The sequence below is a fragment of the Cottoperca gobio genome, chromosome 17 (genome assembly GCF_900634415.1).
Source record: "Cottoperca gobio chromosome 17, fCotGob3.1, whole genome shotgun sequence".
Lineage (NCBI taxonomy): Eukaryota > Metazoa > Chordata > Actinopteri > Perciformes > Bovichtidae > Cottoperca > Cottoperca gobio.
In genome coordinates, this window is record NC_041371.1 from 19,682,660 (window position 1) to 19,749,558 (window position 66,899).

At 42.9% G+C, this 66,899-nt stretch overlaps 1 protein-coding gene across 9 annotated transcripts; it reads right to left on the minus strand.

Moving 5' to 3' along the window:
* Nucleotides 1-14,145: 14,145 nt before the first annotated feature.
* On the minus strand, nucleotides 14,146-60,304 carry tnk2b (tyrosine kinase, non-receptor, 2b). Of its 9 annotated transcripts, none has more exons than XM_029453526.1 (19): nucleotides 60,096-60,304; nucleotides 46,907-47,125; nucleotides 34,718-34,895; nucleotides 33,575-33,645; nucleotides 29,019-29,285; nucleotides 28,505-28,657; nucleotides 27,780-27,943; nucleotides 26,848-26,967; nucleotides 25,899-26,025; nucleotides 25,585-25,731; nucleotides 25,229-25,323; nucleotides 24,644-24,838; nucleotides 24,239-24,330; nucleotides 23,655-23,699; nucleotides 22,836-23,281; nucleotides 21,520-22,734; nucleotides 19,814-19,909; nucleotides 17,955-18,085; nucleotides 14,146-16,782 (listed from the first exon to the last, which is right to left on the minus strand). In XM_029453526.1, exons 2-19 carry the CDS (start codon nucleotides 46,985-46,987, stop codon nucleotides 16,776-16,778), a joined length of 3,630 nt encoding a protein of 1,209 aa, XP_029309386.1. In that variant the 5' UTR covers nucleotides 46,988-47,125; nucleotides 60,096-60,304; the 3' UTR covers nucleotides 14,146-16,775. The 9 variants fall into 9 exon arrangements, with proteins under 9 accessions (XP_029309386.1, XP_029309385.1, XP_029309392.1 ...); XM_029453525.1 differs by lacking the exon at nucleotides 60,096-60,304 and adding an exon at nucleotides 47,246-48,527; XM_029453532.1 differs by lacking the exon at nucleotides 46,907-47,125 and having other exon boundaries at nucleotides 33,575-33,640.
* Nucleotides 60,305-66,899: the final 6,595 nt, after the last annotated feature.

Genomic DNA, 66,899 nt, shown 5'->3' on the forward strand with positions numbered 1-66,899 from the left:
TCTCGCTTTGGGCGTACAGGGATTGGATGGCCCTCAAAAGTGACCCCCTCACCCCATACTCCCGCAGCACCTCCCACAGTATCACCCGGGGGACCCGGTCATACGCCTTCTCCAGATCCACAAAACACATGTAGACCGGATGGGCGTACTCCCAGGCCCCCTCCAGGATCCTTGCAAGAGTAAAGAGTTGGTCTGTTGTTCCATGACCAGGACGGAATCCGCATTGTTCCTCTTCAATCAGAGGTTCGACTACCGGCCGAACCCTCCTTTCCAGTACCTTGGAGTAGACTTTACCAGGGAGGCTGTGAAGTGTGATAACCCTGTAGTTGGCACACACTCTCTGGTCCCCCTTTTTAAATAGGGGAACCACCACCCCGGTCTGCCAACCCCTAGGCACTGTCCCAGACTTCCACGCTGCCGCCCTTTTAGTCCTTCGGTACCTTGCAACTGTTTCCGGAGTCCTCCCGGATAACATAACCCAGAAGGACTCCTTATTCAGTCGGACGGCTTCCCTGACCACGGTGTTCAAGGGTTACCGCCCCTTGAGGCACCTAAGACCTTGAGACCACAGCTCATCATCGCAGCTTCAGCAATAGAGGTTTTGAACATGGCCCACTCAGGTTCAATGCCCCCAATCTCCACAGGGATGTCTCCTCTTCAGTAACTCTTTATTGAATAAAATAAAGTACAACCCAAAAAATAAAATGCCACAGGGGAGTACACGGCCCAGCACAGAGAAAATAAAGTGAAGCTGGGAAAGCTATTTTGACTGGCTAGTCCGCTGGGAGCATGCTAACATGTCAGTGGTTACTAACTACTGCACAGTAGTTCACCAACTAGCTTTGTGAGTATTCACTACAGTGAATTGCAAATTAAAACATACTGAAGAGTCAACACTGTAAAGACAAAGGCATCCTTCGAAGCTTTCAAGGGACTTTTATGAGGGACTCATGAGAGATAGCCTTCTGTACTTTTAAAATAGTCTCTGCTAACAGGAGTGGCTAACAGGCAGTTTTTTAAGGCTTCTATGAATGACTGATCATTCTACATGTTTTCTAACACATTTTTATTGAACTTTATGACTTCAGTCTTTTTGTGTTTCTGTTGCCTACATCATCATCGCCAACATGACAGATTTCATTTTCAGTTGAATATGTAGGAATATGGCAGCACATGTGACATCTAATGGAAATGATTAAGTTAGGCTGGAAAGATGAGATGAACTTGGACTGAGGATAGAAGAGGAGAGGACAGGAAAGGAGGAGGAAAGAGAGAAGGGAAGGTGGATACTGGCAGCCAGCCCCATCAATCTATCTGCTGCATCAGCACATACAGTGCTTGTAGACATTACGCAACATACACATGCAGAAATACACACCCAGCTCCTATCTGAAGGGGAAGGTAGAGTTATTAAATCGTTTTGATCTTTATGATCTTTAAGACCTGTGTGTATAGTGTATGTATCACATCAGTAAGGCTTTGATTTGCCTGGTTCAACATAGGATGAGATATCTTCAGATAGCTGGTTGAAAAAATTATTATTATTATTATTATTATTATTAATTAATTATAGTTATAGTTAATAATAGATATATGATGTAACTGTGTAACTCCTGTGTGTGTCAGTATACTAATTAAAATGTCAAAATAAGTATGTTGAGGTAAATATTTAGCAAATATGTTCATTTCTAACTTTTGTTCATAAAACACCTTTACCACAATTTGCTCATGCAATTTAGTGGTATATAAACATAAGTATTTAGAGGAGAGAATTACACAATGATGTTAATAAAGGTTGTTTTGATGGTGATGATGAGGATGTTGAAGTCAATACTGAGGTTTAAATTTAAAAAGCGGGAGAGAGTGGGAGAGGAAGATAAAGCAGGTGAAGCATGAGGGGGAAAGGAAAAGAAAAATGTTACAAAAAGCAAACTCACATTGACAAAAACTATTTCTCACTTGTCTAAACCACTACACCAATTTAAAGAAGTCTGAGTGAGTTGTTTAAGTGAAACTGAAAAAAATAAAGAAAAGGGGAAAGCATCCTATAGCAGAGAAAGTTGCAGAGAAAGTAAAAAAGAACTCAAACTCTCTATCTCTACCTATAGATACAGTGCAGCAGTTCTTTTTTTTTATCTCAAGGCACACCCTTATGAAGAGGACATTTTCAAGACATGTAATTGTTTTTTGTACTCAAAATATTGATCCTCATAAATATAGAACATAATATATTAAAATGTACATCTACAAAAACAAAACAACATATATATATATATATATATATATATATATATATATATATATACATTGCATCTCAAATAGACAATCCACAGCAAAAATGACTGAAAATAACAAAGTGTTTTATTATTAATCACAAATACAAGGTTAAATGTAGTAAAGTTACAAAACGTATTTCCAGTAATGAGTTTGAGAAATGAGAAATGCTTTTTCACTAGTTCTCTAGGTTTTAGTAATAAGTGCTTTTATAAAATCAGTTTTTAAAAGATATACTATATTACACAATCATGTGTCATGAACCCACAAATCAGATTAGATTTTTTGCAATAACAAGGCTAGTTCTGGTGCTACAACAAAAACAAAAAAAAGATCATCAATTACAATGTCCTATAAATGTGTGTCCTATTACAATAACATGTTGTACATATGTCATTTCAATTTATTTGTAAAGGGCTATTAGCGTTATTGTAGGGCTTTAGTTTTTTTTACTTACATAGGTAACATGTGCCTGTCTCCGTGACGGGACAGAGATAAGTGCTCCACGGTAAAGCTCTTCCTAGAAAACGTTAAATACGGCATTTAAGGGACAAAATTCCGTGGCACACCAGGCCTGTTTGAGAACCACTGTGAGTGTTTGTGTTTGTGCTTCATCACTTCTAACATCCTGCTGGTACGACGATGCCTCCATCCAGTTTACCTGACTTCTCTCTCTGCCCTCGTCACTCTGGTACATTTATTCTCTTGCCCTCTCCTACCTCTCTCCTGTCAGCTTTGTTCAGTGTTTCACCCAGCATCCCCGGGCATCCCTGACGGCGGTTCACAGCACTAATGGGGCATTGAGAGACAGAGAGATAGAGAGAGAGGAGAGAGCGACACATTGAAGAAGAGAAAGACGTTTGAGGTTTGAGTAGCGTGGTAAAACAGAGAGGCTGATCGATACCAGAGCCCCGTGGGTGAGGCAGCATGCTGGGCGCACAGCAGGTCATATCTGTTAGCGCTATTCTTTCCTGCAAGTGTTTCCCGATTACTCCGATCATCCAGGCAGTGTTCACAAGAGTGAATTCAAACTGTGATTCCAAGCTTTTGTTTTCGTTTTATGGTGTATATTTACATTCTTATATACAGTGTTCATGTTCATAACAGTCTTCCAAAAGGAGTGTGTGTGTGTGTGTGTGTGTGTGTGTGTGTTGTTCAGTTACAGAAAATGTGCAACAGCCATAAATAAAGAAAACAATCAAACTTAAAGTCCACACCTACGTGGTTTATGTGCATGTTGGAAATGCAATGTGTTTTTTTTTACAGAGCGTTTTCAAATTAGAAGGAATGACATTTCCGCAGGCAGCCAATATGTTTTGCAGACTGTATGTGTGCTGCAGGCAACCCAAGTGAAATACCACTGCAACAATATGATGTAAACTGTGATAAAGCATGGCATAGATAAACAAACATAACACTGCTGCATCAGTCCCCGAGGCCTGTTCTTCACTCTCCATTGTAAAAGTTACTCACAGTGTAATTGTTTGAGAAAGTTAAATTATGTTTTCTTTTCAGATGAGAAAAAGATGGTGTGGAGACTAGTAATTGCAGATATGAGTTTTACACTGTGTCAAATGTTGTTCTGTTTGACTGAGTTGGGATTTGTTACTAAAAATCTACTGGGCCATGTAGTGTATCCGACAAAACAATATACTTCACAACTACCATCTGCTTCATTCTCTACACCCCAATATTCAGCAGACATATGTTAACTCTCTCTTACAGTTTGCAGATTTAAATTGTTCATCTGGCTGACCGTAGTTTCAGCCGATGTCTTAATAGCATCATTGTGTTCCATCATCTTGAAAATGTTTAATACACCATCAAATTTAGTTTGACTTTTTAATCCTTCCCCATTTCTGTGTTCTTACAAAATAACAATGACTGAACGTGAACTTTGCCATTATTGTATTTCTTCGTCATTAAAGCAGCTGGGGATGTGTTGTCTACTAACACACTGACATCAGGATCAACATGCTGTGCAGCTCCAACCGGAGAGAAAGCACCGCTGAGGCATTGATGGCTGTTACAGCCTGTTCACGAGCGTGACACTGGAGGTACTCATCCATCAATTTTCTGCCTCTTTTTCAGGTTTGATTGAATCTCAGGTTTTAGGGAATTGCACAGACATCTCCCCCTTCAGTAGATACAAGTCAGTATAGTCAAGGTCAGACATTATAGGGGATATAAACGTAAGAAACCATATTAGGATCTTTAAACTCCTTCACTAGCAGCAGTGACTCATTCTCAAACTGGAGGGAGCAATTCACTGTTTTCCGGCAGACTGCCAAGGATTTGGAGGTGCTGACCCTCATCCCCCACTGTTTCACACTCAGCTGCAAACCGTTCCAGTGCGTGCTTGGGGGTCACAGTCTGAAGATGCCAGCTAAACCTCATCGCCTGCAAAAAGCAGAGATGCAATCATGAGGTCTCTATAGTGGACATAATCCGCACCTCGGATGTGCCTCAAATTGACATACGTATAATAATGTGTTATGTATACGTCAGATACAACACCGCTGTGGAAAAGTTGGACGTATTTGGACTCTGACACACAATTTTAGCTCATTTTCATATATGCTGGCACGTTTCTGCCATACGGAACTGTGTGACAGGGCCGTATGTCTGGAGTGTTCGACGTAACGTCTGCGTCCTTCAAACGATCACAACTTACCCTTAATTTATATCAACCTATTGCCGATATTTCGTATGCGCCGACATACGTTTCTGTCATACGGATGTGTGTGACAGGGCCTTTAGCAAGAGAAGAGTTCTGCTGTGCTTAGAAGGTGATAATGAAGATGGATCCCAGTTTCTTAGCATTCTTAGCAATTGAGAATAACTGTAATACAGTGTGAGAGGGGAATTAATTGAATTGAATGAAGTCCAAAGTGTGCTAAAAGATGTTGTTACGGCCACGGCCAATGCCATCTGCCTTAAGTATCTGTGGGGGTTATTATGTGGATGTCTGCACCTTGTTTCCCTATTAGGTATGCAGATTAGGATGTGTGATCCCACCTTGATAACGACCAAGTTGTGATTGGCGTGTACCTGTTCTGGTCCACCAATCCAAGGGACGCTGGAGAGACCAGAAGCTACAACTGCCTGGCCAGCTCGACAGTCGGGGCTGCTGGTGTTGTCAGCCATATGCATTCTGTTTGGGTCTGAGACTGTAGCACTCATATACAGAGTAGCTTGAATGTTGTTTATTGGATACTGAACATGGTACTTGTTTCGTATTTCGTGCAAGCTGTTCACATTATTTAGTTTGTGATAGTTTGATCGTCAGCTTGGTGAACAAGCTGTTTAGAGATATTTGTTAAGCACGTTAGGTGCTCCGGTGCTATTTATGCCTTGTTATGTATTTTGTATTAATCCAGTTTTGTTTTAGAATTGGTTTAAGTTGGGGTTTATTTTTTGTTAGTTTGGCTTTGACGCCTCATTGCTCTCGTGTTAAGAGACCTCCTTTTGTTCTATTTTGTGTCTTTAAAAGCAATTGTTTGCCAATTGTCCATATTACATCAATAAATATATCTTATTTTACCATAAACATCTGGTGTATGTTACTCCCTTTTCCCTCGCCGAGCCGGGTCGTAACAGATGTCATCATATCTTTTAGTAATAAGCACACTTGTGTGCTTCACATATAAACATAAACTTCTTTCTCACCTGCAACTATTTCACAATTCAGCAGCTCAGCTTTTCCCAGAGATAAGAGCAGAGATCAGCAGCACAGTCCTCATAATGATTATATACTCGCACAAACAACTCAACGTGCATATCAAAAGAGCGTATACCGTTTACACATTATCACCTGGTTGTATTTTAAAATATAGCTATCTGTTTTGCAGCTTGTAATTGAAGGCAACTCATTGAAATGCATGCAGACACAGACACAATCCTGCAGTGCTGTTTTCATTTGTGCTGTCAGTGTTGTCGTATTGTTGATTTAAAACTAAGCACAACATTTTTTGGAGGAGGACTGTGCACCAGACGGATTCAGGAGGGCAGAACATCTCTGCTTCCTGAAGCAGAGTATCATTTTAAACCTTTTTTTGTTGCCGTAAAGAGGGTCTCAGTGGCAGTAAAGCCCAATTGATCCACTAAATCATCAAGAGTAACGATTAGTTGCTTTGGCAATCATTGTAGGCAAATGCATACCCAGAAAGTCCTGACCATTTGCTAAACCCTCTTCCCTGAACAGTGATTGTCCAATCGTAACTCAGCAGTTGTGACTTGCAGACCTTCCTCTACAACAACATGCTGGAGCGTTGTACATGAGGTCGTGCTGTAGTATTACACTGGGGATCTCAAGAGTTGGGTTGTAAAGTGTAAAGAATGGATTAACAGTATATTTGTCTGCATATCAAAACCTGCTAGCATTAGCATGTCTGGCTAACTTGCTTACAAGTTACTTAACGTTACTTCCAAAGCCAAGCAGCATATCATTATCTTACTGCATTGTTTTATGAGATTACAGGTTGGGCTGCACGATGTATTGATATTGCTTTGTGCGCAATTGTGCAAAAGTCACATCGCAGGATGTGCGATGTCGGTAAATTAGCTCAAATACATTATGCTACAACTTTCTTACTGCTTGATACAGAAGGAAAACCTGCATGTTTCTTATTTCCCATGACTAATACAGTGTTTCCTTTTAATTACCTGCAGTCTAGGTAGGCCACAGTTTCATAATGAACCGTATATTTTACACCTCTCAACGGGTGGGGGGTATACACACACACATACCGTATGTACAGGTGTGTTGCGCACATCCTCACCTCGACTTGAAAAGGACCAGTGGGGGTCAAAAAATTGTCATGACCATGTAGAACAGAAGAAGAGTTGGGAACAAGACAGTAAGTTGTGGGTATTTTGTCATCTTTTTGTGATGATACGTTTTTTTCTATCAGAAGTAACTATCCATCAAATAACTTAAGTGGCAGGTGACAAGACATTGCTTTCTGAAAGGAAAAACTTTTGTTTAAGAAGGGTGAACAAACTGCTTCCTATCTGTCAGAAAGTCCAATATGGTATGGACTGAGATATAATGGAAGGTGTCACCAGTGTAGTCAACAAGCAGGAATCAGACATATGATAGGAAACAAGAAGCCCATTTTGACAGGTACAGTCACTGACAGTGTTGCCATGTAGGCAAATTGTAGCGATTGAGGGTCAGGTTTGTGTCACCTGTATCACCAGACAGGAGAGTGTTGGGCTCTTACTTACGATGTATTTATTTGAGCTCGACTTGCCTCCAGGAATAGAAGCTTGTGGGCAGGACAGAGCGGAGCTGCAGGTTTGTTTTGCGCCTGATGACTTCAGCATTCTTGTTGCTGTGCTGTTGAAGGAGCTTCTATGTTGATATCTTCTTCCTGTGATGAAGTGGGTGAAGTGATGGCAGCTGTCGATGGAAGACTATTGCACAAGATGCTAGCGGCACACACGATGTCTGACAGAGAGTGTCTGTGAAGGAATGCGAAGTCTACCTAGTATGCAGCCTCTGAGAATTTCTGTTTCCTCCGGGGTCCACATCGGTTTGGCTTGATTGAAATTCTGACGACACAATGTGAATAATTGGCGGGTCAGAACTGCTTCTGGCAAAAAAAAGTTGTAGCATAAAGATTGAATATTTTGTCCTCAAGGGTTTGAAAGTTAACCAATTCTTGCATAAATCAGTGAGAATGCAGAGTTGGGATGTCTGGTGTCCACTCCTGCCTTGTGTCCTTACGATAAGCATCCAATTTCATCATTTCTTGCCCGGGGATGAGATGTAGATGCCAGCTGAAATTAAAGAGTAAAATTGTCTGGGAGAGGAGACCAGTTTACAAGCTAAGGACTAATACTACATTTTATTTAAAGGGCACTTTTCATCATACTCAAAGACACTTTCCATAATTTAAAATGATCATATAAAACAAAATGCAACATTAGTCACAGGGGTTTTATGGACTAGTGGTTTACCTACCTTGTTGTTATTTACAACAAACACGCACAGAGTAGAAACTATTTCAACTTTTTCAATAATTAATTGTTGGAATGTCATTTATAATCTGGGAACCTTGTTAGTTAGCACTCACTGTAATCTAGAGGAATAGTTTTTTAGCATACAGGTACATTTGCTTAGTGATCAATGATTAGTACGCTTAGTATGAAGCTACAGCCAGCAGCTGGTTATGTTAGCTTAGCATGAAGACTGGAAACAGGGGGAAAGCTAGCCTGACAAAGGTTACAAGATCTGTCTTTTCTTTCCTTTATAAGATTAAATCATTTGTTTTCCTCCCAACTGTAAGTGAAATTGTATTGTGCTAAGGAGTTTTATTTTATTTAGTATTTTTTTCGGTGTGTGTGTGTTTCTGTGTGAGTGATTAAAAACACAATGTTGTAACACAACAATCCAATATCAGTAAAGGGTGTAATAAGGAAGACAGGCACACACACACACACACACACACACACACACACACACACACACACACACACACACACACACACACACACACACACACACACATGTGCACACACACACACACATTGATTTACATTGCATTGAATGCAGTCAGCAAACACTGGAATAAAAATAATGTTGTCTGATTTATAACTCGGGTGTCAGATAATTATTCTTTCATTTTATTAATAGAGCAGCAGATGCTGAGGTGTCAAAGTTACAAAGTGTCAAAAAAAGATGCAAGATATGTGTGTGTGAGTAGATGGTCAGCATAGAGGGAGTCAATACAGAACATCACTGCTTCACTGTCTCATTATTCAGCGTGTAAGATTCATAGATATTTGAATGTGCTGTTTGCAGCTCTTTTCAAACATCAGTGCAGTCTGTCATGCTCCAATGTCATTGATGTTGTAATTAAAATGATTAACAACATCATTACACTTTTAAATATGTAGGAAATAACTGGTGACGTGGCAAGACTGCAGTAATATTATTTATGCAACTGTTTATGAAGATTAAAACCACATTTCCCATAAGCCCCTTTGGTTGCAATTGTAAAGCAGATTCTTCAGTCAAATGGTTTGTTTACTAGTTGGAAGTGGGTAGTGTGGGTTAGGGTATAGAAGTGTAAACACACAGCAGGTGAACACCAAGAGAGCAGAAGCCTTACATTATCTCTACTGTAAGTGCAGAATGCCAGAGGGAGACGGCCAGAGGCAGAGATGAGAAAAGCTCTCCCTCCCTCCAGCTTTAAGTTTGTCTCCTACTGTCTTCCTCAAAACTTAAAATTCTTTTGAGTTTGTGTTTGTACTGCAGTCTCGACTTACTCTAGCTCCTACATGTATGGCTTCAGAACTCACAGGGTCTAAAATCCCTAAGGTTTTGAAGTTTTTATCTGCTGCTTATTTATAAAGGTTCTTATGACTGTATAGGAGCAGTAACTTTTTACATTACGTTCTGTCACAAAATTGCCTCTGTGTTGGATCTCTAAAGTTTTTGTTATCTTTTTTCTCAGAAGATTCAAAGACGTTGTCAAAGTTTAGTGCAGTGTGCACCATCTGTCGGATGTAGTGAGTCAAAAACATAGAATAGAATAGTAGGCCATGAAAAGGCCAGGGTATAAAGGTCAGAATATGTCATTATGTATGTCAGTATGTCATAACAAAAGTCTTAAAGAATTCATAATATAGTATGTCATAGAAATGCCATGGTATACTATATAATAAATAAGTATTTTTTTATATTAAGAACTCATAGTACAGTATGTCATAAAAAAACATAATAGTATATTATGTCAAAAAATGTAATTAAAAGTCATAGTTTAGTATGCAGTGTTTCCCCACCGTTGTTCCTGAAATTCAAGCTTTCTTTTTTTTTTTCTAGTTTTTTATATATATATATATATATATTTTTTTTTTATTCACAACTCACTTTTCACATTGACAGGTGCTCTTTTATTAAATAAACTAAACGCTTATGTTATTTATCAAATGTATGTACACGTTTCAGTGTTTACTGCCTACATTGCGCATTCACATTCTCTCCTCCGCTGTGTTTTGTGAAGGGCGGGGCTTCGCACCGACACACACGTGCGCACACACCTACAGACAGAGCGGAGGAAAGGAGAGGAGGGACCTAAATAGAATCCCCCCCCCCCCCCCCCCCCCCACCCCCACTGAGTATCTCATAAAAAAAGTCATAAGAGTCAGATTATAGTAAATCATAAAAACTTAATGTGTGATAAAAAAAAGTCATAGTATAGTACACCAGGAAAGAGGCAGAGAAGAAAACTGCGAAAACAGCTAGGGCTATGGGGGCGGGGCAAGAGTCATTTTTTCAGGGCCATGCGGTCAAACTGAAAGGGCACATCTGCCCCAAGATAAATGTTAATGTGCCATCATGCTTCAGATTTACTGTAGCTCCAGTTGACCAGTTTTTTTACTCTTTCCATTTTCCCTCCTCCATCGTCTACCTCTTATCCGGGATCGGGTCGCGGGGGCAGCAGCTCCACTAAGAAACCCCAATCTTCCCTTCTCCGGGCCACATCCGCCAGCTCCGACTGGGGGATCCCGAGGCGTTCCCAGTGAGGAGATATAATCTCTCCACCGAGTCCTGGGTCTTCCCCGGGGTCTCCTCCCAGCTGGACGTGCCTGGAACACCTCCCTAGGGAGGCGCCCAGGTGGCTCCTTACTAGATGCTCGAACCACCTCAACTGGCTCCTTTCAACGCAAAGGAGCAGCGGCTCTACTCCAAGTCTCTCCTGTTCCTTCTGTTCCTCCAGTCCCTTATCATCTCCCCCTCCTCTTTCATTCCCCATTCATCTCTCTGTCCCGTCCTTTAACACCTATCTTAACTCTTCTTAATTATCTAGCACTTCCCCTCCCTTTTCCATTTCCTACATTTAGTTGAATATGGCACACTTTAAGTGATGTGTAGCTCTTTTCTTGGCCTGACAGAAATATCAGTGCTATTACTACAGTTGTTCAATCAGGTCTTGAGCATACATATGGCTTGTTGATGTCCCAAACATCACTGGCACCACATCATAACTATGTTATTAAAACATTTTCTTTAAGCTGAGCAGGGTCCTCTGGCTATTTGTCTGTCAAACAATGAGTAATTGTATAATGGAGCCTATTGGAAGGCAATAATGTGAAAAAGGTGGGACCCATATTAACGTCACAGCTTCTTATATTAATGCACTATTACATTTGAAGTACATGGAACCATCCTGTTTCATTTGCATTAACAGATGATTGTTCTTCTATCCTGCAGCTGTATAGTAATAACATCACACTCCAGTGGTCTGCCTTCTTTTAAGCCACCACTATTGCACATCTCACACGTGCACCTGTTCTGTTCAATATATCTGACTGTGCACGTGTATCGGAAATTCCAGAAATCCAATTACATCCATGAGTAGAGGTCAGGGGAGGGAACATGCACATAATGCGCCAATATAATACACCAGGCATTCGTAAACCTAATAACAGCTCGGCTCTAAACATTTCCCAGCGGGCGCTCACATGTTCACATCTAATGTTCACACATTAATGCAAATGAGAGGACATGCTGCACAGAGGCTCAGTTATATGATTACATGTAATGTTTTAAGGCCGACGACACCATGTATGGGTATTACATAGTTAAGAAGGAGGAGTTTTAAGATCAAGTGCATTTGTTTCTAAAGGTTAGATCATTCTATAATAACCTATAACTACTGCCCAGCAACACGCAGCAGACACACAAAGCATTTAGCTCAGGATTTTGACACAAAGCCAGAGCGTAGAGAGAGTAGATATTGAACTAACATTTGCCACCTTCTTGTTACAATAGAAAATATAGAAATAATGTTTATTACAGTGATCATTTATACTGATAGAGACTATAGAGATTATAGGAGATCCATGTAGTGCAGCACCACACCACCACCCTCTCGGTCCAGTCACAGATCCATCCCTTTCTTTTGTGATTTCTTCTCCGTTTCTTGCTCCACTCTGACTTCTTAGAAGCGTCACTCTGTCATCTCTCTATCTTTCTCCCCTCCATCGCACATCAAAGGTTTGTGCCTTTGCTATATGCTCAGCTCAGAGCCAACGTTTCAACTCAAAGCAACAAAGGAGATGCCGATGGAAAAAGACAGCCTTGGGGAAAAATATACTTTCCTTAAAAAAGAAAGAAAAAACAGAAAGAAAGAGAGAAATCATACTCTATAAAGCCAACTGGAGACACATACACGTATATATAAATATATATGCCGGAGGATTTCTTTTCCATGTGGCACAAGATACACTCTTATCTGCTCCTCTGCACTTCCCTGGCAGCCCTCCTCCTGCTTTATCTCCCGTCCCTCTTTATTTACCCACTTCTTCTTGGTGAATACCACAATCATTTCTCTGGGGATTCCTGTGAGCCCTCTGCACTAATGCCCAAAACAACTGGAACAACAGACATTAATAATTTGCCCAGGGACTGAGTAATGATACTGCACAAACACACCATTAAGATGAATGGAGGGTCTGCTGGGTCTCTCATTAGTAAGCAGAGGTTCCTCGGGTCTAACAGTGAAGCAGGATGTGTGTGTAAAGAAAAGAAAGATAGTGAGTGTGGGGAGAGGAGGAAATCATAGACTGTGTGTTTGTGTGGAAGTTTAGCAGTTCCTTCTTCTCAAATGTCTACCCAGCTGTTGTCCCCTTGGCTAAATTTGCAATTGTATTGTGTAATAATGTTTTATTGATCCAAAGAAATGTTTCATCATAAGGATTCCAGCCGCATCAGAAATAAACAAATGAGTCTGTGATGTGCTCAATTAGGTCCTAACACGTCGGAAACAATTTACGACCTAAGAACCATAAAGCTTTTTGGTGTTGTGTTGATATGAATATACAATATGGTGGTCAATTGATGTGCGTGCTGCGAGGATCGATACGGTCGAAACATGCAAGGTCACATGAGCTCAGTTTTCTCATGGGGCTCAAGGCTTCATTTTGTCGATGATCGCAAACGGCCTTATTGATTCAGATTGATCCGTCACGTCACACACACACACACACACACACACACACACACACACACACACACACACACACACACACACACACACACACACAAAGGACATAAGGGCCACTGGAAGGAGGGGACGACTACTTACTTATAAAGTTACTCGTTGTGTAACACGATCCACAGCTGAGCCCAGCTGGTTATTTGTTGTTGCTATTAACAAAGATTTTCATTAGCGTTTAATACGTCGACCCTTTTTGTTTAAATTATTTGTCTATAAAATGTCTAAAAAGTGAAAAGTACCAATCACAAGTCCCGCAAGATTAAGGCAACGAGGTTGCAGAACTCAGTTTCTGAGTAGAGGTGTGGACCGCAGGGAGAATAACTCAACAAAGGATCAAGTGATGTGCTAGGATCTGATTATCTGTCATGGATTCAATGAGTGATGTCAGTCTGTAGCGTCACCTGATTGGTCCATGTTGGTCAACCAACATATTTTATACGGACTCTCCTTTGGTTTTGTAAAATGACCTGATGAAGTCTGTTATCGAAACAATGTTATTAGATATATTTAATTGCAAGTGAAGAGCACTGTGTGTAGTAGTCTTTTTGTTTATAGTCATATCGCTGTGTCGACTCTGCCTATCTTTCGGCTATTCCAAGAATGGGCAGAGAGGTGGAGTCGGTGGAGCTGCGGCGGGCCGGGGTTACACAGCAGAGTAGACGGCGAGCTAAGATGGTGACATTATTTGTTGCAGCACTTTAAGCATTATACATTTGATGACATGCATAACAAAACAGATGATCTCACGCACAGATTTGTGCTCTAGTGTTTGTCTTTTCTTAATATTTTCTTAATGATGGGAACATGTCAACAACAAGATTACTAAGGAAACTGAAAAAGATAAATAAACAGAAGAAAATAGGTAAAAAATAATTAATTCTTTAATAAAAAATACATTTATAAATTCGGCAGCATGAACTTCTCTTGAACATTTCCATCAACCCAGGAGGAGAGAAACAAGGACAAGCAACTGTACAGTAGGCGTGTAAAAATAAACACATTCTGGGAAGCAAATACATATAACTGAGGAAGAAATGGCGAGTTGGATTGAAGGTGAAACAGCAAAAACAATATGAAAGACTTAAAATAGCAAACAGTTTGTTTCTTCAGAAACTAATCTTTTTCTAACATCCGATTCTAAACACCACAACAGGAGCATGTTGCTTCGGGTTGATAACACCACAAGGTTCACTTCAGTCCGTCAACACAACGACAGCAGCTTGGTATCAAGACAAACAACACATGAACACACTGGAGGCCGCCCACACATTAACAAGCAGCTTCACCACAACACATCAGAGGGGAACACTGGCAAACCTGACTCTGGATCAGTGTTTAAGGACAACTTCCTGCTACTCTGGGGAGGAAAACACTTTATACTGAAATAGGTGTTTCCTGTGCATTCAATGACTAAGACAGAGATGACATGACGGATGGCACTGACGGATGAACAGACTGGGAGGTTACAGGTTCTACAGCAGCCTTATTGCACACGGGACATTTTTTTTTTTTTACTGGAGGTTGTCATCCAACATCAGTCTTGTACATCCTTTAGACATATACACACGGTTTTCTTCAAAGCCTCTTAATTTGCCCAGCCAGGTAGCAGGCTTGTTGTGGTTCCATGGTGGCTTTTTTCAGAGGCCATTTGAAGTTTCTGCTCAGACCTGTCACATACTGGGGTTTTGGTGGACACATGGAGGAGCTGGGTGGAGCAGAGCCAGTGTCTTCATGTGGACAACCACTCATATTGTAATTGAAATAGGTGGTACCAGTTGGCACCAACATTTGGTTAACCACAGAAAAGTGAATTCAAAGCATGTGGCATGCCTTTATATTTGACTTCCTTTTTAGTAGAGTTTAAGTGCATCTGGAATAAAATGGGGGAACATATTTTTTATGTTCATTGCCGAGGGCTACACTGTGACAATACGCAGTGAGATAATGTACTGTCATGTCCAGCAGCGAGTTCACACAGAGCCGACACGTCCTCACAATTATTGCCCCCGAAGCTGCTGACCAAAATATCACAGCTGTGGTTTAAAGTGATGATCATCGGACAAGATCTGTGCCTTGGGGTGGATTTCACTGCATTTCTGTTATTAGCTGCCAGCGTAGTCTGCAGAAAGTACCCAGCTGGCAGGAGTTTTCAGCTGATGTGCAGGAGTTATGTGTGGGCAAAGTGCTTAGTGACAAGGAATAAGGACAGAATATATCTGAGGTGGGGGAAGTTTCCACCGACTGCGTGGCCCTTTAGTTCTTAAGCCACATGTGGCAACAGTCATAGATCAGTGTTAAGCTCAAGGAGAGACGCATTTAACTAATTTATAAAATGGCCTGCCCAGTAATGGACATAAGTCTCCTCTTGTCTCTGAGCATTGTGTTCAAAATATATTACAATAATTTATCAATATTTTGTTAACAAACGCATAAAGGTCTCTTTATAACGGTATCATGTTTAGACCCTTTGAATATACTAGACAGTTTTGTGGGTATTTAAAAGAAGCAAATTATTTTCATTCATTCTTTAGATTCAGGTCAACACGGTGCTGGTTTCACCTTTGACTCTGAGTGCAGGATATGACTTTTATTTTATTGTAGAGAAGTCTGAGTGTTTCTTTTGCAGCAGCATTTCTTCTGCACATTTCTCCTCGACTCTACAGTCTTTCAGCAGCAGACAATTTTCATAATCACATCCACACCCCTCTTTATGACTGTAAACGGGCCCAAATGATTTCCTGTACAATAATGCCTGGACAGCCAATTCAGTATTAGCTTTGTGTTTTGTTGTGCATTGACATGGTACAGGCTGAATCTGTATACACTGTACAGTATTTCTGTTCAATTCTGACACAGTTCACTTGATGAGATCTGAGTGTCATGTTGTCAAACTGATATAGTTCTTGGCATATTCTGACTAAATACAATAACCTACTGGTAAAGTGTGGATCTTTCACAGAAGCGCTCCTGTGCATGTTGTACTTTTAACTCTTCAGAATCACTTAAAACCGGCTTTTTAAATGACATTAACAAAAGAAAAGATGAAATTATCTCTGCAGTGACGACCCCAGTGAGTGGACTTGACACAGCATCTGTGACTCTGTTAGGATGACACGTTTCAGGCTGATCAAATGAAATTCAACTCACAAGTAGCGTGTCATTTTGTGTCTCTGAACAACTTAGAAAAGATGGCGGACTATGATTTTTTCAGAAGTGCAACGATCACATATCTTTAAGACCAAAGTCAAAATATGACCCAAAGTCGACTTTTTTTAACGCCAGGCTACATTCCTTTGTCCATGTTAAGTATGAATGGAGCCTTAATAAAAGTTAAGTATTTTTTGCTAGTTCAGTGAAAATGTGCTTGATTCTTTTATAGTCAAATAACAGTCTTCTGATTGGCGGCGGGTCGGGAGCAGATTCACCTCCTCGGATGATGTTGTATTGAGGATGAAATTCCAATCTGAGCTCAGCAGCTTGAGATCTCTGTCACCGTCTGCAAACAGAAAGAAGCTTTAGATTAGATAGAGAAAATCCTGAGATGAAATGCAAAGACCTCCTAAATCCACATGATTGGTGTTTTTCTTTGGAGGCTTTGAAAGTGAGATGCATTCAATTGATCAAGAGTTAAAAAACACTTTCATAATGTATATATATGTTTAGAAAAGGTCAACAAAGCAGAACACTTTCTCAGTCTAGCAGCCAGATGTGATTGTTGGTGTCATTAACAAGCACACCATCACACTGCTGCCTGTCTCCCTGCTGTACGTCGGCTGGAAACTTTCTCACTTAACTTGCAGTAATTCATATTTGGAGGAAGGAACATCTCCAGCAGTTAAGCCCAGCTCAGAACTTTAATGATAAAGTTTTCCAAAGACAGATGTGATAAATCTCATGCTAACATGTTAGCTCAGATCATAGGAACTATAGAAACAACGTCTAAACATGTCCTCAATGAGCATTAATGTCACACTGACGGACAAAAGGCCTCGATACAGATGCACGAGTAAATGTCTGGACTGAAGTTGAAATTAGAGGCGATGGGTGCTATATGAAGTGACAACGCTAAAGTGTTAAATAAGTTGGAAGGATGGAAAATCATCATTGTGCCAGTAACATAAGAGTACAGCGAGGGCTGCACCGAATCTTTCAGAGCCTCATTGGTATTCTAAGTTAATATTCTTCTGCTGCGCTGCTTCTCATGCCTCTGTGCTGCGCCAGCCGTGGCTGGAGGCTTTATGTTTTCAGGTTGTCCGTCTGTCCCATTCTCCTGAACGCATCATCTGGGGAACTCTTTTTTTATAAATCGTGACATATACCATATTTTTTATGGCACAGTATACGATAAAACATCTTGTCATTTTAATGGCAAACTATACTTCTCAGGAACACCTGCAAGAATTTCTTTAAATTTGGCACTAACATTCACTTTGGCTCGAGGATGATCCGATTAGATTTTGATAGTCAAATTTAATGTCACTGTGACCTTACAAAACACGTTTTGAGCCATAACTCAATAATTCATATAGTAATTATGAAAAATTTATTTCTAGAGTGACGACGTCACAAAATATGACGCCAGACATTCAAAGCTTTGTAAGAGAACGTCAACAGAATGTAAAAAACAGCCTAATGAAAGTCATGAGCCACAGCTCCAGAATACAGTACCTCTGTGTTGTTGTGGATCCATAGTTATCTAACATGTGGGTGCTGGCCACCTCCAGGTTCCAGTCACACATCTCCAGCAGCTTCAGACACTCTGACCTGTTCCTCAGACCCAAACAGAACAGCTGCTCCACCTGCAGAGTGCAGATAACAAACGGAGATGAAAAGTATCGTACAAAGGAGCCGGGAGAGATGGGACAATAACGCGGAGTCACACAGTCGGGTACTGTCATAGGAAAGAAATGCATCATTCATATGTTTGAGTGTGATTGCAGCACCAGTAAACACATTGTCTTAAGACAAGCTCAGTGCTGTTCAAACACACTTCTGTATCTTCTAAACTTTGCCGCCACTATTAAGGAGCAGTCAAGTGTTCCCTTGTGCTCACTGCCATCCAAACACATCTTCCATCCTGTGGCCACACACAGGCAGCTGAGCGTGTTGAATGCTGCTGAGACACATCACTGAGTCGATATGCCAGTTTGTGTTTATAGCCGGCTCATTGCAGCAGTAATGACATCGTTTTCTCTTAAGGTTCAACAAAGTTGCTCTTATCATAACTTTATATGAACCAATAAAGCAAAGATGACATTAAGCAACTTTGAATGACACCGTGTTTACAGTTATATCCTCTGCAACAAAAAACAAGGTTATTACAGAGAAGGACTCCGGGCCAGAGCGGCGATGCAGTGATCTGTGTCTCTGAGGACTTTGCTTCTCTTTTAGTAATTGCAGTGCTGCAACCTAAACGTCCACTTTAGAGCGTCTTTATTTTGATGAACTACAACAGTGTTACTCATTGCGCGGCTCTTGAGACTCCTGCGCTCGCCAAGCTTTAATTGGTGTCACGCGTGGCAGGAGGCTAAATAAAGTGATATATATGATATATCAGATTTCATAAAAACAAGCAGGGCTATTACATACAACCCATTAAAACAGTGTCTGCTAGATTAGCCTACAAATAATAGATAATAATAATTGATAAAAGATGCAAATATAGAGACATGGTGGGCTAGTATATAAATAAATAAACTTAAGCTCATTAAAAATATGTTAACATAAGCATGTTTATGAATATGGACATTTGCTAAAAAATCATTTATATCGCTAAATTTGAACATTTAAATTGGAGGATACTACGACCAACCTGGCACTTCATACCTGCGTTAGCTTGGCTGCTTCCGTTAAAAAAAGAAAGGTACGAGCCATACAAGACGAGCAAAGGAACATTCAAGACAAGTGGACAGAGGAGTTTTTATTTGTCCTCCACGAGTCGAACCCTTCGTGCTTAATGTGCAAAGGAAAAAAGAAAAAAAATGCTGCAGCAGTGTGCGGAGCAGCCAGGATGATTGACATTACATGCATCTGCTTTATAGCAAGCTGAAAAGGCCGGGACTCACACACTCTCACTCTCACACACACACACACACACACACACACACACACACACACACACACACACACACACACACACACACACACACACACACACACACACACACACACGCACGCACACACACACTTAGTATTCCTTCACACACTTCTGTCCTCCCAGCCTTGTGTGTTGGTGTATCATATATTGTATGAACTTGTGTATAAGGTGTTTTAACATGTTTGATAACACAGGTTTCAATCCAAATTTAAATTGGCAAAATAAAATGAGATTGAATGCTTGTTTCCATCTACTACCATCATGCGATTATTAGGATGATGTAATAAAAGAGCGCCAGTGGGTGGCGTGGATTCTATTTAGTTCCCTCCTCTCCTTTCCTCCGCTCTGTCTCTGACTGTAGATATAGGAAACCTGGTCTTCAGTAACCGGCTGCATTAAGAGTCGTCAGTGTACTAAAGAATGCTCTCACCTTTAGATAATACACAGCTTTCTGGACATGCCAGTTGTGGTTCTGGAGGGCGGCTTGGCACTCCTCTATTGTGACACCGTGAACGGCCTCCTGCACCTGAATCACACAACATTAACAGCGTCAGTATGTTTTCCCTTGGCTCTGATTCTTCATCGCTTGATGGACCTCAGTACTGCCATCAACATTAACACACACGGTCCTTTCTTTGAGATGTATCAATGTGTGTACAAACACTTCCAAATCTCACAGTCTACTAAAACATTTGTTTTTTTTTGTGACCTTCTTTGGCACTTGAAAAGTTGATAAGAATCCAAGTGTAGGTAGATGAGGCTGTTTGAACAGTCCCCCATCTCTTCACAAACTGAGTCATGTTCTCGTGATTATGTTTATGCATAATCCACTTTAAGATAACTCTAATTTCAACAAGATAGCGCCGACACTGTGTCACAGCTTGATGAGACATTGTAGCAGCATAGCCACTTTATTTGTTATCAATATTGATTGGTACTGATAATAACAATACCATGGCATCACTTCCTGCTACTTCTTCCACCAGTATTTAAACTACATCAGCAAGTGAATGCAAAGTCCATGTCTGGCATTGATCTGCTCTGCAGTACAGTTTATATATGACCCCACATTCCCACTGCATTTGGTGTGCGGCCACAGATCTCAGTATCCACTACAAAATGCCAAGTGCCGGATCGATGTAGAGCCTTTGGTGTTTCGCAGTGATTCTGACTCCAGTTCAATTGGTGTGCAAATCAATTGGTCGGCAAAAAGAAACCAATCAAAATGTTGTTTCTCGTCTTTTGAAATTAATTCACAGCTTAGGTAATATGACCTTTGTCTCCAAAGAACACTGACATGTTTTAAAATAAGTTATGAGAAGCTATAGGCTAAGATTGTTGTGCTTTTCATTGTGACGAGAATGAGAGAAAGTGTTTGTATGCTACTAAGTCTTGTACTGAAACGATATTTATATTTAAATAGAACTTCCTGATTAATTATTCTGATCTTTGGCTTTCATAAGTTCAGCTCCAGTTTGGAAATGTTATTGTGCTGTTATACACCAATCCTAATTTGGTTCTGATAATGATTTTAAATTGAAAAGGAACGTCATCTGTACAATTATGACACATTTGAGCTGCTACAGTATGAGCTGCAAATCGCTCGGTTGCAAACAGGAAGAGAAACATTTGCACACACAAACACAAAATCTGTGACCTGAGTGGACAAACGATAGAAAATGACCTTCAGAGTAGAATGCAAAAACTACATTAACTATGAGAAACAGGTTGCAAATGTGAGGAGTCAAGCAAGCCATGTATCAAATATGCACCGCACTTTATTACATCTAAAGTCAATACTACTGGATCACCCTGAATATTGCACGGATATTTTAGCTCTTAGCTTCATCTCATGGAGCCATACGCTCTCATGGTAGTGACAGGAAACTACAAATGTAACTGTACGGTTTTGAAGTCTCATTTTACAAAAAAGCAATCAAAGTAACATTAAGGAGGATATAAGGTCAACTATTTATTGCAGCTAAACGATCCATCATGAGGGAGAAAGTGAGCACGCTTAGCATTTTAATTACTGAAGCAATAAGTAACATCTTTCAGCACAAATCGTTAAATTATACAGAAAGTGTGTTTGAAATGAGAAGTTGCAAAAGGCAATCCAAATATCTCTGACCTTACCATTTTGACCCTGTCACCGGAGTTCCCTCCTCCATCTGTCCTGATACAGGAAGCAGTGGGGACCACCGCAGCTGTCAGCCCGTCTGAACACACGCGAGGGACACTAACTGATATCTTCATCCCTGACCGCAGCCCACTCAGACCGCTGTTATTGTTGGATGAGAAATTAGCCTTCAGCTCGTCTGGCTGGACGAGCCCCTGTCCCTGGGCGTGTCCCTGGAGAGTCTGGCTGCTGACCACCATGGGTCTGACAGTGGCGGTGTTAGCTTGCCGTACATGCCTTTCCTCCAGGCCGCTGGCAGGCAGGCTCTCCGCCTCCCTGAAGAAGCGGTCGTAGCGGTCGAGGTATGGGGGCCTCTCTGGTAGAAGGTAATAATGGGTGTTACTGACTTTACGTCCATCACGCACTATAGGGAGGATACAGGGACCCTTGCTGGCGTCCTTCCCCTGCGCCTGGATCACTTTGGGTGCAGCATATTTAGGATCTGATGCAAAGCTGTGTGTGGTAGGCATGAGTTTAGCTGGAGAGGTGGAGAGGTAGGAACCGTAGGTGTGTGTAGAGGGGCAGGAGGTAAGGGGATTCTGCATGGTGGATGGGCTGACAGAGTAGACTCTCTGCTGGGGGGAGCCCACTACCAGGCCCATGGGGCTGGGAGTCCTGGAGTCAGGATGGGACAAAGGGTCCCTGGGAGGAATCTGAGGAGGTCGTTCCTGGTCTGGGCCTGAAACGTCCTCCGTGGTGTCAGCTGTCGGTGACAGGGAGAGATCCCTTGACCAGCGAGCAGATGTGTAGTCGCCCCTCTTTATGGGGCGAGGGGGTATGGGGACACGTGGGGGGATCTGGGGTCTGTCCTCATTGGAGGAGAGGGCACTCTGCTGGTGTACCTCCTGGGTCCATGGAGTCTGAGGACACAAGGCTGAGCTCTGGGACGGCGAGCTCGACCGTGCAGCACTTCCAGCCGGCACATTCAGCCTCCTCATGCATTCTTGCTGGAGTTCTTGGAAGATCTCTGCTGACTGGGAGAAGGAGGTGGACAGAACCTGGCTCTGCTTGCTGGGGAGAAAGAGGTTGTCCTCAAAGCCGGACCTGTCTGGACCCTTGGATACAAGAGCCTCACCCCCCACCTTCTGTCCAGAGTAGAGAGCCTCGCCTGGGTTTAAGACCTCACTCTGCTCCTCCTCATGCTGCTGCTCGGAGCTGTTGATGGAGCTCACCTTTGTGGAGAAAGAAGAAGATCAATATTTTCTACTGTGGATCTAGACGATATAAGAGCAGGAGATAAATGTGAAATGTGCTGTGTCACCTCCTACCGTACCTCCATATCGTCTTCGTCTTGGGCTACATCGTCATAGGCGGGGGGTGGAGGTAATGGCCGAGCATCCCAGTCCACTACTGGTGTCGGGTGAAGGGGGCGGGGCAACGATCTAGACGGACTCTGAGGCGGTGTTCGGTCCAGGAGGTTCTCTGCTCCCAAAACTAGCTTTGCCAGTGAAGGAATCTGAATTTCAACCACAGGGGAAGGGGAGGGGGAGGGCGTGGGCGAGGGCGGGGGGAACTCCTCCCCAAAGTCAATGAGGGAGACTTCACTGTGGGGGTTGTGGCCTGAGCCTGAAGTCCGGCCACCCCCCTGTTTGGAAGCAGAGACCCATGCAGCGGGTTTAAGTTTTAAGCCTTTGACAGAACCCGTTTTCCGAAGTGACAGTCTCTTTAGTCCGGCCGAAGTCAGATCCTCATCATCGTTGACTGGATCATAGCAAGGCTCTGGAGACGCAAACACACAATATGTTCATTTCATTGTCGAGAAAGGTTTAGAGAGCGATAACACAGATGCTCTTTAAAATCACGTCACACCACAAAATACAAGACACACTCCACTCCAAAAAGGTTTCCAGGTTATAAGTGAGTCCTATTGTGCACAGCAAGGACACTGCACACCTGTTAGAGGGGAAACAGGGGCGGGGAGATGGAGAAGAATGATGTTAAGAGAGGAAATAAAAGTAGATGACGGAATCACTGCAAAGACAGGCCAAGGAGAGACAACAAATATGGGATGTACCTTTGAGGAGTGGAGCTAGGAGGGAACAGAGAGGGCAGGAGCAATGGGTGAGGAGCTGCTGAGAGAAACCAGACTTACTCTTGATTAACACTGCTGGCTGAGGAGGGCGGGGAGGAGGCTCCTCTGGAAGGATAAAAGCAAGTGTCGCCCCGCAAAGGAGAAACCGAAAAAAGACAGCAGCAAAGAAAACAGGAAGCAAATGTCAGATTGCATCTGAAAGTTTTGCCAGCAAATGTTAAGAATGAAAAGCAAGCTGTTAGGAAGCCATGTTTCCAAAAGATCTGCACATTTATACCAACAATCCATGATGTCAATGTAGCCGCACCTTTTAAATGTTGAATCCCATCATTTTATAGATTGACATGCAAATTATAGTTTTGAATGTTAATGTTTGTCGTTACATCAGTTATGTTTCAGTGACAGATGATTATCAGTTGTGAGAGTGTTTTTTTGTCAAATAGCAGGACGTGAATATGTACCTGTAATTATTTGAGTGGGTGCAGTTTCAGTGTTGAGGCATAAACCCTGTTCTAGTTTGACTTTTAGCTCATGAGCTAAATGCTAAACAAGTGTGGATCAGAGTTTGGATGCTGAATGTGTGAGTGTTTGTCCTTGGCAGGATACATATTTAAAATGGTCATCATTAAGGCTCTTTTACTCACTTCTAGCTCGTCCTGGCAGATGTATGGGCCGAGTACCACTGAGGTCAACACCGAGAACATCAGGAGGATCCATGGGATTACCGAGGTACAAACTGGAGGAAAGAGAGGGCCAGACTTAATTATATATATATATATATATATATATATATATATATATATATATATATATATATATATATACACACTGAACCTTGCTGTTAGGTTTCAATAAATTGGACATCTGTAATATTGTGCTACTGCCATCTATTGGTAAGAGTGTAATATTACAACTCAGTAAAAACTAAATCAGATAGACTTTTCTAACAGGGGTCATAATTCTGATAAATATTTATGAAGTGATGAAGAGACATTTGGACCATGTGAACACCTCTCATTGTGGTACTAAATTCAGAAACTGGTCCTTACTCGTCAATCCTGTCAGGGAAGCCCCAGCAGTGATGAGGGTCGCTGTCTCCGTGTCCCGTGTGGATGAAGCTGTTCTTGAGCGGCCGGCTGATGTCGTGAGCTGACAAACCCGCTACTGATGTCACCACGTTTCTGGGGAACTGTCCGACCTTAAGGGTCCGCTTGCTTTGACCTCGCCACCAGTAGTTCTCTGCCCTGAGAGACACAGAAATACTGAGGATGAAACATGGATCTGCAGGGCAAACAATTCTCCTGGACATTTAACATTTTAATATTTACAATAGTGATGTAACAAACATTTAAAAAATATATATTTTAGGGAAATAAGTGAAAAATGTGTGAAAACAGCTTTTTCTGACATTTTACTGACTTCACTTTTCTGTTGATGGACTCATGAATTAGTCTACTTATCACAGTAATGCATTTATCTTAATAGACCTTCACTACCTTTTTATCAGTGAGCTTTGAGCTCAGCAACTGCAAAAAGTTTCTCTTCAAAAACAGTATTAATAAGTAATGAGGTAAAAGTCACAGATTTGGAGGAATGTTTCTTGATGAAAGTGTTAAACACGTATAAACACCCACCTCCCCTCGATGATGGTAATAACATCATTGATCTGGATCTGGAGTTTGTCAGGCTCGTCAAAGTCCTGCAGAGCACACATGTCTGTTGGCATGGTCTGAAAAGATAAATACAAAAAAATTAAACACACAAGACACCAAAGTGCATTTTAACTCAGCACACACGTATGAGTGGGACATATTGCAGCCAGTTGTCAGAATCACTTTCTACTCTGCAGTTACTCCACTAGGTGGAGCCAATGGTCCATTCATGCGATAAAGACAGCTGAAGGAAAACTTATCATCAAGTGTTCTTTGCTTCGGGCTAAAAGCTCTAATATTTAACACACCTTTGGCGACCCAAATGACAACTCTCCTACCTCAAGCAGGAACTCACGGAGGGCGACAAAGGTGGGTCTGTCATCTGGTTTCTGAGCCCAGCACTGCAGCACCACCTGGTAAATATCCTGCGGACAGTCGTCAGGCTTAGGGAGGCGTTCACCTTCTTTATCAATCTTGTGCAGGATCTAGGGTGTTTTTTTTGACAAAGGAGAGAAAAATGAAAGAGCACAATTGAAGAATAAATCAGTGTAGATGTGAATATGTTACTAGTTTTCTGGTTCTGCCTGTGTTAGCTTAAAGGTGTTTTCATGACATACTGTATATGTTTATATTTCTTTCTGTGTGTGTTCACCTGGCTCCCATTGAGGCCCAGCCAGGGCTCCTGGCCATGTGTGAACATCTCCCAGAGAGTGACTCCAAACATCCACGCGTCTGTAGCATGGGAGAACGTTCTGGTCTTCAGACTCTCTGGGGCGCACCTGCAGCAAGACGGACAACAAACCTTAACATAACCTGTACAATGTCCAAAGACAATCCACACTTTGGGCAGAGAATGTTTGTAGTTTTCCAATGTGCCTACTCTAACATTGAAAGCTTTTTTTTTTTTTTTTTTTAAAGGCGACTGTTTGGAAACTTATACTAAGATCATGCATGTAAATTAGGGCAGCCCAAAGTGGGGGCCCATAAGGTTCAGTTTCGCACGCCAAATGTATCTACCAAGTTCGTTTTTTTAATTAATTACAAAAAAATCGTAATAAATCTCTGTTTATGCAACTTATATTGTGAAGTAAAACTGTTCTTGAAATATCTATGATCCCTAATTATTAGTCAATTTGAACACAGCGGGCAAAAGAAGTCAGTTTGGTGTAAAGTGTGGTAAGAAAACAATGCAGAGCAGAAACAGCAGAACACTGACGAAAGGCATTTCGACTAAGGGAACTTGGGACATGTCTTAACAATACATAAAACACAATAGATGTTTGCTTTAGGCCCTCCAAGGGAAAATGTTTGGGCACCCCTGATGTATATAAATGAAAACATAAAAAAGAAAAATGGACTACTAGCTAGCCGCTTGGCTGATACAGAATTTGGCAAAGAGACCAACAAAAACTAAGCAAGTATTGTCTTCTAAGAATTATCAGCATGGCTGGAATGCAGCTGTGACCGATCAGATTTCTCTCTGGAAACTTTCTGCAATCAAATAAATCAGATTCCCACACTAAACCTAAGAACCACTCGTATCCATGCCTGAAATGCATCCAAGTACAGCTTTGCTTGTGCTGCTCTCTCAGTCCACCCACCATGCAAAGGGGACCTTTCGATGCTCCTGCATGACATAGTGCTCATGGTTGTTTGGCAGCGCCCTCATCAGGCCGAAGTCCCCGATCTTCACTCTGTGAGCGGAGGCCAGGAGGATGTTCCTGAAGAGACAGGAGTTGAATTTTTAAACTCAACATGCCTCTTCATTCAGTCGTGTTTGACCCACACTCTTTCTAACATTGCAGCGCAGGGAGTATTTTGGGAAATTGGGGTGCAGCTGTTCCCATCGTATAATCTTATAACTACAATTTAAAATGATTGCAGTTTAATTTGAACTCTGTCTAAGTTTTGCTTAAGTGGCAAACTCTAGCAGGAGATGATGAAAAAAGATTTATTTCAATGGTCAATCTTGAGCAACGTTTAGAATGTGATCCCATCATATAAAATATAGTCCATGTGCAACCTGAGATTTATTATCAATAGAATTAACTTTCTGTTAAGTTATAACTAATCTTCAAAAAGAGCCTGTATTTAAAACCACAGCTTGAGAAATACTCGGTTTGGCAAAAACAGCCATGTGTAATCATTACCATTTTATCACAGCTTTAACTGTGAAAATGACTCATTTTTACCAGCCATTAAGCTTTTTCTCAAGCATCTATGTGGTGTCAACAGTTAGGTGGAATTGAATAATTTGGGCAAGACCGAGAACTTAGACCACGCAGCACAGCCAGCCAACCAGTGACTCATTTTTACTGGTGGGCCAAGTCTCCCTGTAATGGCCTGAACATTTCTGGGTGGAGAAGGAGAAGCAATATAAATAATTCAACACAACAGTAAAAAAAATCCCTGCAAGAAAAAACTGTTTCATAGAGAATGCAAAGAACACACCCTCTTAAACAAATATGGTTTGACCTTTATATAGCAGCTAAAACTTTAAAAAGTCCAGCCTAAAAAGTTCTCTCCCCTGTACCTGGCTGCCAGGTCTCTGTGGATGAACCTCCTCTGCTCCAGATAGGCCATGCCACAGGCCACCTGTACGGCATACTGGCACAGAGTGTGGATCAACACTGGGCCCTGTGGACGAACACATCGCAAACGCTCCAGCAGAGAACCCAGAGGAGCCAGCTCGGTCACCTTCAGAACACGGAGAGAAGGGGAGAGAGTGGGTGACAGGAGGAACGTGGGAGGACAAAGCATGTTGGCGAGAAAGAGGTTGATTTGAAGATAAAAGGATGGAGATAGAATAGGAGGAAGAAAACTGTAGAAGAATGTAATGTGACTAAAAGAAGAAGAAACTGAAGTGTGGAACGGGACGTTGGCAATTGATAATCTGAATGTTGTCCAAAAACTGGCAATGTGAAGCAAATATATGCCACAGGAAATATCTAGAAGGTAATAAAGCAAGATGAAAACAACCAGGGTGAAATGTCAGCCCTTATTTTAGTCCTACATTCACTTGCGGCACTCCCTTCCTGTTTCCCTTCTTTCCTCCATCACTTTCTCCGGTCATAACAAAAGCTTTAAGATGCCCGACCTGATTCAAACAGGCTGTGAGGTCATGAAGCCGTCTGAGAGCCACATTTGTGCGTTAAGTGTGTGGGTGTAAGTGAGAGTACAGGCTGACTGATGTGTGTTTATGTGCATCTCTCTGTGTATATTCCTCCCTGTGTGTGTGCGGTTCTGTGTGTCCACTACCATCTTCATTGGGTGTGTGAGCACCACACCGTAGAGGCGAATGAGGTTCTGGTGGTCCAAGGAGTGCATGGCGTTGACCTCACAGATGAAGTCCTCCAGAGCGTCGGGCTGGCTGAGCACATCTGTCTTCAGACACTTCACAGCTACGTTCAGCTGGAAACAAGAACAAAGATTCAGTTTAAAAAGGAATCTCATATTAATCAGCCTTTTCCCCAAATGTTCACTGCCCTTATCGAAAGATACATGAGATGGTCTTGATCATTTTTGCTGACCTCGATATTGCCCGTTGTGTATATAGCCATTACATTTTAGCCAATAAGATGGCAGAATAAACGACAGGGTTTCCCCTACCATTATAAGACTTTAGCATTTTGCAACAGAGCTTCCATTTTATTTATTGTTTTGGTTGTGTGGTTTTATTTTATTTGTTATATTTATCAAGGATATAAACCCATATATATATATATATACCTATTTAGAGAACTAAATTAATTCAAAGTGCGGGTCTCCTCACCACCTTCCCTGCAGGCGTCAGCCACTCTCCTCTCTTCACTACACCAAAGGAGCCGTCCCCCAGCTTCTCAAACAGCGTCAGATCCTTCTCTGGGATGAGGCAGGTTAGAGCCTGCTGCTGCCCGTCAAGAGGAGCGCCACCGCCGGGCTGTGTGGTCAGGGCACACTCCAGGCCCAGTGGAGGTGTGGGAGACAGCTTACGAAAGGAGGAGGCCGGCTGGCCCTGCTGGGGGAAGTCTCCTCCATCTGGGCGCTTACCACTAAACACCTAGAGAAGAGAAAGAATGCATGAAGCTGGCTGTGCAATGAGGTAAGCAAGAGTGTGTGCGTGTGTGTGTGTGTGCGTGTGTGTGTGTGTGTGTGTGTGTGTGTGTGTGTGTGTGTGTGTGTGTGTGTGTAGGATAAATAATGTAGGTGAAATAGTGTCAAAGCGTTTCAAATAGTAATGAAAAGGTCCAATATTGAAGAGAAACAAGCACGAGTGGTGGGCTAAGGTCCAAAAAGAACTGAAAGTGGACATTGATAGAGGGTTCAATGTATTTGCTTTTTCATGTATTATTATTGTAACATTATTAAATAAGATTTTTTTTAAATACATTATTTAGAAGTGCTTTGTACACGAGTATAACGATGTAAAAAAAACTGATCTGCATATTACCAATATTATGAACCCTAATATGAGATAAACAAAGTGTCTACGACCCAAGGGGTTCAAAAGTCTCTCATTAAGGGTCCCACTTGTGTTTTATCTCCCACCTTAATAAGTCACTTTGCACTCAGGAGACACTGGGCTGGAGAGTGTGGGTGGAGAATAAATTATGAACTTTATCTCCCACTCTTTTCTATCTCTGTCACCCTCGAGGAAAACCATTTTTTACACTTTATCTCTCCCTCTCCGCTCTCCCCCTACTCCCTTCACCCACACACACAATTGACCCACTCACTCACCCGCTGAAGTAAGCCTGCGGCAACACTTGATTGATGTCTCATGTACTATCAGGCAGTAATGATGGTTAATGTTTTTAGATTTTCTTGTTTACTTTGTGATGTTAGCAACAATGGTGACATTAGACGATTAGGTTCACACAGTAAAATGGCCATCCAGCTCTAGTGGCACCAGACAGGTAAGAGCAAAGCACCACAAGCAGACCAATAACAATTGCAGTCTCAATTGTTCCTTATGGATGGCTGGTTTGTATGGAAGACCAGGTGGGTTTGGCGGGCCCCTCTACATACCTACAGAGCCACTAAATCCCCTGTAGGTGCTGAAAATATAAAGAGGAATCCTAATTCATCATTCAGCTTAAACAGTGAACCGGGCCGTACTAACTTCTTCCTCATTTCCTGAATGTACGTCTAGCCGCGTGATGCATATGTGGGTTGTGTGGTGTGAGGAGAGAGCGGTTGGAAAGCAGAGTCAAGTTATGGCCAGCATCCAGCAGTCAGACGAGAGGAATCACCACCACCAAACAGTGATCCCTACGCTCTTATCTGGGACTTAAGGACTCCAAACACACACACACTCAAAACTACAGAACAACAATAAGCACAAGCTCTTAAGTGCACACTAAGGCCAATGTAATATCTGTAAATGTATTAAATAATGTACACACAACACATGAGGTGGAATGTTTTCAACAAAGACTAATGGATATGCTGTCAGTAAGCATGTGTACTGAAACAAGCACACACACACACACACACACACACACACACACACACACACACACACACACACACACACACACACACACACACACACACACATCATTATGGGAGAGAGAGATATTTCCTGCCTCTTAAGCGCTGACAACACAGCAGGAATGACTTAGCTGTTAGGAAGTACTCATTAAGAAGCACTATTAGATTAAGTGACCTGAATGAATCGTGTGTGTTTTTGTGTGAACTTTCAATTCCCCTAAATGTAAACCTGTACAATGTGTGTGAACTGATGAGAAATGATCCGCAGGTCTCCTCCGCTCCAAAACAAACAGTACCCTAACGTTACCTTAAGATCCAGACGTGCAATAACTAAAATCATATATATAGTAAAAAAAAAAGTGGCTTAAATCTAGTCAATTCATGACAGCTGGTGGCAGACAACCACAACGCTGACCGTTACCTTGATTATAATTACAGATTTCTCTAAATTTGAAAATTATTGGAAACATTTGGATAATGTAAGTACACCACTCAACAAATATATAAAGGCCCTGTCTCACACATCCGTATGACAGAAACGTATGCCGGCGCATATGAAATATCGGCAATACGTTGATATAAATTAAGGGTAAGTTGTGATCGTTTGAAGGACGCAGACGTTACACCGAACACGCCAGACATACGGCCCTGTCACACAGTTCCGTATGGCAGAAACATGCCGGCGTATATAAAAAGTAGCTCAAAATGTGTCAGAGTCCAAATACGTCCAACTTTACCACAGCGGTGTTGTAGCTGACGTATACATAACGAATACATAACACATTATTATACGTATGTCAAACATTGATAGCATATCACTTACTTATTTAAAACGTATCAGAGCGTCTGGACAACGGAGCTGGAAAAGTGCCATTTGGTTCAAGTCATGCTGATGCTGGAGAACGGCTAACATGCTGAAGCACTAGCTGTACTGTAGAAACACGTGTAATAAGTTACTCCGTCGTCAGGCATAATCTTAACATATGGTAGGAATAGGTTATCCACTCGTAATCAATACATTGGCTGTAGGGTTCACCGTCAGCCGACGTAGCCTATATCTAACGTTCCTCTAGCGTAGTCACGTAGGTATTTACGTAGGTAAGTATTCACGTAGGTATTTACGTACTATATTTACGTAGGTAAATATTCACCCAGGTATTCCGTATTCACATATGTCTAAAATCACGTAACGTCTGCATATCTTATGAAGCACACGTCGGTTACGTCCGGTAATTTTGAACATGCTCAAAACATCATTGTTCAACAACGCACCCCAGCGTAACACAGTGAGCTCTTAATGAATACTACTTATACCTTACCTTATATCAATGTACACCAGCGTAACACAGTGAGCTCTTAATGAATACTACTTATACCTTACCTTATATCAACGTACACCAGCGTAACACAGTGAGCTCTTAATGAATACTACTTATACCTTACCTTATATCAACGTACACCAGCGTAACACAGTGAGCTCTTAATGAATACTACTTATACCTTACCTTATATCAACGTACACCAGCGTGTTGCCGATATTTTGTATACGCCATATTTTTGTATATCTTATGCATTCGTTGGGTATTCGTCTGATACATTTTGTATAAGTAAGTGATGCGCTATCAATAGGTTAGACATGTGTATCTGTATATGTTCACTTTTCCGATCCGATGAAAAGTTAGACGTATTTGGACTCTGACAAATTTTCGTATGCGCCGGCATACGTTTCTGTCATACGGATATGTGTGACAGGGCCTTTAGATAGGTCTGTTTTAATCGTTTTTAGACATTTTAATGAGGAAATATTACATATTATACCTTTAACGTGAAGCATATCAAACGTCTTCCTCATAAGTAGCGAAATCTTGATTCCAAAGCAATAAATTAATGTCAACGTTGTTTCGTTCCAATAAAGTGAACGAGACCAAAGTGTACTCATTATTGGCTGACAAACAAAGGTCAGTATTTAGAAATGGAATAGTCAGTGAAAAAGAAGTGTCAATGAATCCAAGGTGCCAAACATATTTGACTGGCCAGATATAAACAGTAGCGAGCGGTGTGTGGTTTCACATTCACACCGGACCAGACATGACATAATGCTGCAGACCTTTTTAAAAACACCACATCTCTGTGGTCGCTGTGTGGTAAGTGGGTTTCAAATAGGAGGCTCGACATTCAAAAGATTCTGAGTATGGCAGCGTGAGCACGCACACATGCACACACACACGCACTCACACACACAGAGGGCTGAGGAGGCAGATTGCTCTAGCTGAGGATGGTGCCAGAGGCGGAAACAGACAGGTGTAATTATAGAAGGCAAGCACCGTCCTCTGGATACCACGACTTCCACTGAGAACAGCAAAAAACACACACACACGCACACACACACACACACACACACACACACACACACACACACACACACACACACACACACACACACACTTAGTATTCCTTCACACACTTCTGTCCTCCCAGCCTTGTGTGTTGGTGTATCATATATTGTATGAAATTGTGTATAAGGTGTTTTAACATGTTTGCATAACACAGGTTTCAATCCAAATTTAAAAAGAATTGGCAAAATAAAATGAGATTGAATGCTTGTTTCCATCTACTACCATCATGCAATTATTAGGATGATGTAATAAAAGAGCGCCAGTGGGTGGCGTGGATTCTATTTAGTTCCCTCCTCTCCTTTCCTCCGCTCTGTCTCTGACTGTAGGTGTATGCGTAGGTGTGTGCGCACGTGTGTGAGCGAAGCCCTGTCCTTCACAAAACAGAGCGGAGGAGAGAATGTAGAATGAAACAATGGTAGGGGAAACACTGGAGTGTGTGTGTTGTGCTTGTCTCTGTCACCTTGCTCATCCAGGACTTGCGCTTGCACATGGCTTTCCTCCTTTTCACAGCCTCCCACAGTCTTCTCTGCCCTTTATCAAAGGAATAAATAATAAAAATTAAATGTTCAGTGGTAAACACAAAAGGATAAAGACTTATTCTCTTTGGGTCCTTCTGCATCAGGATCAGTTAAGATTTAAGTTACAGAATCTATACTATAGTGAAGTCTACCATAATTTGAAGAAAACTCAGAGCAGGACAAATTATACAAAGACAAAACACCAAGCACCAAGACAAAGACAAAGAAAATAGGAGAAAGAAGAAAAGGTGGAGAGATTAAAGAACAGTGATCTGAGAAGTGATGAATATATGAGCGGGGGAAGTGGGTGTAATTAGTCTTAAGCGGCTCAGTAGCCGAGACCCTGAGGGCCTCAGTAACTGGATTTAGAGAATTACTGCTGCCATCCCCTTTACACACACACACACACACACACACACACACACACACACACACACACACACACACACACACACACACACACACACACACACACACACACACACACACACACACACACAAACGACTTAAGTGTACCTTCCTATTGTACCAGTTGTGACTTTAAAATAATATTAAGCGTGTTAGTGATGGAGGATTTTCTCCAGCTATGATGAGAGTGAGCCAAATGACACATTCCCATTACTGCAGACAAAGGTAATACAATTGGATTTTGCTTTGCGCATTTACATTCTCTTCTCCGCTCTGTTTTGCAAAGGGCGGGGCTTTGTGTGGGCTCCCACACGTGCGCACAGTAAACCTAGGGGAAACACTGAATAGTAATAATAAAGGATGCAAAGTGTAGAAAGGGGGAACAAACAAGGTGATAGCTTCTAAAGGCCTTGAATCATGGAAAATAATACAATATACCATTCTTCAAGTCTACCAGGGAGTTTTCCAGCTGGGTCAGGAACTGAACCATACAGCTTCCTCTGCACCTGCTCACGTTTATTAAGTTTAGTCTTAATGTGAAGTTGTCTTTACTATGACTATGTTCAGGATCGCAGCAGAACTAAACCAGAATTTGGCCAATTAATCACAAATGTTTCAAAAACACATACAGTACTGTTCAAACCTACACACACCCACACACACACACACTTCCTCACCAGGTCGACCCATGCCGATCTTCTCCAGGTCTTCGTTCTTGACGTAGTCGAAGTGTGACAGCCGCGTGACGTTAAGGTCATCTCGGATCCGCAGGAAGTACTGCTGCAACTGAACCTCCATCAGCAGCTCCAGCAGCCATTCTGTGCCTTCCTCACACTGCATGCTACTGCCCAGTTTCTGCAAAACACACACAAAGCATACAAGAAAACTGAGTTCAAAATTCATAGAAAGTCACTGAGCAACAATAAGACCATTCTTTTCTGTAAAAGAAAGAGAGGAAATTGAGCTCAGATCTATTGTGTGCTCTCCAGTAATTGCTTACAGCCCACTGAAATACTACCTGCTTAGACATTTACATTACACACACACACACACACACACACACACACACACACACACACACACACACGTCAAATATGTATTATGTAATGCATGTATCAAATAGGCATTGATTACACAGATCCTGTGTCATTGTGGTGTTAATACACCACATAGTCAGACATTTATTACTATATATGTTATTATTATTTACTACTCTGGAAACAGAAGGGGAACATTTTGTGTACAAACATCACGGCCATACGACATACATGAGATGAATAATGCACATCTGGTGTCCAAGTGTCAGTGAAGACAAACGGGAGGCTCCTAAACAATCTGACCACAACATATACACTGTACGACGTCCCTCCATAAGAAACAGGGTCAGAACATCAATCTTCAACGTCAAAACACAACACCCCAGCTTTAAACATCATCCGTCACCGTCTACCTAATGTGACAAGATGAAACTAGCATGCAGCTGAAATTCCTCTTAAATCCTGATGGCTTCTTTATAGGGCTATTAGTCAAGATGATGGAGTCAAATAGAGAGTGAAGGCAGTAAAGAACTTTAAAGATGAACCACTTAAAAAGCTCCTCTACTCCTCCATTACACCTGCTCACACTGCTCCACAGTATTATTCTGTCTCAATGGGGTAGTGAACTGACACGAGAAAATGACAAACATTCCTAATCTGCAGAGATTGACAGGGAGACCTTTAGGGTGGATGCTCTGGGGCGTAAGGGGTCACTCCACTGAGTAGTAATTACACTAAGTGAATGAGGAACTTCCTGTGCTAGTCAAGCCAAGGTCACAAGGTCCAGAGTGAAGGGTCAGAGGTCGCAGCTTCTTGATGGGCTTGCTGAGAGGTCACTTCCTAATGCTTACTCACTGTGAGGCGTTAAAGGACGCCTTTCTTTCTCACACAAATGCACACCTAATGTTGGGCCATAGGAAATAAAGTTGGCATGTGACCATCCCTCAAAACACTGAAAGTATGCATCTGCCATCTCAATGGAAAGGGTCTGTATTTTCCATGAGTCTGTGATGCGAGGTCTGACTGAGGCCGATCTGCAGGGAGGGCTCAATCCCCAATGGTAATGCCAGATGTCAGATCCTGATACAAATTCACTGCAATGCACATAAAAGTGAGTCAGCCGATACCTCTTCAGCGATGTCCAAACATGCAGCTGTGGCTCTCCGACGTAAAACAGTCTTTGATGTGCACTTGAAGAGAAATCCTCTGTTTTGACTGAAGCAGATAAGCCCGTTTTTAACCCAATATAACATAAGAACCTGTAAGATCCACTTTATAGAGATGCAGGCTGCACTGATGACCTGCTTTAGGATTATCTACAGCTGCAGTCATTTGAATCTGTCTCCATATTTCACATTTTGCTGCATCATGCCTGACCCCTACCCTGAGAAAGACGATACAGTGGTCTGTTTGGCTGGTCCACTTCTGGCATTAGCTGTGCCAAAAGCTCTCCGACCATGTGGCATGTTTATTTCATCTGCAATAAACAGGTTAAACAAACAAAGCTTTTTCTTTTGCATGCACAAAATAAACATTGCTGTATAAGCAAACACAATATACAACATAGTCCTATATGGGTGGCACACCGTTACACCCTTTATCCATCACAATGCAGCCCCAAGCCTGATCTTCCCTGCCAGTCAACATGCAAGTGTTATTTCACTGGACGGTGCCAAAAACGCAAGTCAGCTTCCTCTTGGGCCTCTTTCCATGACAGTGTCATATCTGAGGCATGAGGGGTCAAAATCAAGGTGCTTAAGCCCCTCATATCAGATTTCTCTGTCAACTTGCTAACCAATTTACAAAACTCGTTAAACAAGACAGGTGCTGCTCAGACGTTAGTTGTCAAACATTCACTTATAAAGGTGGTTAAGATGGGTTGTGTCTAATCTGACAAAGATCATATATTGTCAACAACTGACAATTCTAATAACGTTTGGAAGGAGGAAATGGTGAGCTGTTGTAAAACATCCTATAGTGCTTATCTTGACTTCTCCTATGGGATGAAGAGGAATATGCACATTGTGGAGGTGTGAGGTCAGCAGGAGGAACACTACAGTCAAACTTCATAAAGTGTGACTTGTGGCAGGACTCTGAGAAATCCGTCTAGGGCCAGAAGTCCAGTATTAGGGCTCTAATTCATGTAATTTCTCCCCCTTCCCACATCTTTTTTAAAGGAACATGAAGTACTACAAAAAATGAGCATAGCCCAATTGGTTCCAGTTTAAAATACAAATTCAAATGTAGAGAACAACAACAAGTATGACAGGGAGAGGGGAGAGAGGGATATAGGAATTCAGATGCAGAGAAACAACATGATGTCCCTGCTGAGAAATGCCTCTGGCATGAACTCATTCCTCATGGTAGTGGAGAAAAGCACACACACCTCATAGCCAGAGCCATGTCCTGAATCAGATCAGTTCTGCTCTAACATCCTGCTGCAATAACAACAACCCTCCCAGAGGACAGCCTCAGTCCAGCTGGAGAGTCACACACACACACACACACACACACACACACACACACACACACACACACACACACACACACACACACACACACACACACACAGTATTCAAACATCTGGGTAGACTACATGATCCTGACTATAGTTACTAATATCGATGTCATATTTGAAAATAATAAAATCCCTCAGTGGACCATCAGACAGACACCTACTTACTCGATATACGTGAAAGTGTGCCAGGAAGGGGAATGACTTTTTCAGCTTGTCAAAGCGTCGCATCCTGAATTCCTTCGTCTGGATGAGTGTACATGCAAAAAAGTGTGCATAAGCGTTTAAATGGACAGAGGTGGCTGCTTGTCTCTTAAACCATTACCAGAGCCACAGTCCTCCCAGTTTAACCTTTCCAGTCTCTGAGGAAATTCTAAGAACCGAACAAGCTCCTCGGATCTAGACCCGTAGCACCGAAGCCGAGAGAGGGAAGAAAAACTTCCTAAGATCCTGGACGCAAATCTACAACATTCCATGGCGGGGCAATCGTCCTGTAAGCCCCTTCTTTAGCTTCAGCTCTCTCAAGAAGGCAAAGAGGCATCCATATAGCACGTCAGCGTGCAAAAGGGAATTTAAACTGTCTTCTAATATTTGAGAAAAAGCAGTAGAGTGACTAGGAGCTGCAGTTTGCAGCAGAGAAAGCCTCTCAGCTCTGCCCTGTGCCCAGTCCAGCCATGTGTCCTCCTCAGACAGCAGTGAGCCAGTGATCCAAACTTGTAGAACTTTACAAATAAGTCACTCCTCCTTCCTTCCTCCCTTCCTTTCACTCACTCACTCTCTCTCTCTCTCTCTCTCTCTCTCTCTCTCTCTCTCTCTCTCTCTCTCTCTCTCTCTCTCTCTCTCTCTCTCTCTCTCTCTCTCCTCCCTCACAGACACAGACTCCCTCTCTCTCTGTCTTTGCGCGTGCAGCTACTGTCTGTTTGCTTTTCCATCCCTCCATCGAGCGTGGGGCTAAAAATAGGAGCGACTTCTCCCTAATTGAATCGCTTGCCAGTCGGGCAGGCAGCAGGGACGTGAGAGCCAGAGTGAGTGACTGTCTCTGGTTTCACATTTTAGGTTGCAACAAGATGTTTGTCTGGTCAGCTTCAGAGAACAGCAATGTGTGCTTGTACTGTATGTTGAGTGTTGATATTGTCTCTTTGCTCTGTTGTTGTCGCTTCATTTCTTCTCCCCCATGTACCCCTTTTCCCACCTCCTCCTCCCCTGTGTTTCTGTCCTCCCCCCTCCTTTCCCTCCTGCAGTCAGTCAGACGGTCCGTGCAGTGCAGAGCAGTGCGTGGTGCGGAGGACAGAGGCTTCATGGTATTCAGCCCGGAGGAGCATTTGATCCAGGGCCAAAGGGTCACATTCAACTGCAGGATGGAGAGCTTGTTTCCTGTGATGCAACCCCCAAACACACACACGCACACGCACACGCACACGCACACACGCACACACACACACACACACACACACACACACAATCTTCTTCCCCTTTTCCACTGCTCGATCTCTTCTCATATCCCTCCCTGCTATTCTTAAAATTCACCACAGCAGAGAAACATTACTTTCAGGGTTTTCACTGAGACCACTGCTTATGAGTGAACACTCTTGTGGTATACACTCTGGGGATAGTCATTTATGGAGATAGTCCTCCTATACAAGTGATGATCTCTTACATTTCTCAAATAAATCATCAGCATTGCCTCGTCATAAGACTTCACGTAAGAGTGTCTGCTCAACAACCCCAGAAGCTTACTTCCAGCACAATCCACACACAGCTACAGCTCAAGCGATTGAGCGATTAGTCGATCAGCAGATGTTTAAAGTCATTAAAGTAAAGGAATACCAAACGTTACCTGGTTTCAGTTTCTCAGGTTTATTACCCCCCCCCCAACCCTTCTCACTCACGTCTATTTTGTCTTTTACCACTGCAGCACACAAGTCCTCACCTCACCCTTCTCTTCCCTATGCTTCACTGCTTCATTAATCCCCTCTCTTTCACTCTGCTCCCCTCCCTCCCTCCCTCCCCAGGGTCTGGCCAACCCGTTGCATTTTCTTCTTTATTTGGTGCTGCCTTTTATTTCCTGCCTCTAATCCTCCAAAAATGTTATCTCTCTCCCCCTCTGCTGACTATAAACAAACCCTTACCATCTGCTTTGCAGACCCTCAGTAGCAGCAAGCCCCCTCATTCAGTCTCTTGACAGACACTATTACTCTTTTGCTTTTCTAATATCACAGGTTTTTGTTTTTCTTTGTTCTTTGCTAATTAATCAACCTATTCAGCATTTGACTTGGCCTCTTACTTTTGACTGTGTGTATTGCTCTGCTCCCTCCGTCTCCCTGGCACTCACCGCCACTCTCTGCTATTAATTAGGAAGCTGTGTGTTTACTAGAGGAAGGAAGGGAAGTGAGCAGACGGAGGAGTCCCAGAGAGGAAGGCAAGAGAAAACAACAACAAAATAGGGATGCAGTCATAAAATGTCTGGCTGTAATTAAAGACAGGACAGCAGAGATAGCTCAAGAGCATGTGGTGCTGTGTGCTATGGTTTATTTTTATGAGTATGCTGGTGTGTTGGTTTGTGTCTATGTGTCTCTAATCCAGGGTTATTATTGGAAACTTAAATGAGAGAAAGCTCTGAAAAATATTGTTGTGACCAGAAACTACATAGAAACGATATTGTCCGGGTAAGAAACACATTTAAAAAAAATTAAATAAATGAATGTAAATTCATTTTAGTTTCAGTTTTTAAGCTATAATATATCACCACCGAAAACATGAATTCTGTTCAGAAAAACAAATCAATTGAACTGAAATTAGAAAAGTCAAGAAACGTACGACTTAAGACTTAAGGCAGTATTTAGTTTGTTAACTAATTTACTGTGAAGTCAGCTGACGATGTGCATTAAGATAGAGAAGCTAGTATTTCTCAGAATATCTGTCGAAAGATCGGAGGCCATTTATACTTAAGATCCAAGAGTAGTGCAAACATTTGATCTTTTTGTCTATATGACACCTTTCACACTCTCGTGTCTGCAGTGCGAGCAGAATGATGTTGTTATTAACTGGTTCCTGTAAACGTGAGCATTTCCCTCCATGAGCTCCCTGTCAGTTTCAGAGTTCATTTTAAGACTTTACTATTTGTCTATAAGCACTCCTTGGAATGGCTCCCTCCTACCTATCTGACCTTTTGGTTCCCTATACCCCACCGCGGCCACTGTGGTCCTCTGACAGTCACTGACGCCCCAGCCTGTGGAACAGACTGCCTCCTCTAGTGGAGCGTTCACAGCTCAAGGCCCACTTCTTTTCTTTGGCTTTTGAATTTACTTAAATTGCAGACTAATTGCCTTTTTTTATATATAATGATTGTTTATTAGTTTTTGCATTACTCAATGATTTGATCTGGATCTCTGCCTGGGTATATGCTTCTTTGTTTTTTGTTGTCTGCTCTGTCGACACGCTGTATTCTGCTGAGGTATGCTTATAAAGAACGTTGGTCAGCTCGTGTGGTTTTAAATGCGCTATAGAAAAATAACTGTCCATTTCCATGTGCTTCCACAAACACTTTATGAGGAATAGCTGACTCTACACTCCATTATTTCAAGTTGAGGTGTGGATTTCTCCTGCACTCGTTCAGGCATCAGTTGTCGTGAGAGTCACCCAGACGCAGAGGTGACGTCATGAATCTGGCTCTAAATCATCAAGCACATAGGATGTGACAGGACAGGAGGAGAGAAAAAGCAAAGACCCTTCCCTGCCCTCTCTTTCCCTTTGCAACCACAAACACTCACACAGCCTGGAAACACAACTCCCAGAAGTGAGTTATGCCGATAATGGCAGAAGAATTCCCTGAAGTCCACATGGTCTCTGCTGAGATCTCTTTTTAAAGTTGGCTAATGTGCTTCAGTCACAGTAAAGTCAACTTTACTGCTATGACAAATAGGAAAATAATGTTCGCTTGAGTATAGCAACAGTTATGCAAGTCTCATGACTATAAAATGAATTATATAAAATAGCCCGCATTCCTTCAAATCAGCTGCTGGGGAAAAAAAGCCTGCAACCTACTACTGCACTGCTGAGTTTAAAATCTGAGCACAGGTGAAAATAAACCTCCAATACAGAAAGAACTGATTCTCAGGTGTGTGTGTGTGTGTGTGTGTGTGTGTGTGTGTGTGTGTGTGTGTGTGTGTGTGTGTGTGTGTGTGTGTGTGTGTATGGAACAGTGTATGTAGAGCATATGATGCTGGGTAGACTTAAATGAGTGGAAGGAATGTGTCACAGTGCTGTCAGCTGCCTTCTCACTAAGCAGATTAGACTAATGCGATTAACGGTGAGTAAGTCCACCTGCAGCTCAACTGCGACACCACTAGGTAGCACCATTAATATTAGGTCACAGCATTAATATTAGGTCACTTTATGCTGATTGCTATGTAGATTGCACAGGATTCATAGTGACAGTAAGAGAATAAGGACGTCACACTATTGTAACACATGTTAAACTGTCAGCTTTGATTCATATTGTGGTAATGTATATTTATTCACTGGGTGGGGGAGTTATAAGTGATGACTGCAAAGCACAACCTCGGTCTTTCAGAACAAAGTCACTCGCTCAATGTGAAGTCCCAGTCACACAGGAGGAGCTGTGCTTCATCACACCATTTTATTTTACCTCTATTTTGTCATAAGGTCATGTTCACAGTGGTTATTTACAGGTTAAATAGTGACATGTTGCATCATATATTTATATATATGTATATATATATATATCTAACTGATTTTATTAGCGTTAGTAGTTTTTCCTACTTCCTGCCTTATTTCCCGGTCCTGTTTGTTCCCTGTGTACTGATCACCATCAGGATTCATGGGGACATTTTTATTTTTTTGAATCATACTTTTTATTCCTATATTCTACAACAGTCCAAACATATTAAGCAACTCTCTCCCAAATCTAAAAACTAGAGTGCTAAATCTTTCTGGAACTGCTCCATAGACAACGAATTGTCTGAATTTCACAACTGAGACCCCAACAATATAATAAAGCTCATTTGGGTATAAAAAATTCAAACAAACATTCTGTTGCTCCACAAAATCAGTCTCCCATTCATCGTGTGTGGAGCCGCTCCAGACTTTATACTTGATGACATCACCAGTCTGAGACTTACTTCTCTGGTTTCTGGTGTTGAGAGAGACGCTCATGTTCACAAATATTGATTATTGACCTTTCTACGCCATGAAAACAACATTCCTTATCTTTCTAAAGGTGGTGTTCCCCTTTAAGTTAGAACTTAATGTAAGTAACAAGAATTATATTTTAGTATAAAGTAATATATGTTAAACTGTCCCCTAATTTCTGTCCATTTTCTTGCTCATAGGTATAAATGTTTCCCATTTGTTCTCTTTGTTCAGCACACTGAAAGGACCAAGTGTGTTAATCTGCACACAAGTACCTTGGTTACGATCAAGTTAATGTGTTGCAGTTATGCCGGTTTTGAGACACCTGGATATGCTAGCTGGAGTACTCCAATAGAAACCAGAAACCAGAACCCTGTAACATGTAAACACCTTACCCAGGTTTCTAATCTTTCTCTGCTTTATCGAGGTATGTTGTCAATAAAAACAAAAATATGATGGTATATCATTTAATGACGACCATCATACTGAAGTAAGGGGCACATCTGGCATTTCAGTTTTTCACATGGCTAAAAGGTTCTGGAGTCAAGACGCACACAGACGACCAGAAATCTGGATACTGTTATGATCACGTACACAGAGACATGGAAAAAACTGGAAGCTAAAGTTCAATTTAAACGCCATATGCCAAAAATGATCAAACCAGGATGAGAATCAAAACCAGGATAATAAAGTACATGTAAATGTTGCTATACCGTTTGTGTAAAACAAGAAATATGCCAGCTGCATTACTTTGTCTGTTGATTGTTAAATATATTAAACTATAATGGCACTCGGAGAGCGCAGATCTAGGCCAATGGTGCCTTCTCGAGCTCCTCGGATAGTCCCGTTTCCCGAGACGGGAAGTCATTATTCTGATTTCAGAGTGTTAATGATCTTTAAGTCATAACGTGGATAACAACATGAAGACGTATTGTATTTTATTGCATTTAAACAACACGTTGATATCTGTTTCCAAGTCGTTGTTCCAATTTGAGGGCGCAATTTTCGCAGTCTGGAACTAATCCTTCTGATTATTTTCATACCACATCATCCCACATGAATGTAGCACAAACGCTCTACATCACAATGTAAACGGCAGTGAAACATATTCTTGTTTCCACCACGTAATTTGGATCCGCTCCAAAATGTAATGGTTTCTTCCTTGGCTCATGCTCCACACTTCCGGCAAGTTTCATAAGGTATCGGGCCGGTAGTTTTGCCGTAATCCTGCAGACTATTGGAGCCAAATAAATATCCCCCCCTTTGGCAGAGGTATTAATAAGGGTTTTTTTTGTCATGGACATTGAAATTTGGTTAGGAGAATTCTTCAATTGTGCCTGACCTGCTTGGTCCCTCACACAGCGACTGTAGGCCTCTCCAGCTGCTCCTATCTGGCCTCCATCTCTCTTTGTTTCCATCTCTTTCTTGCGTGCACACACAAACACACACAGTAGTCTGACTCAATGGCTGTTCAACTGATATATGAAAGGATGCTAAGCCCAAGTTAAACATCTGACTGTGTATATTGTATTATCATGAATTGACATCAAATTAGTGGCTTGCTGGCTAATGAGATTACGAAGAACAAAGCGCTGTGTGAGGTCTACATTATGTCCGAGTCCTGTAACGCACGCACGCACGCACGCACGCACGCACACACACACACACACACACACACACACACACATACACACACACACACACACACACACACACTAAGCTTGATTCTGTAATATGATGCTCAGTGTAATACAGACACAGGTATGCAGAGGCATGCACTCACATCGGCTGGATTCACACTGACGTACAGTGTGTTGTGAATTAAGAAAGCTTATTGGATATGGGAGGACACGCTGCCAGTGCATTTCTAAAATAAGTCGCAACCTTTTGGTGGCTTATCATCAACCTGCGGTTTGGTAGCGGGTGCCAAAAACTGGCAGAGCAGAGTAAAGGAATAGTAGAACAAACATCATTAATCCCTCTTACAACTGCAAAATATCCATGCACGCACGCACGCACACGCACACGCACACACACACACACACACACACACGATGCATGCACAGACAGACAGAAATGAGTCATTCCTGATCTCACAGATAGTAACCCTCTGTCAAAGTCTGGCTTTTTACGTTCTCCTTAAATCCCTTCCCCATCCACAGCACCTCATCACTCGCCGAGAGGAGAGACGTCATGTGGTGGGCGTCAACGTGGAGAAGAACAGACTGTGTGAATGCTAAAAGTTTTGGACACAAACAGACTGCTTCCAGACGAACACAGAACATATGTGTCCCCTTTTGGTAGCTTGACCTAATATGCATAATGCCAGACTAGCACAAACAACCCCCACTAATACATCCTAACGTCACATCCTAAGCAATCTCTCCTTTGATCCCCTAAAGCTGGTTAAGAGGGGAAAGGAGGGTGTTAGTGAAAAATGTCGGTCAATGATGATTGACCTCCTGCATACATTCAACAGTGTGTGAACCAAATATGTAGCACACTGTGTGCTAGAATGAGATGAATGGAGAATATTTATTATTCCCATTTACAAAAATACAGCAGATGCTTAACAATGTAGTGCTGGTTGAAGCTCAGTAATCCCCTCATGCTCCAAAGAATATCAGAACTAGATCTGTATTAAGCATAAAAGGATTGCTCTGATATAACAAAATGTATATGTGGTGCCTTGGTTAATCTCTTATTACATATCTTTCTCTCCCAGTTTCTGAGGGAGATGTCTGCGTGAAGTGTGTTAGGGTTGTGTGTGTTAAAACTAGAAAACCGCTGTATTCAGGGCAAAGCTGCAGCTGTAGAAAGAGGGATCTGATTCAGAAACCAGGACAGCTGCAGTGTCCACTACCTTAATTCTGCTGAACTAGCACGCACAGACCCTAAATGCCACACAGAGTCGATATTCATGATATTCAAACTGTTGCACAGATCTACACGTTCATCCACCCATCCATTTTTTATACCCGCTTGTCCCGTGTAGAGTCGTGGAGGGCTGGAGTCAATCTCAGCACAAACTGGGTGAGAGCAGGCCTGGGTGTAATAAGCTGCCCGGCCAAGTGTACAGTTCAAATCCAGCCGGAAACCTTTCTGTACGTCATACCCTTCTCTCTCTTCGACACATTTCCCGTCTGCCTCCCAACAGTAAGCTACCAATAAAGACTTTGAAAAAGCAAGAACACTGACAGCATAGTGGCAATGGCCTCGCTGGCCCCATCCGAGCCAAAAGAACAGCGAGGTCTGTCTGTACATCACAGGGTTTGTGAGAGGACGTGGGGGTTTGCGGAAGAGGTGGGAGGCTAAAAAATTGCATAGCTTGCCAGTCACCGAGCTCATTCAGCAGCACCTCATCAATGACCTCATGGTTCTGCATTCAATAGCCCGGCACACACAGGGGCTGGCCTTGTGTGTGGGTGTGAAGTGCCGTGTGTGGTGAGCGTGACTATGTGGTGGTTGAGGAGAGTGACCGTGACATACGAGTGTTAAAGAGCTGGTTCTGTGAAGATGAAGGAGCACTTATAGAGATCTATACAGAATTACATTTACACATTAGGTCTTTTCTTTCTTCTCTTGTCATGGTCGGAACAGCAGGTGTTACTAATAACATTAACAACGGCTCTGTTCTATATGCACACTACCAGGACCCTGAAACTGAAGCAGCTACATAGAATTAGGCCAACACCACTATTACTACACTATTAATCCGCAAACTGACCTTATAAGACACACTAAAATCTCATGAAAATCCCTGATGTTGCAATGAAACAGCTGCTTGTGAATCTAACCAAAATGTTCCTCTTTTTTTGGGTAATGACACAAACACGAATGTTACACATCCACATCTGCAGCACACACTAAATGTGCAATGCTGTTGCTTTAGTTACTGATACAAAAAGATACATATTTCCACATTTTCTACAACTAAAGATACATATTAGTGCGCCGAGAACCATAATCTAGTGATTACCAGTTAAGTGAGAAAAACCTCTCTCTGAAAACACCACAACAAAGGCTTACGTTTTCTCACACCCTTTCATTTTCCTTCGACAGGATCCACAATACGTGCTGAGTATGCTCATTGTTTATCTGCCATCCATGTTTGTCTAAAGCTGTGAGGCACTACTATAATCAAGGAAACTGTAGAGGTCTACCTCTTCATCATCGCTGGGCAGGCGTTGGTAATCAGGCTCTGACGTGTCCTGCAGCCTCTGGTATTCTGCCGTCTCGCCCATGGTGGGGCTCCAACACCCGGCCGGTATCTCCCCGGGGCTACGTGTCCTCAAAAGTCCTCAGATAGCCACAGCTCCACTCAGTGAGCAACCCACACACTTAGTCGGTCAGTTGGTCAGTCAGCCGCTTCGAGTTCTGTGCTGTCATTAGGAAGACAAGTACAGTGTTCTGCATGTCATTCACATTACAGCACTGCGTTATTTCACATAGCTGAGCACAACATTTCTAATCATTCGACTATGCTGCCGCTGTATACCTACAATACTCCCACCATCATTGTCTTCCTCTTTTAGGTTGAGTCAGCTTTCCTTGAAAATGGCCAGACAATGAGTTCCTCATGTCCACACAGTGGATATAGGGCTGTGTTCACTGACTGAGCGGTCTGTAAAAACACAGGTGCTTATCTCTATGTAAATAGCTTCTGCAGAAAGTCGTTCTTCGCACAGAATGAACATAGTCCCTATTTTTGAAATGTTGTGGGCAGGTGCAGATTCTTCCTCTTCTGAAGAAAAACTGAATTAATCCACTTCCTCAAAAGACAGTACAGATGGTCCTTTTCACATGCCAGTGCCTTAAATCTTCAGAGAGCATCAGAGGTGTTAAACTGATTGTTCTAAATTAATTTACTGGCCGTTGTCCTCCTAGACGAGGGAATCCCATGTGTAGAAGCTGCTGCAGCCAGGATGGAGCATTGGGATGATGCAGCCAAGGTGTGGCACTGGAGGTGACAAATCCAGCAGGCTCTATTCCTCTCGTCCCATCCAACGCCGCGCCACCCTGCTCATCTCGCGCTCTCTCACTCTCAACTGCTCTTGTTTGCCCTGCCTCAGTGCTGACACATGCTCTTCATATTCAGCAATGTCCTACTCTCTCTGTCTCTCTCTCTCTCTCTCTCTCTCTCTCTCTCTCTCTCTCTCTCTCTCTCTCTCTCTCTGTGTCCCAGGCATCACACCGGCCAGCTTACCTCCTCTCACTCATCGCCAGCAGTGAAATATCACAGCAGCGAAGGGGACAGATCATACAGGAGCTGTTTTTAATTTTTCACCTATCCATGTTTCATCCTTCCTTTGTGTGCTTCTATTTTTTACCCCTCCCAACAGATCTTGAGCAGCTGTCGAATCGGACCGGCAGCTCGGCTCTGACGATGGCGGCTGAAGTCTGGGAGGATTTTTAACGCTGCTTTGTCCTAAATGGACTTCCTGATTGCTCAGTCGATGCCTAATCCCTGGCTGTTGTTGTTATTGTGCCCCCCTCCTCTCCTCCTTTCATTCTCTCACCCTCTAACCCGCTTTCCGCATCGCTCCACTTGATTTTTTTTTTTTTTCCATTTCAGCCCCGGCTCGATGATTTGGTGAGTGGTCGCCTCCTCTATTACCGTGGCAACATCAACCCATCCCACCTCCTCCCCGCTCTCCTGTGTCCCGTAATCACGACAATCCAGTCAGCGGTGGTCCTGGTAGAAGCAGCCAATGACAGCGAGGCAGGCCGACAGGGGAGGGAGGGGAGGAGAGACGATAGAGAGAGGCGGGGGAGCCCTAATGAGGAGAGTTAATCCTCCCACTGAGAGGGAGAAAAACACGGCCATGCTGCTTTGTGTGTGTATGTGTCAAAAGCACCTCTCCACTACAGGCAGGGTATCCAGGCCATCTGGATCCTTGCTGAGTGGACATCTGGATGGAGGGGAAAATAGAATAAAAGAACAGTGTGTGTGAGTGTGTGTGTGTGTGTGTGTGTGTGTGTGTGTGTGTGTGTGTGTGTGTGTGTGTGTGTGTGTGTGTGAGTGTGTGTGTGAGTGTGTATATGTGTGTGTGTGCATGTATATGTGTGCGTGTGTGTGTGTGTGTGTGTGTGTGTGTGTGTGTGTGTGTGTGTGTGTGTGTGCGTGTGTGTGTGTGTGTGTGTGTCTACCTCCTGGTCTTTCCCAAGTTGTAGTGTGACAAGCAACATTGCAGTCCTAGCATTAATGCCAAATCTTTAACACATCTAAATGTCAGCAGCCGTGCACATTTATTGTTGACTCGTACGTCTTCATTTCCGTCCCTCATTCCATGTCACTCTTTATTCGTCCCTCTTTCCATCCTTAACACCTGCTGTCTTTCCTTTCGTTTGTGCCTGTCCTCTCGTGCCCTAACATCTCTCTCTCTCTCTCTCTCTCCCTCTCCCTCTCCCTTTCTCTCTGACTCCATTCCAACCTTGTTGATGTCCTCAGGCTGGATATTCGCAGCCCACTGAGCAACATTCGCTTTTTGCTCTCATTCCTCTGCCTCTCCTCATGTGTTGGCTCTGCTCCTTTGGAAGCCGGCTGCCACACAGTCGAGTGTCACGTAATATCCCACGGTAAATACACAAAGTTGCACGCACTTCCACACAAGGCATACACGGCACATGCGAGAACACATCAACAAACAAATATTTCCACAAATTGGAAACACAGAAATACTGTGCGTGCACGCAGACACCATACACAGCAACACAGAGACCTGTATTTGTGTACTTACCACTGGACATAATGCTGATTGTATCTATTCATTTTGAGGGCATTGCCAGAAATTGCAGTCAAATTCCCTCTGCCGTAAATGAACCAGTTATAGGCTGACTTCTTCTTTTCTCTCTCGCTTTATGGATAAATCTTTGTTTTCTGGTCAGGCTGGCCTCTAGAATCAGATCTCTGAGTGCAAACATCAAATGTTTACAACCTCACTGTGCACGCTTCACCAACACCATCTACTGCACCAACGTCTATGACACTCCACATCCTGTCAATTTATCTTTTATCCTTCATCCAAGTCTCCAGGTCTCCTCTAGTAGAAACTGAATGGACAGTCCGACAGTATCAACAAACTAGGACTCATCACACTTGCCGATGTGAGCTGGCATCCCACATAGTACCAAAGCATGTGTTTGCTACACATCACTGCTAGCTACGCATCCTTTTCACACTCCAACTCATGCTGCACATGTACAGGGGTGGACACCTGTACAATCACAAACAACCACAGTATACAATTTAACACTACGGTGTTAAATATGAAAGACTGAGGCGCAAAGTCACACAGAGAGATAGTAGATAAGAAGAGCAGTCGGGACAGAAAGACAGAGAGGGGACATCCTGGCTTATTGAGGCCATGACAAATGGAGCAGGACTGAGCTGTGGTGTCATGTGGGGTTACTGCTACCCACCACTTCCCCCTGCTGAAGCTCACACGCTCCATTACAGACTGTATGGCAGTTTGGTGCGATTAGAGGGCAAGGCTGTATACAAAGAAAAGAATCATGTGATCATGCGACATTTGTCCCGACATTTCTACATTGCAATATGATTTTTAAAAAGTAAGTAAAGGCAAAAAAAAAAAAAAATAGCTGTAGTGATCCCTGGGTAGAAATGTTAGTAGCAAATATTGGATCAAATTCATGGTTTATTAAAGAATGTAACGTTAGATGGTGTGGGGGATTTACTAGGCTATGTCAGCGATGAACTAACATTATAGACATCAATAATATCAACCAGTCTGCTCCAAGCATGACTTTGTGTCATTATTGTTGTATTGATCATTTGAATCTGTGTTATTTATATATATATTGAAGCATTTTATTTAACTACTAAATCATTTGACATTAACAACTTTGTACGAATATGTGTCTAAAGCATAGGTCTTCAACAATTTCGCGACCCCCCCTGCACCACGCTTACACCAGTTTGGGGGTCCTTGACCTGAAAAACGTTGAAGACCCCTGGTCTAAAGCAAAATAAAACTCACACACTTCAGCACTACTGCTAAGGAATAAATCCCAGGGGAAACACTGAACCTCATTTTAAAAATACGAGCAAACCTTTTTCCTCATTTCATATTCATATTGTCTTCTATATTTGTTATTTTTATATGTTTTTAACCAAAGCATCAAATTCTCTCAGTGATCAATCAATTGAGTCAAGTACTCAGAGAGCACCACACCTTCACCTCTGATCTCTCACTCACTCACTAACTGCCACATTTCACGACCTCTCTGCCAGAAACCTGGAAAACCCTTTAATGACTAAATGCTGGGGCTTCAACCTTTGATCCCAGAAGCATAATTTGTCAGCCATCTTGTGTCAGGGGGACGGTAAAGCTGAGCCTGTTAAAACGCGTGAACGCCTTCTCTGTCCCCATGATGGAGAACGTGGAGAAGCAGCAGACATGCTGTGGGTGTAATGGTACAGTGTTCCCAGCCTAAATATCGCAGGCCGTTCAAATCCTCCTTTTAAGAGACCCTTTGGAGTCTTTAAAGACTAAAAGGACTGTGACTCCTGGGTCCCTCCTGTCTCTTTACGACTGTTGGTGGGTAGACCGGCTCTGGGGGCAGCAGTAAGCTTTTGAACAGGAGCTGGATGAACTCCCTGATGGCTACTACTGATGTGGGGCTCGTAGGGTGGAAATAAAATCAGGGTAGGAACGGGAGAGTACTGTACTGTGTCTTTCTGTGTCTGTGTGTGCGAGTGTGATACCTCTGTGGAAAGTAGAGCATTTTCTTTAACAATATTAACATATCAATATGTGATAGCCTATATAATTATTAGACGATTGACTAATCAACATCATTCAATCTGTTAAGAAATCAATTAACTGATTAATCATTAAGTCTAAAAATGTCTAAAAAATAATGATCAAGGCCTATCACAAGTTACCACAGCCCAAACAAACCGCCCCCCTCAGTCATACACTATATGATTCAATACTGGATTTAAAAAATAATCAATGCAAGTAATAGTGAAAGAATGTATTAATTATTTATAGTCCTAATATTTGCATCATGAAATGGTATTTTCTAAAATAAAGCAACGGAGGATAGGATTATACTCCGTTGTGTTTTAAATGGGAAAATCAAATAGACTACAGATTTGATCTTAAGTATACACAATATAATCATCACACAGAACATTCTCATATGTTTATTACATACACTGTAATAGATATACGTTCTGTATATCTCCAGTTATTAAGAATTGCACATCCACATTTTTTAAGCCAGAAATGTCAAACATGCTCTGGTTCGAGCCTGGACTGTTGCTCAGACATCAACACGATGAATGCTACGCTACACTTCCTGTAATGCATGTTTCCTCTAGAACCTTCCTGCCTGTTCAATGTGCATGTTTTACAAACTCCACTCCCCAAGTTTTAATACAGAGTTTCTGTTAAAGATGTGTGCTCTTCAAACCAAAGCAGAGATTACTCTAATGACATTCACGGGTGGCAGTATCTCAGTCCATAGGGACGCTGGTTCAAGTCCCTGAACGGACCATGTACGGAGTGTAGACTGAGGTCGCCCCCTGGGCACTGAGGTGCCCTTGGCTTTGTAGAGCAGCTGCCCACTGCTCCTAGTACTAGGATGGGTTAAACGCAGTCGATATTTCACTGTGTGTGCAGTGCTGTGTACATGCGATTTGATTCAAATCCTCCGTTTTCAAATTTACATTTCCATCATCAGGGTTATTTTCAGAGCTCCTCTTGAGCCACAGAGAACATTATACTGGCTCCCAGTGCTACCAATAAACTGCCATTCATCGTGTTAACTCAGTTTAGTTGTTCAATTCTGAAGTTATGTAAGAAAGCAAGACTTTGGCCACATCCACACTGACCCATGTTTGAAAAATGCCCCTCTTCTCTCCAACATCCCATGATCCTGTCAACTTAAATATCAAGTCTGTTCGTGCACTTTCCATACAAAATCCTATCCCAACAGTCAAAAGCTTTTCTAATAATAAAAATCACTAAGAGCAGTTAAACCTTTATACATCACCAGTGTGTTTCTTGATCTATAGATGAACATAAAATGGGTAACAGACCTGTTTCTGGTGAGACTCCAAATGAATCCTTTTGACAACCAATTTGGGCCCCTAACACTTAAAAGCACACATGCGCATGAAATATTTCTTCTTATAAGTCATGGTAGGAACACCCACCCACAACTTCTGGTCAGAGATCAAATCTTGTTGACTTAGGCGATGACTTCACCTCAGTGAGGGTGAAAAGACGCCACACATGCTCCCAGATGATTCACTACTCTACGATATGAAAGGAGACGTTAAGATTGACCAATGACTCTGCTACTGTGCTGAAGTCAGTGCTCCAGAGAAAATGTTGACACAGTAATAGCGTCATCGGCCAATGAGGACGCTGATGTAGCTGTGGTCAGGGTGTGGTACTGTGGAGTAATGGTACAGCAGCTCCTTCTGTATTTCTCTTCTGCTTAAATTGTCACATTTATCTTCAACACAACACCAGTGGACTGTTGATCCACGTGCTGAGAGTCACAGCTAAACCTCTTTACTCTCCCTAAATCCTCACCATATGCTCAAAAGCCTTAATAGGATTTTCAAGCAAAAATGTGATGTTGCTGTATATCGGAAAATCTTCACAAGGGGGGCGTAACAAAACCTTTTTTATTGTCCATGATACTTCATTCCATAGCCAAGCTTATCTTGGAAAACATGTTCCCAAAAGTTCAAGCCGAGTATAGAAACTAGGGCAGCAACTAACAAGAGTAGTTATTTGGCTGAAACATTTAGTGGATTAATTAATCTTTTAAGTAATTTATGAAGCTCAAATACCAAACATTCCAGCTTCTCACATGTGAAGATGCTTTCTTGGTTTTTATTGTTGTTTATTGAATATTTTTGTTTGTTTGGACAAGAAATGCAAAAGATGGCACATTGGGCTGCGGAAGATTAGGACAAATTATGACAAAAGCAACAGTTTCATCAATAGTAAAGTAATTATTGCATCCTAAACAGTTTTAACTTTCAATAAACTGATTGTTATTATTTACCATTAGTCAATTAATCTACTAGTCGGTAGCTTTTTATCAAGAGTGAAAAAGACCATGTACAGCTTCGAAGCAATAAGTCCAAAACTGTAAACCTAATGAAGAGGATGTGATTGAAAGAGGGCTTCTCCACAGACCAGCAGGCTCGCTTGGGATCAATCATGGCTGGGCAGAGTCAGGCGCCCTAATAACTTCCATTTACTGTAGAACACACAGTATTTCACAAGGAGTTGTCAGAAGATATATTATCCACAACAAATCCTCCCTCATCACACCCTTCCCAGAAAGATTTCCACTTCGGCTGAATGAGAGACGGATAGGCACGCTGAACAAATCCACTGTGGACAGAGGTGTGTGAGAGGGATGAAAGAGATGCATGTGTGTTTGTGTGAATGTGACAGAGAGTGAGAGATAGATAGACCTCTGTATAATCCTCAGCTCTCATGCCGTGTTTCTCGGAAGTGTTGAAGAGGCACGGGAGTGTGTGTGGTGTTGGCTTTCCCCTGTCCCTTCAAGCTAAACAGGTGGGATTTAAGAGGGTGATCTAAAGCCTGCAGGGCAACACCGGGCCACACAGGCAAGCACAGGACAGGATTAGGGTGACAGGAGGCCGGGACGAGGGTGCCACTGTCCCAATTCATCTGTGTGTGCGTTGGTGCCAAGGTCACAGGTGACAAGGTATGCATATCATCAGAATCTAAAGCTCTCTGGGTTTCACTGCCATCTGGGTGCTTGCTCATGCACCATTCCAGGGGCTTTGTGTGCGTGTGTGTTTGTGTGAGAGACAGTGTGAGTGCGTGTGTGTGGCGACATTGAAGTGACACTGAGCATACTGACTCATTCACACCCTCAGCTCACATGCCAACCCTGCTGTCCTGGAATCAAGGTACATCCCTATGGTCCGCTCAGTATGATCTAATGCTGGGTAGTAATATAATATAAATCAAGATTATCATTATCACCTTCTTATCATGACGCTATAGACATTATTCGTTACGGTTTTACAAAATACTGTTTATCGAAATAGATTCTGAGCAGATTTTAATTAATGATCTCTTCCAAGCAGTATATCTGTTTGGTTCAGTTTGTCTGTAAATAAGGATTAAGGGGAACCCTACTGGCCAGAAGGGTGAAGCATGGGCCAAGGAAGAACCCGTTATATTGTGGCGCGGATCAGAATCACGGGGCAGACACACGCATTATTTTTAACTTTCGTTAACATTGCCAGATAGGGCATTTGTGCTGCATTCATGTGGTGTCTGAATAAATCAGAAAAATGTGTTCCCGACTGGGAAGATTCATGTGGACACCGCCTCAAGTCAGAACAACAACTCAGAAACAGATATCAACGTGTTGTTAAAAGGCCCTGAGCAATACAAAACTTCACGTCTTCTTCGAGTGGACATGTTGTTTCCACACTACGACATAAAGCTCATGAACACACCGGAGTCTGAAGAACGACTTCTCGACTTGGGAAATAGGACCATCGGAACATGAAGGCACCGTTGGCCTTCTAGTGAACTGAATAATTTAGTTGATAAGTTCTTGTTTTTCATTGATGTGTGGACAAAGTTCATTGCATTAAATACCACTGTATTATTGCATATGGGATTTTGCATACATCTGCCATAATGTGATATACAGCATATGAACATCATTTATTTTTATTAATGACATTGATTTCAATCATCTCTTACTTAAAACTGCAGTGGATCTGAGCTAACTGTAAGAAGAGGTAGTGTTGTTTTAATGAGCTTAGAATATGACCAGACACAAAGCAAAGTCTTTGCTAGTTCACAGCTGGTAAATGAAGAACAGGAGATGGAAAACTAATTCCATCCTGCTGAATGAGCAAAGTTCACAGCCACAGTTCTCCATTGAGCCTGTGAATAATGTTCTGTTTATGATGTCTTTGAAACTATCTGCTATTATTATTTCTTAATCTGGCCACATGGGGGCAGCCTGACGCAGTGAGAAGAACACGTTTTAAAGCAGTTGTTATTCATTTTTATGGGCAGGTGAAAATTGAGCTGAATCAGATTTTCTCTATCAGCTGCAATTCAAATGTGTTTCTTTAAAAACACTGTGGGCAGAAAAAAATATAGTTTTCTGACTTGGTCTGATTTCCCAGTCTCTGGTCTGTATCCTGTATCTGGTGTAGGCTACAGACTACTGCTCAAACAGATGCCAGGTTAGATGTTAATCATTTTATATAATGTCTATTTTTGGAAAAAGGCACACAACCCTTGTTAGGACTGATGTCAGCATGCAGACGTCTGTTGATTTTCCTTCAGCTTGGCAATGAGAAAAAGGAAAATGTCAGCTTAATGATTTCTATCCACGCCTCTAAGGACTAGAACATGACAACATACATTGCAACGTTAGAAAACCTCATCAACTTATCACTTCTACTATTGTAAGAAGTTCCAAAACTTGCCCAATCGTAATACTCTGCTAATGCTTCAATATACACTCATCAAATTGAAGAATTACTAAAAAATAAACGCCGTAAAATGTCAAGACTTTCAAACTTTTAACGCACCTGCCTCAGTTGAACATGTGTTCTTCTTTGTGTGAAACTTTGTCTGTCACAGATCTACAAGAAAAACTGCAATTGCATCATCGCTGTGTACAGTAGTGTAGAGGCGTGTGCGTGTGTGTGTGTGTGCCTGGTCAATGTGTAAACTGTTCTTCCGGTCCCCTCAACCCAGAGGGAGTGATCAGAGTAACAACAGATAAGAAAGTGACAACAATACAGATAGAGGCTAAAAAGATAAGAGATGAAGCAAACCTTTACACACACTCTCACTCACACACACTCTCTCTCTCTCTCTCTCTCTCTCTCACACACACACACACACACACACACACACACACACACACACACACACACACACACACACACACACACACACAAAATAGTATTATCATGAAGGATTTGGACAGTAACAACAAACTGACAGATTGTGCTTACAAAACTAATCACATGAAAGCAATGGTCCATACTCAAGTTCATCTTTGTGATGTTGAAGCTGAGTTTAAAACTTTAGGGGAGCCTGTAGTTCTGAGTTGCCACTGTCACAAGGTCACTTAATCAGGGAATCTGATGCGTTAACCACACGGCTAACATATAATACTCCTGGAAGAGACAGACAGTCCTCAGGGGGGCTGGTAATGCAATACATGTGTATCTGCAGGGAGGATACGAAATAAGAGAGAAGGATAATGGGGAGGGAAAAAAACAGTTAAAAAGGTGAAAGGAGAGGGAAGCCACAGAAGGAGCGAAAGCGACAGTGAGGCGTGTGACAACTGGTCTGCAGGTAGATTGATTGATGAGTCAGCAGGCTGGAGCAGCGGGGGTGTGTGTGTGTGGGGGGGTGACAGCCAGATGTAAGTTCAGGGTTAAAATAACACTGTCCTCTCTCTCACACCCACACACACACTCATACACTTTGACTCCCAGAGGCTCCCTATCCTCCGACTTCTCCTCTGTCAGTCTGGGCCCCCGAGGCCCTCCAAGCATTCAAAGACACTCTCCACAAAAAGCACACTCACTGCTCACTGCTGCTATTCTGGGAGCTTCCTCTCTGCTTTCTCTTTCAGCCCCTTTCCCTACATCCTCATACTTCTGTGTCTACCATTCGTTCCACTGTCACTTTTTTTATTTAAATCCAGAGTAACAAGTAATTTAAAGCTCAGATTAATTCTTGGAGCGTCACAGGCTACAATGGAACAAATGCTCTTCCCCCTTCCCTTTAAATCATCTTTGACAAACTGCCTTTATACCTTCGGGTCATATAACAGCTGGTGAAACCTAATATTTTATTTACTCTTTTATCAGTCGCCTAGGTTTCTAGGAATTGAATCTTGCGTTTATAATTTTAAGTATGAATTGTAGATTAGTAAACCTTACAGGACTCAGTTATTAGAATTTTTGCACTTAACTGGTCTTAATTTTCTACCATACAAGCACTACACCCATTGTCAATTATCGATTTAAATTATTTAATGTCAACTCAACTTTATTGATACAACATATAAATAATGTTTTGTTCTCAAAGCTCTTCTCTCTGGCTGGATATCCGTATCTCTACTCTTTAATACCAAATGACTGAATGTCCCTGACTGGACTAATGGAAGAATTTTCTCTCTCTCTGATTGACAGGGGCACATTTGCTCTTCTGGGTTCAACACGGTGTTTTCAATCAATCAAAACTCGGAATTTGCGAATTTATATTCTGCTGCACTTGATGACATTATATTTGAAACGAGCATGTGCTGCATGGTGCTTGCAGTAGACCGCCCAACACAGGTAAAACTGTATCAACACTAAGTTTATCATTTCTGTTCATACAAACAAGAAAATGCATTATTTCCTGTGCAGCACTACATGTGTGATATCCAGTGCAGCGTAGATCAGAAGGGGTCATAAAGATGAGCTAAATGCCTTACATCCCACAGGGGTCAACTAATGTACAAACACAGTATTAAAAGAACTTAAATAATATGTAACAATGGAAAATTCATCCCATTGAGCCTCAGATCAGACACTACCTCACGGAGAGAATCCTCCAGGACAGAAATGACTCAGCGAGCTGAATAACATCATCTCAGTGGTAAAAGTACTGATTTTTGATTACCTTCTCTATAATCTAAAATATTGGAATAAGGTGATTGTTAAATATGACCATGTCTTTCAGTAACACAAGGAGCTATTTTAGTATGCCAACTTAAATACTGTACTCAAGTAAATATACTTTCACCACTGAGCTTCACATTATTACAACAACACATTTTTTATTTGTAATACTACAAATAAAAAGTTTCAGTCGAACTTCAGTATCCCCTCTGGCAGAGGAAGGAGGCCTGGCTTTAACAGTACTGTGTGAGATAATCATCTTCAACAGCGCTGCCACTCCACCTGCTCCAATGATAGAGCCATTTACAGAACTAAACACTGATGGTCTGCCTCTGATAAGTAAACAACCGGCCAGGTCGCAGCATTCAGTCATTTGTGCTGTGTTTCACAAAACAAAAGCATATACACAGTGTCAGTGAGGGCACCCACTCACACAAAGGCATGTTGGCAAAGTTCCTACATTCACAGGCAGGCACACACATACAACACACACACACACACACACACACACACACACACACACACACACACACACACACACAGTCTGTTCCTCTAACTTCCCTCACTCTTAGCTCTCAAACACACACTTGATTATCATTTCTCTGTGTACTGAGGCTTGCAGACACCTGTTTGGGTGTCTGGCTGGCATCCTGTGCGTTGGTCTGTTTGTGCCTGAGACCGTATCTATTGAAGCCACTAGTGTGACTCTCACTTCCTCCTACTCTACCTCACCAGCTAAGAATTGTTATTCTGTGACTGTGTCCCACAAATTAAACAAGAAAATAAACAAATCTGGGACATGACGGATTATCTTTTGGATACACAAACACAAGCCTGATGAAACAGGAAATGGTCAACCACATCCACCACGGATGTATAAAGAGAACTGGATACAGCGTTGGAGGCGGCACCACACTCATTCTTATTCTTAAGGTGGCGCATGGAGCCAAACTTGCTCAACTGCAGAGCATAAAATTACCCGGATCTTCCGGTAATCTTCGCCATCCATGGGGCCCATAGAGCAAGCCCACTAGCTGCACCTCCTGGCCGCTCGGTCTCAACAGCAGCACAAAAATAACTAAGGGATGTTTAAGTGTTTGTTCTGTGAAGTTTATTTACCTATAAAAATGATCTGCTGATTTACAGACGTCTCTGGTAAAAAGTATTTTGGGGCCAAATGGCAATCACGGAAGTTATAATTCCACGCTTTGCCGCTGTTCCTGGAGGCTTGACATCCACCTTCTGTTTTTAAGTGTGGATCTGCAAGGAGACCATAACAACTTGAGAGATGTCAAGAATGTTTTCCTCTTTTCTTCATCACCCTGCCATGATATCTTTAACTCACACGCAAAAAACCAACAGTGTGTGACCCAAGATGACATCATCCTCGGCATTTGCTCCTCTGCATTTCAAAAGGTGAATAGTTCCCATTCAGACACACAGTGAGCTGGTCCGTGGACCTCCCCGCTCTGAGGAAAACACATTCACTGTTTGGCATGATCTCATGTCTGCATGGCTCACACACACACACCGAGACAGAATAGCAAACCAAACAGTGTACACTATGGCGAAGCACACAGTCACACCCAGCTGCAGTGACTTTAGAAAACAGGAATAGCATTGATACAGTGTTGTTGTGTGACACATGCATACTGTCTTCTCACCTGCAATATTTGATCCATAGAAACCTGGTTCTCTTTCCTGGAGTCCAGCGTGCGCTCTGACACCGTAGATGCTCCTCTCAGGTTGATGACAGAAGATCAACCACGTGCAGATGAGGCCCCCAGTCCATTGTGGTGAAATTTTGCCCAGCTACAATTCCATGGCACTGCGACGCTAGCACACGCTCACATGATTTCATCCTCATCCATTGGTCTACACAAACCCAGGAGTATGTTTCAGGACCAGCCTGAAAAAACAGTGAAAGAAACAAAGAATGGTCAAGTTGTGTTCTGATGGGGTCTAAATATCATAATATTTCCTTCCATAAAGCATCACAGAGAGCTTGCCTCATCGCCTCTAATTGCAGATCTGCTGTTTTTCCTGAGGCAGACAAACACCTTTACAAGCACTGTGTCTGCCCTGAGTGAAAGTGAGCACCAATGGGTCTATGTGCACCCACAGAGAGATCTAATACTGTGATGAGAGAATGAGTCAGAGCCAGAGCCCTGAAGAGGTTTACAGAGTTTCAACACAAAAGGACTTGACCGCCCTGGAGGGCCCCCTGCAGACACACAGGCGGATAATAAGCACAGGAAACAGAACAGCAATGAAAACATGCGCTTCTATTGAAATGATAGTACGTCAATATTCTGTTTGACACGTTAAGGTACTGTACACATGCTTAAAGGTTCAAGATATGCCAGAATTTAAACTTAAAAGGATGAACTAACATTATCAACAGAGTGTGAAGAGGTAACAGTGTTGACGTTATGTCAAAGACGTCTGTGTGATGCAGAGATATCTACTGAAGTTAGCATGCTAACTGACTAGCGCCGGCCCGTCCAGTCTAGGAGGCGATAGTGAGTCAGTGTAGCTCCAGTCTGCCCTCAGAGCAGAGGGAGAAGAAGCCGCCTGACTCGGTGACTGTTGGTTCTGATGGATATTGTATTTAGATTGTATGGAGCCAGTTTAGAGGTGAAATACTGCCCCCTATTTATGTGGAGCAGGTGGCTCAGAACTCACCATCACCTTATCGTGGTGGAGAGGTTTGTATGTCCCTATGAACCTGAGAGCTGTGTTGTCTGGAGCCTAGTGCTCCTGGTAGGGTCTCCCAAGGCAAATTGGTCTGAGGCGAGGGGCCAGACTAAGAATGGTTCAAAACGACTTCATGAAAAAAAGGGAAAGGAAAGGAGAGACCCTCCCCGGAGGAAGCCCGGGGCCCCCGTCTGGAGCCAGGCCCAGAGGGAGGGCCCGACAGCGAGCGCCTGGTGGCTGGGTTTGCCATGGAGCCCGGTCGGGCACAACCCGAAGAAGCTACGTGGTGCCTCCCATCCATCCATCCTGTGGGCCCACTACTCATGGGAAAAACCGCCGAGGTCGGGTGAGCTGTCACACGGGTGGCAGTGATGGTCAGGGACCTCGACGGACCAGACACGGACAGCAGAGGCTGGCTCTGGGGACGTGAATGTCACCTCTCTGTGGGGGAAGTAGCCGGAACAAGTGCGGGAGTGTCTTGGCTCTGGAACCATACTCCTGGATAGGGGTTGGTCTCTATTCTTCTCTGGAGTTGCCCAAGGTGTGAGGCGTCGGGCGGGGATGGGGATACTCACAAGTCCCCGGCTGAGCGCCGCTACGTTGGAGTTGGAGCCTTCTTGGAGACCCTGAATGGAGCCCTGCAGGGGGCTCCAGTAGGGGATTAAGGGGTGGGGGAAGACTCTGGACAGACCTAACAGGTAGTGCGGGTGAACTGGGAACGTCTGGAGGAAGCCCCTGTCCTGGGGATCTTCAACTCACACCTCCGGCGGAGCTTTTCAGACATCCCTGTGGAGGTTGGGGGCATTGAACCTGAGTGGGCGATGTTCAAAACCTCTAATGCTGAAGCTGCGGTGATGAGCTGTGGTCTCAAGGTCTTAGGTGCCTCAAGGGGCGGTAACCCTCGAACACCGTGGTGGACCCCGGTGGTCAGGAAAGCCGTCCGACTGAAGAAGGAGTCCTTCCGGGTTATGTTATCGGGGAGGACTCCAGAAACAGTTGCAGGGTACCGAAGGACTAGAAGGGCGGCAGCCTCTGCCGTGTCAGAGGCAAAGCAGCGGGTGTGGGAGAAGTTTGGAGAAGCTATGGAGAAGGACTTTAGGTCGGCACCAAGGTGCTTCTGGAAAACCATCCGGCACCTCAGGAGGGGGAAGCGAGGAACCATCCAAGCTGTGTACAGCAAGGGTGGGACCCTGCTGACTTTGACTGAGAAGGTTATCGGGCGGTGGAAGGAGCACTTTGAGGAACTCCTGAATCCGACTAACACGCCCTCTATGGTAGAGGCAGAGCTGTAAGCTGATGGGGGATCATCGTCAATTTCCCTGATGGAAGTCACTGAGGTAGTCAAACAACTTCACAGTGGCAAAGCTGAAGGGGTTGATGAGATCCCAGATTTCCACGCAATGTTGATCCGACCAGCATTTCTGGTCGGATCAACATTGCGTGGAAGTCTGGGACAATGCCTAGGGGTGGCAGACCGGGGTGGTGGTTCCCCTATTTAAAAAGGGGGGGCAGAGAGTGTGTGCCAACTATAGGGGTATCACACTTCTCAGCCTCCCTGGTAAAGTCTACTCCAAGGTACTGGAAAGGAGGGTTCGGCCGGTAGTAGAACCTCTGATTGAAGAGGAACAATGCGGATTCCGTCCTAGTCGTAGAACAACGGACCAACTCTTCACTCTCGCAAGGATCCTGGAGGGGGCCTGGGAGTACGCCCATCCGGTCTACATGTGTTTTGTGGATCTGGAGAAGGCGTATGACCGGGTCCCCCGGATAATATTGTGGGAGGTGCTGGGGGAGTATGGGGTGAGGGGGTCACTTCTGAGGGCCATCCAATCCCTGTACACCCCAAAGCGAGAGTTGTGTCCGGATACTCGGCAGTAAGTCGGACTTGTTCCCAGTGAATGTTGGCCTCCATCAGGGCTGCGCTTTATCACCAATCCTGTTCGTGATTTTCATGGACAGGATATCGAGGCGTAGTCGTGGAGGAGAGGGGTTGCAGTTCGGTGGCCTGAAGATCTCATCGCTGCTCTTTGCAGATGATGTGGTCCTTATGGCATCATCGGTCTGTGACCTTCAACAGTCACTGGATCGGTTCGCAGCCGAGTGTGAAGCGGTTGGGATGAGGATCAGCACCTCAAAATCTGAGGCTATGGCTCTCAGCAGGAAACCGGTGGATTGCCTACTCCGGGTAGGGAATGAGCCCTTACCCCAAGTGAAGGAGTTCAAGTACCTCGGGGTCTTGTTCGCGAGTGAGGGGACGATGGAACGAGAGTTTGGCTGGAGAATCGGAGCAGCGGGGGCGGTACTGCAGTCGTTTTACCGCACCGTTGTGACGAAAAGAGAGCTGAGCCAGAAGGCAAAGCTCTCAATCTACCGGTCGATCTTCGTTCCTACTCTCACCTATGGTCATGAAGGCTGGGTCATGACCGAAAGAACGAGATCACGGGTACAAGCGGCCGAAATGGGTTCTCTCAGACGGGTGGCTGGTGTCTCCCTTAGAGATAGGGTGAGAAGCTCAGCCATCCGTGAGAGACTCGGAGTAGAGCCTTTACGTTGAAAGGAGCCAGTTGAGGTGGTTCGGGCATCTAGTAAGGATGCCACCTGCCACCTGGGCGCCTCCCTAGGGAGGTGTTCCAGGCACGTCCAGCTGGGAGGAGACCCCGGGGAAGACAAGGATTTGGTGGAGAGATTATATCTCCTCACTGGCCTGGGAACGCCTCAGGATCCCCCAGTCAGAGCTGGAGGATGTGGCCCGGAGAAGGGAAGATTGGGGTTGAGCTGCTGCCCCCGCGACCCGACCCCGGATAAGCCGTAGACTATGGATGGATGGATGGATGGAAAGAGGTGGCTCAGAACTACACATTAAACCTTTAACCATAAAAATTACATTTATATTACTGCTAAATATAAACATTTGGTTGATTTGGTGAATAAATAAATTAAAACCACCTTACTGCAATTATTATATTTTAGTTTAACAGTTTTCTTCCTTTCAAGGCTTACATAAAGCGGAAGCCAAGCTTTTGCAACAACCATCCACCCACTCACAGTTTATACACATGACCAAACAGAGTGCTTGCAACACCTGAACTGACTTAACCAAAGAGATGAGTAATCCTCTAACAATAACACCATTGAACAAACTGAAAATTGAAACCCTTCTGATCAGATGAATTTGATATGTTTGATTAATTTACAGTATAATAACCTCGAACCACAACTCAAGTTCATACAGATTTTGATAGAAATCCTGAAAGCCCCAAGTTAACGTGAAACTATAGTTCATTGCAGCTTGCTGAATCAATAATGTACAGTAGGCTGCAACCGGAAGCAACTTCCGATGGTTGATGTGAATTGACTTGACATTGTTCCAACCAGGTCTGGGGGCTGTGCTAGGAATGCCTGAGGGGCCCTGTGCAGGAGAGGGCAGTATGAATGAATCAATGCAATTCACACAGACACATGAGGACACAGTCCACCCACCACCTAGTGAAGTAGCTGACTGGAGCCTACAGTGTCAGAGGAGAAGTTCACAACAAGGAGAAACACCAGGCTATTCTTCCTCCCTGCATACGCTCCACAAATGACTCCTTTGTCTGTGAGAAGCAAAAAACTACGTATGTAACTGTGCGCAGAGAAACACGAGCACGCTGGACATTAATATACACCAATCACATATAATCTTACAGGCGTGAACTATAAACAAATACACGCACACACTCGAATGTCTGGGAGCTTTTAAGTGACAAATAGCCAGTGGGATGGCATTAATTTATCGACAGATGCACTATTCATGCTTTAGTGGATCAGGATAAAACAGCAAGCTGCATCTTTTTCTACTGACAACAATCTGCAACATGCCACAGGGCGACATCACACGACCACAGCCAATCTCACATTTTTGTTACGTAACTCTGTCAGTGGGCAGGGAGGAGAAGGTAGTTTATGGCTGCAGCCCCCACCCTGGCACATAAAGACACACAAACACCACCCAGTCCCCAGAGAGGGTAAGAACGGCCCAAAATAAACTGCACAAACATGGTCAAGCACAGAGGCCACTTAAAACACTACAAATGTACAAGAAAAGCAGCTCTATTGCCTAACTGAGGTGAAATAAACAACTGCATTGACTACCAGCGTCAGCATTAGTGGTGTTTACCACCCATTTACTAACATGCACATGAATTTAATGTGATTTAAGCTAAAGATCGGTCTGTCGGTCCGCCACTTTGGTCTAAACTGAAATACAATTGTTGGATGGATTGCCATGACATTTTGTACATAGGTTAATGCTCCTCAGAGGATAATTCCTAATGACTTTGATGATCCTCTTGACATTTCCACTTGCACCACCATAAGGTTCACATTTGTTTGTCCAAGTGAAAGGTCTTGACAGCTGTTGGGTGGATTGTTATGAAATTCAGCACAGACATTCATGTTCCCCAGGATGAATTGTAACAACTGTACCACTCATCTTGCAGCATCAGGCCAGACATTTTAATTCTCCATTATTGTGGTTTATGACACACCTGCACCAATTTGTGTTTAGTGCTAATTAGCAAATAGTAGCATGCTAACATGAAAAACAGTGAACAAAGTAAACATAACAAGCTAACTATCAGCAGGTTGGAATTGTCATTGTGAGCATGTTAGCATGCTGATGTTAGCATTTAGCCCATAGCACCAGTGTGCCCAAGTACAGCCTCACAGATTTGTTTTATACATCAGTGCATGTATTTTCTTTCATATGTTGGCTCACTTCTGACATGTCTGTCCTCTTGTATTACAATATGACCAGTCAAAGATACTGGGCTGCTCAATGGCTGGTTGAACATCATTGGTTGTGGTAGCTATTGTTTTTACGATACGTTTTTTAATAATGTACATGCGCCTTGCTTGTTAGCTCCTCATCAGCAACTGACATGGTGAGAGTGTTTGCCTTAAAATGGTGACCTTGCAGTCAACGTTTGCATATCAAGCTGACGTTATGCAAATTCAAGTCTGAAACAAAGCAAAATGTGTTCCCATAAACCAACTGCAGGAAATGCAGGACGGTGATACCAGTTTACCACAGAATGTAACAAGATCATATATACATGTTGGAGCATTACTTAAACAGTATTAGTACATACAGCTCTTCATCCCACCTCTTAGCCCTTTGTCTTTTTAAATACGCTTATAATTGACCAGGATTGGTCAGGCTGAATAGGAAGCCTGCCTCTCCTGTCTTTTTCATTGCGGAGTCACTGCTGATTCATGCACTCCACTGTAAACAGAAAAGCCTTTCATTCGTGCTGCCTCCCCCCACTGATGAAGTCAGCATGGCACCACTCACCAAAAAAAAGTGTTTTGAATTGCATCATCTTTAGTTTACCAGGACCTCTTGAACACTGTTCAACAATGCTGTATCTTTAACTTGTATGCTCACGGTTTACACAGTCAATCATTTATAGACCAACTATATATCAGGTACTCATGACACTAGCTTAACCTTTGAATTAAAACGTAATAAATACGTGTAATATATTTAACACTGAATCCGTTTAGTAACATAACTCTAGTTTTGATGATGTTCCTATGGAAACTGAATGGTATTACTCCCATGACGATCTGACTACTATGGTAATAAGAGATGAACTACGAGAGGCCAGGCCAACTACAGTATATCCTCTCCTGAGGACAAAGCAAAGCTGCAATGAGGAAGACGAGACACTATGAAGAAGTGAGAGGAGTGAAACATAATCTTCTCTCACCAAACGAGGAGACAGCACAGG

Excerpts from the sequence above, each read along its gene's own strand:
- tnk2b (XM_029453526.1), bottom strand. The coding sequence starts at position 46,987 with ATGGGCGAGACGGCAGAATACCAGAGGCTGCAGGACACGTCAGAGCCT. Across the intron at positions 24,839-25,228 it reads ATTACCATCATCGAGGGGAG|GGCAGAGAACTACTGGTGGC; the intron begins GTGGGTGTTTAT and ends TGTGTCTCTCAG. Across the intron at positions 18,086-19,813 it reads AAGCTGTGTATTATCTAAAG|GTGGAGCAGCTGTTCTGTTT; the intron begins GTGAGAGCATTC and ends TGCACTCTGCAG.